Source organism: Mauremys mutica, chromosome 10 (assembly GCF_020497125.1).
Source record: "Mauremys mutica isolate MM-2020 ecotype Southern chromosome 10, ASM2049712v1, whole genome shotgun sequence".
NCBI lineage: Eukaryota > Metazoa > Chordata > Testudines > Geoemydidae > Mauremys > Mauremys mutica.
In genome coordinates, this window is record NC_059081.1 from 80,594,596 (window position 1) to 80,665,719 (window position 71,124).

A 71,124-nucleotide genomic window follows, 5' to 3' on the forward strand; every position below is an offset into this window, starting at 1 on the left:
CGGGTCCTTCACTCGCTCCAGGTCTTCGGCAGCACTTCAGCGGCAGGTCCTTCAGTGCCGTGGAAGACCCGGAGCGAGTGAAGAACCCGCCTCCGAAGACAAGGAGCGCCACCCGATGAGTACAAGACCCACGTGTTTTTTTTTGTGGTTTTTTTTTTTTCAAAGTCATCCGTGCTGGGGCCCCATTAAAACTGTTCGAATCGGGCCCCACACTTGCTGAAGCCGGCCCTGGCTCAGGTAGATCTTCAAAAAAGCTCAGGGCTAGATTTTCAAGTGCCCAGCACTCACTCGCTATCTGAGCTAGAAAAGAGGGCTCCACACCCAATGTGTTGGATTCTTCTGGAAATCTAGCCTGTTACTTAAGGCTCTAAAAGATCTGAGCTCTTTGGAAACGTGGCTATGCTTGTACAGGCTGAGCATGCTTGCAGATTCTAGCCTCCATTCTGTGCTCTATCCCATGTCAAGGCAGGATGGGGTAGCTGCCTTGATTTTTCCCAGAAGGCACTGGGATTCAATACAAGATTTGGGCAGCAGACCAATTGGAGCATCCACACTCACAGTGTTAACATAAATCTCACAGTATTTCTTGTTGTTCTTAAAGCCCCAGCTCCTGAAGTCAGGTGATTAGGGGAGAATTTTGGCTTTCTTTTAAAGAAATAAGTAAGTCTCTAGTTCTCATGGTTGTGGCTGTTTGTTTGTTTGTTTGTTTTGAGTTCTGACTCATGAATTTTGATTGCCTGGAGGTGGCATTGCTGAAATATACCCATAGGCCCATTCCCATTGTTAGCTTGAGCTAGCCAGAAGTAGTGACCGGCTAGCTGGGCTGCATGGGATCCCTTGGGAGACAAGCCCAGAGAGAGGCACCACAGAAGCTGGCTATAAGATCCCTGCTCCCTGGCGCATGTGGGAAAAGGAAGTGCTGAGCTGGACCTTCGGGACAATAGCATGATGGCCGGGAGCCAGGGAGCAAGGCTGCTGTCCCAAAGGATTGTAGGTGGATTTTTCACCCGGTGCGATAGGTAGGCTCTGTGGCTGGGCCGTTCTTCAGGCAGCCAGGCTTGTCATCTTACAGGTCTGACTCTCCCTGCTTGCAAAGGGAGTGCCAGCTCTGAGCGCCGGCTGCCTGGGCCCATGGGACAGTGCCGAGAGCTTTCGGTGTCATCCATTTAACTCGCCCTTGTGGGGGAGAAGCTCAAGAAGCAAGTGCTAGTGTAACCCACACAACTCCTGGGTGTGGTGCTCTGCCCCCCTCCAGTGACTCCGAGACCACTTAGAGATTAATGAGTCTGCTACAGCCTTAACTAACCACGGGGCTTTTAGTTCATGCAGTAGAGGCTCATGCATTTAGCTCCTGAGGTCCCAAGTTTGATTCCACCCACTGACAACTGGGGTCTCTCGGCGTTACACTGGTAGGGCACAGAAAGGCAGAAACCAACTCTGCAGCATCCCAGGAAATGACAGTTTCCACAACTGCAGAACCACAGGGTGCTGGTCCTGTGGATTGCATTAGCAGCAGGAGGCCTCTGCCACAATGAAGGCCCCATCGTGGCGGGTGCTGTACCAATACAAAGCAAGCACCAGTTCCTTTCCTCAAGTTGCTTACACGCTGAATGGCCAACGGAAGCATTTTTATTATCCCCATTTCACAGACTGAGGACTAAGGTGCAGAGAGATTAAATGACTTGTCACCCACATCTACCATCCTTGCCCTTTTAAGAGAAAGGCCTAGTTAGACACCATGAGGCCAAAGAAAGACTGGAGGAGTGACTCTGACTATGCCCCATAGGAAAAGAAAATACAATACAGCACACAGAGACAATAGTGCCAGTAGCTTGGCTCACTGGTTTGTGGACACAGGCCCCTAGGCCTGATCCTTTGTTAACATATCCATCTCCTGCCACTTTTTATGCAGTATTGACCCCTAGTCTTCAATCAGTCCTTAAAATGGCATAACGCCTGTTGCGGCTAGTGGAGGTTTTGCCTGAGGAAGGACTACAAGCATCAGCATTTGGCTGAGTATTTTTCTGAAGGTCTCAAAGAACCGGAAATTAGTCCTATCCTGACTGAAAAGCAAGATGTCTGTAAAAGCTCTAACAAAGCAGATGTCAATTTTGCTGCTCCGGCCAATACTAATCTTACTTACAACCTATAACTCTACACTGAGCATGCCAATGCTGTGCCAGATACCCATTTCAGGGGCCAGTAAAGCTTGCCATATGCATCGGTGGAAGTGAGAGTGTGTGTGTGTGAGAGAGAGAGATAGAGAGAGAGAGCGTGTGCAATTATGTGGCTTCAGAGTGCGATTTACAGCTCCTGAATTAGCCAGCAGTCTCAAACTGTATGTCAGTGTTTCACATTATCGCCTCATCTGCTCCTGATTAACCCATGCCACAATTTTGTGCTTCAAACCAAAAAATAGTCAGTGCACTTTATTTTTCTACTGCATTCTTTTTCAAGTACCTGTCCACATGCAGAATTGCACAGGTTCAATGTAAGACACTGTTTTAAACTGGCCTAACTAAGCCAGTGCAGAAAGCTGTGTGAATTCTCTTATTTCAGTTTAAAGCAAGTGAATGCCAGTTTAGCTGACGTCAGTTCAATGCAGTGCTTGCTCACAAAAACAAGATGAATTATGAGATATTGGGAAAGGCATCGGGCGTTTGCAAGCTTGAACCAAGTGTCAGAATTCCAGTTCATTCCAATAGCCACCCCATAATGCACTGAGAAAAATCCCAGAATGCAGAGCCTAGCAGCGACTTTGCATCCTGGGGTGCCAGCACCGAAGTCAGTGCGCTTATTTTGAAAAAGACCAGTTCTATGTGGACACTATGCTTCATGGGGGAGGGGCGCTTGAGCCAGTTTAGGCAAAGTGGTGTGGATACACTCTTTTGGTTTAGTTATACTTTTCTAAGTACACCTCTACCCCGATATCACACTGTCCTCAGGAGCCAAAAAAAATCTTACCGCATTATAGGTGAAACAGTGTTATATCGAACTTGCTTTGATCCGCCCCGCCCCCCCGGAGCACTGCTTTACCGCGTTATATCCGAATTCATGTTATATCGGGTCACGTTATATCAGGGTAGAGGTGAATGGTGAGAAAAACCTAACCCCAAAAGAACTGCTAACATCAGGAACCACCCTTCAACTGAGCTAAGCGTGGCCACATCGTGATTTGTACCAGTCTATACCTAGGGGCATGTCTACACTGGACTGCCATGTGTGACTGGAGCGCATGTAGCCATACCTGTAACCTCCCTGTCCTGGTACCTGAGTTAGCTAGAGAAAGGTATGTCTACTCAAACTGCAATCACACCCCACGATGGCAGGATTGACGCACCCTATGTTCACTGACGAACCCTTTACATTAAACCAATGGTAGACGAGGGCTCAGGCTTGGTCTATACCTAAAAGTTAGGTCAGCAGAGCTACAGGCATGAAAAAAACACAGCCTTGTCCAACACATCTATGCCCCTCTAGTCCCAAATGGAGATGCAGCTATGTCGACAGAAGAATGCTTCCATAGACATAGCTTACTTTGTTCAGGGAGGCAGTGTTCCTACACGGATGGAAAAGACCCTGCCATCAGTGCAGGCTGCCTCTCCATTATGGGGTTATCCCGGCATAGCTGTGCTGACAGAGTTAGGCCCAATACAGTCTCTGTAGTGTAGACACAGCCTAAGAGTCTCCACCCGGGGGTTAGCATCAGTTTAGTGGAAACAGTTTAACTAAACCAGCACAAGTTAATGTGTGGACCATGCCTAAATGTCCGAAGCGGAGGATGTGTGCTTTCCCCAGGGCCAGATGCCAGAACAGAAATGAGGAAAGACATTTCGCATCTGGTGATTTCATTTCATTGTTGCCCTCTGTGTTCTCTGCTTTGTTCCACTGACTTGAAGCCTTAGCAACCACCCCCTCCTTCCCATTCTCTCCAAGCAAGACTTGCCTGAGAGACTCAGCTGTGGAATCTATCATCACTTCTGTCACAGGGAGATGCAGCAAATCCTCTGCTGCTTGGGGAATTATCACTCAGTGTTACTGCTTACATGGCCCGCAATAAATTGTCTGCCATGTTCCAATGGACACAGATATAGCCACTGAACATTACCTACAGGATAACACGGGGGCAGCTGTGTAGGAGCAGAGCTGGATCTGTCTGGCCACATTATCAGGATTGAAACGCAGCCTGAGTGATGCTGATCAGCCACTGGCTGAGGAAATAAATCCTGCAGCACATTCTGACACATTTCACCCTCAGGGTGACCTGATGCAGCACAATGGGCTGAGCACGCCTCACATCACAAAACGGAGCTGTGCCAGTGGAAGGAGTCTCAGGCCCAGCCAGCTGGGGTCACTTGATCCAGTGCCAGCCCTGTGAGCAAACTGCTGTCCCTCTGCAGGGAAGCAATAGGCACGTTGCTTGAGCATGCCCTGGCCTGTCCAGTCCCTGTTCCACTGGACACTCCCAGAACTCACAGAGCTGCTACTCCCAAAGGAATAATACACCCCAGCTTACCAGTTTGACCTCAGATCACCAATCCACTCAACTCATAGCCTTTAGATGTGGTTATAGCGAAAAGAAGCATATGTTTATTTAACAAAGAATAGAGATTCAGATAATAGCAAGTAGAAGTAATTGGAAACAAAAGGTTATATGTAAAATAAAAGCCTAACATGCATTCTAGAGCTTAGAGTTAATTGACAAGTTACTTTCATGTCTAACTAAATATTGTTCACCCAAAGAGCCTTACGGGTTGGCTGTGACTTTCCATTCACATGGCAAACACACTGCCAGCTTGCTCCTAGGTGAAGGAGACTCTCTGCAACCCCAGATATATCAAAATAGTCCTTTGTTCTTTATTCATAAACCAGACACCCTCCTGCTGTGTGTGCCTTCCTGTAGACTTTATCATCCCTTGTTGATTATGAAGTCTTGATTAGCTGGTTTCTCCATACGCAAATAGACTGACATTATGAGACACACAATACACACTGAGCAGATAGAGATTAATGTCTCCTACCCCTCCTACGCCCACCACCTGAACAGAATCTATCTAAGGCCTGTCATCTGCTGGTGACCTTTCAAGTCTTTAAGAACACAAATTCCAGTATAGATGCTTCACGATGATGATGACCAGTGGGCTACTGGCTCTTGGTAGTCCTTACATGCCACCATTTGACCCAGAGAAGACCTGTAAAGCTCTGTGATTTCCTGTGCCCTCTGCCAGTTGGGACAAAGAGGTTCCTGGGTCACAGAGGCCGTGTCAGAATCTGTGCTTCCTGGGGTGATCATGCACAAAGTTCCTGCAGCCAGAAAGGACTGGGGCCTGGGTGAGGCTGTGGCAGAACCCCTGCCACCAGTGGGGCTCAAGCCCAGAAAAGGCTGTTTTAGAATTGCTGTTGATGCCTATTGCCCTGGAATTCATGGCAGAGAAATGAGCAGTGTATGAGGGGCACCTATAGTTCATTGCTGTCTGCCAGGCAGTGGCTAGGATCCCAGCAGAGACAGGGTGCTCAGTCCTGCCATGTAGTTCTGCAGCAAGGCCTTTGGCTTATCAGTGAGTTGTATTAGTGCCTTCCTAAGCAAAGATGGTCAACGCCCTACGCAAAACCAGGAGAGAACCAGCATAAGTGCATCAAAGTCTAGCAATGATTAATCTCTAGGCAGGAGCTGACACTTTCAGGTAGGCTTAAATACATCTTAACATCCCAAAATCTATGGATGATGAGGGCATAGCCAGGATAATGGAGGGCTAGCAGTAGAAGGATTCACGTTCTGTTTGAATCCCACCCACCCTTTTTGCTGGTTCGCTCTCAGTTTAAGTAGTTTAAATTGGATGGTGATGTCATCCCCAGTTCTAATTGGATAGTAATTGTTCCCCAGCCTGCAAGGGAATTGTTCTGTAACGTGCAATGTGATGTGTCTGCTCTGAGCAGCAGGTGCTGCCCTGTTTAATATTGACATTTTTTCCCATTTGACAATCCCCTTGATGTTCAAAGCAAATGAGTCATGGCTTAGCCTGGAGGAGTGCTGAGCTTGCTTTCTGGTGTCTGAAAGCCGTTTTACAGTACCAAGTGATCTGTCAGCAAAGAGGGTTTGTCTAAACTAGAGGTATTTGCACTAGTGTGACTACATCAATGCAGCAGCATTAGTGCACATTGCTCTAATGTAGCCCCCCTGGTCTAGTGCAAAATGGGGCTTGCACTAATGGAATTTACCATTTTACGCCAGTGCTGCAGATCTCAGACGAAGTACTACATGAAACCTGCAGGTAGGGTGGGTGAAAGGGAGCAAAAGCCCAGTCCAGTGACCTCACAGTTGCCACAGGCATCAGAAAAGTACCCCATCGTAGTACCATAGTGAATAACAACAGTATTTCATGCTTATTGAGTGCCCAGCATATACAAAGCACAGTGCAGTCAGAGCCCACTAAGCAGTAGGATAATGCACAGATGGACCCTAACCACAAGTTGAAACACAGTCCACATGCCATGCCATGCTGACATGCATTCAAAGTGTCCCTTGTAACCCATGTCATCCTCTCTTTATGGCCCCAGCTTTGATTTAAGTCATACAGGGAGTCAGTAGCAGAGCCAGGAATTGAACACAGACCTTCAGGGGCCTCATCCAGTATCTTAGCTGCAGGACAGTTACGTATTTCTAATTTAAAGATAAGGAAGCTGAAACATAGGGCAGTTACATGACTTGCTCAAGGCCATGTATCAAATGAGATTCAGAGCTGGGATTAGAACTAAAAATTTCTTTTCCAGATCTCTGCTTAGCCATTAGACCATGTGTCATGGCTCCACAGGTCCAGTGCTCTCACACAGCTCTGGAACAGTCCTTGGGAAGACCCCCACGTGTATCAGACCCCTTAGGGGCATACTCTCGCTGGGGTAAGCCCCTTGGCTTCACCGCCTCCTGGGACCAAACCTTCAGCACCCCTGCCTCATGCCATGAGCTCCCTGCAGCACATCCACCTGAGTTGGACACCTGAGGGAGACTTACACACCCAAAGGGAGCAATGCATCCCAACTTCCTTACTCTGGTGACTCTCAGCCAGCATTGTCAAAACAGAAGGGTTTATTAGATGCCTGGAAGGGAACACAGCATAGAAAGTCCTTAGGTAACAGAGAGAATGGAAAGTTACAGCAAAGTCCTTCTGGGTCAGACCAGAGCCCTCTCTAGTCCCAGTCCAGAATCATGTCCTGCTTCCAGCAGCCCACACTTAACAGCCCCTCCTCAATCTTTTGTTCTTCAGCTGGTCACAACAGGCTGGCTTCCCGCAGAGGTGTCGGCCAGCCGTGCTGGTTAGTTGCTAGGTACCAAATGTCCAGGCAATTGGAGTGGCCATTGTCTTCTGTGACAGAGGTACACACAGTATCCATACAAAACATTCTGAAAAAATCCCACTTTGTCACACCATGTCAGGCTTAGCCACAAGGAACCGTAGTTGGCTCGGGGGGTTGGTAATGGGCAAAATGTGCATATCTTGGAAGAACTTGAACTTTGCTGACTTCTGTGGGTTAGGAATAGAGAGAAGACTAAGCAATGAAATTCAGATCATATTTGAGTCTGAATTTACCTGAAGTTTAGAGGGGCTGGAAGATTTTCCTGTTTATGTTTCTTGAGCATCTTTTTTATCACTTGGGGCTATAGCAGCACTGGGCCAGGGTGCTGATGAGTGCACACTTTGTGTTGGTTTGGGTGCTTTACACTGCTACTGCAGTCTAACAGAGAGGGGTGGGGCTGCTTTTGTGATACCACTAATCCCCTAAAGAGAAGAAGAATGACCTGGTGGTTAGGGCACTGACCCAGGGCGCCTGGGTTTCAGTTTGTGCCCTGCCACAGACATCCTGCATGACCTTGGGCAAGTCACTTAGCCTCTCTGTGCCTCAGTTCCCCAGCTGTAAAATGGGCCTAGACTTGAGGTGGCTGGCAGTCTAAGTACCAAAGGCAAGAAAGTGACAAAAGTCAATCTTACCCAACCTTGACATTGGAAATAGGAGATGATGACTAATACCAGGGGAGATCTGTATTTCAGTACTCAGCCACTTCTTGCCAGCAACTATTCAGTAATACAAGCTCCTCAACCCTGTTGTTCAGTTTGCTCTCTGCTGTTTCTTCGCAATTTGAAGTGGTTTCTACAGAAATCTTCAGCAGTTAGCAGGCTACAGGGAAAAGTGTTTTCCCAGTAAAGATTCTGTAAGAGGATGAGAGGAGAGATACAGACAGGCCTCCCCAGGAGCGGTGCCAGGGTTTCTGGCGCCCTAGGCAGAATTCGGGGGGCGGCATTTTGTGCGCTCCCCACGGGGCGCGCGGGAGCTTCCGGTTCCACTCCCATCACGCCGCTGAAGAAGGACCCTCCGCCGAAATGCCGCAGGCGACAGCGGCAGTCACTGAGCTGCTCAATTGCCTACCGCTGTTTTCCATGGCACGTCGGCAGAAGGTCCTTGTTCGGCGGCGTGACGGGAGCGGAACCGGAAGCTCCCGTGCGCCCCGTGGGGAGCGCACAAAATGCCACCCCCCCGAATCCTGGCGCCGAGCATTAATGGAAGCGCCTAGGGTCGCTTAATGGAAGCGCCGGCCCTGGGCCTCCCACACAAATCTAGTTACAGGATTGGGACCGTTAAGATCCATGGTTTGAATTAAGATCTGAATATCTCCAGTGTTTGCAGCACTCAGAAATCTGAGAGTTTCGGTTCAGGGACTGCCTATATCTAGAATCACCCTGGATAATCACCCTGTTATCGCCCTGACCATCTGTGGGCTAGGTTGAGTGTCAGCTGATTCAGTATATATTTATTTACGTGCTTGATATGAAAATGCTGGTTATCAAACAAGCCCCCACACACTGAATGTACCATAACAACAGTGTCTGGAAACCAAAAACTGGGCGCTGTCTTTAGAAACAGCCATTTCTCCTCTGTAGCTTGTTTTTGTCATAACTGCCAATATCACAAAACTCAATGATTCCCCTCCCCCACCTCTCAATTGGGGGGGATATTGATCTTCACACGGACAGGTATATTTAAAAGTAACCTGCAAAGAGTTTTGTGTTGTTTTTTTTAAATGGGGGGAGGGGAGTATGCACTTTTTTGGTCCTTTGTGATGGATAAATCATTTTTTTAAAAGGGAAAACTTGCTGGGGAATTTCTGCTTGTGTTTTACCTTAGAAATGGCAGGAATGTCAAGGCTGGGTGACCTCTAGGCTATCACAGTGCAGCTTTTCTTGTGAACTCTCACCGCTTCATTGAAAGGCTAGAAGTAATACATTTTGCCTTTTTTTAAAGATGTATTTCGCAAATGAAGGACAGCAGACTATACATCATAATAGATCTGGCTGACAAAAATGCTCCAGCCACCTAAACAAAATACATTGTACTCACAAATATAGCTCTCTTTTTTGTCTGTATTCTCACAGAGGTCCTGAACTTGGACAGCACAGCTCTGAGCAAAAGATTGTCTACAACTTGTTTATAAATGTGCTCATGCATAGATCCAAAATCTGCCCTCAATCCTCCCAAATCCCTGAGGATTTGAAGTGCCAGACTTCAACTCCTGCTGCTGACTTTTGTGTGTTGTTATAGTTGCATGTGAGTGAATTATTTTTTTCAGTTCTCACCATGTGAATTCAATAAACCTGTGTTTCTTTTTTAAAAACATCCTTTAAAACAAGGTTTATATATTTTTTTAAATTATAATTGGTCTGAGATGGTGCAACACACAACAAATTATAGGTGTTGCACATTCTGATTGCTGGTGTCACACATCAGCAGCTTGAAAGGTAGGGAGGTACACTCAACATTGAAGTGGGAGAGATGTAGACTATGTGGTGTGTAATACAGATATATCCTCAGCCAAGCCTTTGGACCAGGGGTAGGCAACCTATGGCACGCATGCTGAAGGTGGCACTCACACTGCCCGGGTCCTGGCCACTGGCCTGGGGGGCTCTGCATTTTAATTTAATTTTAAATGAAGCTTCTTAAACATTTTAAAAACCTTATTTACTTTACATACAACAATAGTTTAGCTCTATATTATAGACTTATAGAAAGAGACCTTCTAAAAACGTTAAAATGTATTACTGGCATGCAAAACCTTAAATTAGAGTGAATAAATGAAGACTCGGCACAGCACTTCTGAAAGGTTGCTGACCCTGCTTTGAACTATGGATCTGAAAAATAGATGCCCCAACAGTGAACCATATAAGTACACCAGATCGTCCCTAGAATACACGTCTATATAGCGCGAATTTGCGTATAACACGGTCACGGCCATGGATCCCAAATGTAATTACTTTAATTGCAATTAATTTTAATGCAGCCCCCGCTATAATGCGGTCCCCGCGTTAACGCGATACCGCGCATGGATCCCAAATCCCATGTTCTAGTGAGAGTCACTAGAGGGGCACACATATTTAATAATGGGCTCTTCTATCTTGCAGAGAAAGGTATAATACAATCCAATGGCTGGAAGCAGAAGCTAAACAAATTCAGACTGGAAATAGGGTGTACATTTTTAATGGTGAAAGTAATTAACCATTAGAACAATTTACCAAGGGTTGTGGATTCGCCATCACTGACCATTTTAAAATCAAGATTGGATGTTTTTTTCTAAAAGATCTGCTCTGGGAATTATTTTAGGGAAGGTCTATGGCTTGTGCTATGCAGGAGGGTAGATTAGAGCATCACAGTAGTCCCTTCTGGCCTTAGAATCTATGATTCTATGCCTTTCTAGCCTGCCTCATTTTTTCTCTTATATGTGTGGGGAGAATTTTACATCTACAGATTACAAATTCCACACACTCCTGATCCAGTGCATCCAATCTCCTGTGTGCTACAAAATCTGTTTATGCCAGTTCTGAGTCTTTGTGTTGTCATAGCAACCCAGGAGCAAGATGGCCGCTAGCACTACAGAGTGCACTGTTCAGAGCTGTACTGTCACTGCCACTGACTCTCAGGGGCTTGAGACAAAAAGGGCTGAGGGTTTTTATAGGCTGCAATATATTCATACCGAAAGCAACCCTGATGTAAAGCATGCCAATTAAATTTCATAGCGGAAGCTTAATAAACTGTCATGAGAGCAGGCACTGACAAGCATGGGAGTGATTGCTATGAGAGCTCTTTGCAGAAGAAACCCGCACCCTCTCTCTAATGGGGAGGGGAAATGTGCTTTTATCTCACTCCTGCAGCAAAGGGATATACAAAAAGCACATCATATTCTTCAGTGTGTCGAGAGCAACCAGACCAGAAGGGCTGACTGCCTGGGTGGAGGCTGCCAGCTGAGCAGTGGGATGCAGGCTGCAATACCAGCAACCGCTCAACAGGATTTTAAAACATCAAACCAATAGACAGGAACTGTGGAGGCTGGTGACATCACCAGAGGGGGTGGAGTCTCCAGGGAGCTGGCTGAAGATGACAGTTGGAGAGCAGCCCTCAGAGATTCATAACTCCCAAGCCAGTGGCGGCCATTGTGACCCTGCTCTCCTGCATAGCACAGGCCCAAACACAGTGCCTAGGGCAGCTCTTCTACAGAAACTCCAATGCTGATTTAAAGCTCCTCAGTGAGGGGAATGCGCCTGTTTTAATTTTTTGGGGTCAGTGGTGTGACAACATTGTCAGGGGAGATTTCCTGTCAGGAAACAATTTCACCACAGAAAGCTGGTGGATTATCACTGCCAGGAACAGGATTATATCAGTAGGGGAAGTTCTGACAGATAGGAGAAAGTGAAAGCAAAAGGTTCTGGCTGGAAAAGTTAGCAAACACCCAGTCTGAGGTGATGCTAACAGAGAAACTTAGTGGATGAGTCAAGCAAATTTCCTGAGGCAGCGGTCAGGCCTGAAGGGGTCAGGGACTTTCAAGATGACAGTTGGAAGGTCTGGTTAACTGACTTGGCCAGTGACCATTGGGAATGTGAATATAACAGTTGAAAGGACCGTTTACTTGATTGACCAGCAATAGGGACAGCTGGAATGTGTGAAAATTAAAAAAGCAGGGGAGTGAAAATTAAAAAAGCAGGTTTCCTAGGCGAACCAAGAACAGTGGATGTCTAGGCATTTGAGACTCTTGTTATCTCATGCTGGATCCCTGAAGTTCTCCTAGGCCTAGATGAGAACACCCTGGACACCCCTCCCAGGATCATGCAGTCCCTAGAAATGCCCTCACCTACCACTTTGTTCTGTGCCCAGCTCACTCCTGGATCACCTGCACCTTTGCAGGTTCCAGGCTTAGCTTTCTGCTGCTCATGCTAAGTCCCAAATAATACATCTCAGACCTTCCAAGTTGGCACTTGCTGGTTTTGATTGAGAGTCCCATCACCCCTAACCTCTGTAATACTTGTTTGATGTGGTTCAGGTGTTCACCCTACGTATCACTAAATATGGCAATGCATCCATACAGGCTGCTGTGAAGCCTGATGTCCCTTCCAGAATTCGATTTACCATTCTCTGAAATATCTTGGGTCCATTTTTTAGGCCAAAAGCCAATACAAGGAACTCGTATTTGTCACAGTAGTCTGGTGTCAGAGGTAACTGCCAGCACCCCTGAGACCTTACTAAAAAGAGAATGCCTGATACAGTTGTACAGACAGGGAATCGTGACAGGGCTTTTGAATATATTTTTTAATATCTGCCATGCTCCAGCACTACACACTCTGGACTATAGTCAACAATTTGTGTACATTTAAATGCATCTAAGTTTGGGTTGAGGGCAGTTCTCAATCAAGTAAATTCAAGGGAGAGGGAGCACCCAGTGGTTTACTTGAGCAGAAAGTTTCAACTGTGAGAGGATATGCCATTGTAGAAAATGAATGCTTAGGCATTGTATAGGCACTAAAGAAGTTAATGAGATATTTGTATGGGAGGCAGTTCATAGTGATGACAGAGCATAACTCACTATCACGGTTGCACTGGGTATGCAGGGATAATGCAAATCTCTTACATAGTCCTGCATCAATACTCCTTTATCATATAGCACCAGAAAGGAGCAAAGAATGCAAAAGCAGATGGACTGTCATGGCCGGAATGCTAGGGGCATTATGGAAACATCGCAGCATTGGGTGCAAGCTTGAGATGGTCATCCAAGAAAGGGGGGAAGTGTGAAGGAACTGCTAAGGGGGAGGTTGGAACTTCTAGGCAGTTTGGTCATTGTGACAGTTGGAGATTGGATCTCAAGAGAAAGGGAAATCTAGGTATGGTGACAGGGAACAGGGCCAGTTAGACTTGCCTGGAGAGGTGGGCTAACTTAAAAAGGGTTAGTAGAGCTTTGAGGAGGGAACCTTAAGAGAGCTCAGCTTGGTGTCCCTAGCCTCAACTGCTCCTCACATAGAGAGATCATGGGGAGTTCTAGAGGAAAGAAAGTTCTCAGAAAGCGTGAGGGACTCCCAAAGCCATCCCAGTAACCCGCCACAAGGATAGGTCACAGTACACAGACAGATAGGTCACAGTACAAAATGTATGCCTATTTGTAAATAACTAAGAAACTCAAGCTACTCTTAAAACAGTGGTTTCTGTGAATAAAAGTATTTCTTTCATGCTTCCAGTTCCATGGTAGATTATATTTAATCCTAGTGTAATAAACAAGATCTGTTATTTTCACTAACTCTAAAACTAATTCTGGCCTGTGCTACTAAGTTATTTTGACCCTTGACTGCAATTTCCCAAAATGACACTACATAATAATTACCACATGCAAAAGTGTATTTCTGGGTTTTCCAGTTGCTGGGGCAAAAGCCTAAAACCTTTTAACTCTAAAGGAGACAAGGTGGGACTACTGGATGGTAGAACTGGTACCAGATAAGGAGTCATTAAATGTGTGTGTCTGCTACTCACTGGAGGGGCAGCAGGCGATCACAAACCCACATGAGGACATGACACAAAGACAATCCATCAGCTCCCATCAGGTGTTTGTTTTCACGCTGGATGGGGGACCCTAGATAGACCATAGAAAGAAAGGGTGGTATTCTCCAGGGAAAATTACTGGAGCTTCAGTCTCTACCCCCACCTCCACACACAGAGGACTTTCTGAAGATGACCCCACTCTCAGGTAAACAATCCATCGCAGGGTACGTCTACACTACGGGATTATTCCGAATTTACATAAACCGGTTTAGCAAAACAGATTGTATAAAATCGAGTGTGCGCGGCCACACTAAACACATTAAATCGGTGGTGTGCGTCCACGGTCCGAGGCTAGCGTCGATTTCTGGAGCGTTGCACTGTGGGTAGCTATCCCGTAGCTATCCCATAGTTCCCGCAGCCTCCCCTGCTCCTTGGAATTTCCGGGTTGAGATCCCAGTGCCTGATGGGGCAAAAATCATTGTCGCGGGTGGTTCTGGGTAAATGTCGTCAGTCACTCCTTCCTCTGGGAAAGCAACGGCAGACAAGCATTTCGCGCCTTTTTTCCCTGGTTTGCCCTGGCAGATGCCATAGCATGGCAATCATGGAGCCTGTTTTGCCTTTTGTGACTGTCACCGTATGTGTACTAGATGCCGCTGACAGAGGCGATTCAGCAGCGCTACATAGCAGCATGCTTTTGCATGACAGCAGAGATGGTTACCAACCATACTGTACCATCTACCATACCATAAATTGGTAATAAGATGATCATGGTTACCAGTCCTTTTGTACTGTACCATTTGCTGCTGTCATAAGTGCCCCTGGCTGAGATCAGCCAGGGGCGCAAAAGCCAAAATTGGGAATGACTCCCTGAGTCAATCCCTCCTTTTTGGTATCTAAAAATAGAATCAGTCCTGCCTAGAATATGGGCAAGTGTACTAGAGAACCACTGTATCATAGAACCAGAGAGCACAGCTGCTCTGTGTCAGATCCTGCAGAAATTATGAGCTGTATGCTATTCACAGGGGGTGCTCCTGCAACAACCCCACCTGTTGATTCCATTCTTCCCCCAGCCTTCCTGGGTTACCGTAGCATTGTCCCCCCACTTGTGTGATGAAGTAATAAAGAATGCAGGAATAAGACACAGTGACTTGTTAGTGAGAAATGAGTGGAAGGCAGCCTCCAGCTGCTATGATAGTCCAGACAGGACATTAAGCAGTGTGGAGAAGAGGAGCCCAGCATCCCACTGCTAGTCCAGGGGCAATTGAATCTTTTCTTTACACATGAAGGGTGGGGGCTGATGGAGCTCAGCCCCCTGTTGCTATGATGAGGACGGTTACCAGCCATACTGCACCATCTACCAGGAAAAATTAGGAGCAGGCGCCCTTGATTGACCTAACTGATGCTAGTTGGCATGGTTACCAGTCCTTTTGCACTGCCCCATGTGCCAATAGGCTGATGATGATGATGGATATCAGTCATATTGTACCATCAGCCACCCATGGTGGAGGGGGGGAGCAAGGATGTTGGTGTTGAGTGCTGCAGCATCGCGTCTATCTGCAGCATTCAGTAAAGATAGGGTGACATGTAAAAGAGTCAAGAGAGGATTGTTTTCCCTTTCACTTCTGGGGGTGGGTGGGGGGGTGCGTAAATTGACGAGCTATGCCCTGACCCACCGCGGACACTGTGTTTGACCCTAGAAGCATTTGGAGCTCAGCCAAGAATGCAAATGCTTTTCGGAGACTGCAGGAACTGTGGGATAGCTTGAGTCCTCCAGTCCATGAGCGTCCATTTGATTCTTTGGCTTTCCGTTACGCTTGTCACGCAGCAGTGCGCTGAGTCCCTGCTATGGCGTCTGTCTGGAGATTTTTTAAAAATGATTTTGAATTTCGTCTTCTGTAACGGAGCGCTGATAGAACAGATTTGCCTGGCCTTACAGCAATCACATCCGCATGGTCCATGCGGGAACTCTTTCTTTATTTTGATTTTTAACTGCATCGCCACACGTGCTGATCGGAGCTCCACGCTGGTCAAACAGGAAATATTCAAAAGTTCGCGGGGCTTTTCCTGTCTACCTGGCCACTGCATCCGAGTTCAGATTCCTGTCCAGAGCGGTCAGTGGTGCACTGTGGGATACCGCCCGGAGGCCAATACTGTTGATTTGCGGCCACACCTAATCCGATATGGTAATACCGGTATTAGCGCTACTCCTCTCGTTAGGGAGGAGTACAGAAACCGGTTTAAAGAGCTCTTTATATCAATATAAAGGGCCTCTTAGTGTGGACGGGTGTGGCATTAAATCGGTTTAATGCTCCTAAAACCGGTTTAAACGCGTAGTGTAGACCAGGCCTCAGATGAGGCCAGTATTGATGGAATAAGTGAGGGATTAGTTCTATGAGGAGAGAACATTTCTCCACTACTCTAGGGAGATTCCCCTACGAAAATAGTGGGGGTGGGGGCAAAGCATGCATATCATTCTGCTATCATATGGCAGGCAATCAGGAGTCTGGGAGATGAGGGGTTGGTTTGTCCTGGAGCAAGTAGAGTTGAAAAGCAGAAAAGGGTATCAGTGAAGATGTATAAAAGACATGATCTTTACTTATGGTTATTGTTGAAACATCCTGCAGGAAACAACATTGTCCAGGTCCCAGGACACCTTCTCTAGGTATGCCCAGAGCTCTGCTTCACATCCTCAAGATGGAAGGGTTTCACCCCATAGCTTCCTTATAGGACATGTAGAGTTCCACTGTGGCCAAGGCAGCTAATTCTCCTGTGTTGTATCAACTAGGCAAGGTACTAACAAACTTCAACAGGACTTTATTTTTACAGTCGAAACCTCTTTACCAATCTGCTGCTGCACCCTCTGTAACGCTCACTCTGCCTCCTCAACTCCTCCCCCCTCCTTCCTGTTTCCCGTCCTTTCAGACTCCCAACAGCCAGTGCTCCCAGTTCTAATAATACAAGCAGCATCTAAACATCACATCCTGGAGGCTCTTTGGGGTCCCAGGACTCAGGGAAGACCCTTCATTGACAGGTCCTGGGCCCAGAGGTTACAAAAGGCTCTAATGGCTCTTTATGGAGCAGGACTCACTGCAAGGCCCATGCCATATTAGGAATGTATCTGTGTGAGAGCATGGCATGCTCCAGAGTGTAGCTCACAGAGACCATATGGGACTTACCACTGCTCCCAGGAGTAAGATCTCCTGGAGCTCAATCACTAGAGGCCTGGGGCTTTTGGAGCCGACAGCCCAAGATTTGAGTGCCCTTCCATGAGTAATTTCTCCAGTAATGGTCTGGCATCTGCAGCTCATGGGTTTGTTCCACACTTCAATTTGACAAGGGCAAGGTGACTCTGTCAGGTCCCATTCCCATGAGCCTTTCCTATGGGACAGTAATGACTCCCTACTCAGACACTCGGGTATCAGCCAGGGAGACAGCGCTGGGACCCGAGTCCCTAGACGTACAATCCTGTGTTAACTCATCCTCCAAAGGACTGTCTTTATGACTAGGGCTGAAAGAGGAACTCCACATGCTGGGAATGAGTAGCAAGCTCTTGTCCTGGATCCAGGATGCAGCTGCTGCAGGGAGCTCCTGTGCTGAGCTCATGCAATTCCCTGGCTAAGTGCCCTCACCTGCCCCACCCTGGCCATGTTCATGTAGGTCAGGAGCTGGGTCTCCTGGAGCCCGTCCTTGCTCCACAGCTCTCCGGCCTCTTGGATGCTCAGCCCTGGGGGATAGAGAGACATGGATCTGATTTGTCGTTCCAGTTTTGGTGCCTGTTTCCTTCCATTCCCATTGGTGGCAGCTCAGTGATCGGGTCCTTTGCTGCATTCATGGCCCAATGGAAGAGCAAGGCTCCTTCCAGGGGTGGAGTATCCAGGGGGGTCTAGTCTGTCCGTCACAGGAATCATGTGGCCCCTACAGTCTTTAGGCTCTGGGATTGGCTCCCTAGAATGATGGGGCCAAATGCTGAACCCTCCTGCTCCCACTATGATCAGGCTCTGGCCCTCAGTACCAATTGGCACCACCCCCAGCCTGGTGTCCCTACACTGTGCCCATGCTACTGCCCCCTCCCTTCACTTTGGCTCCTTTTCCTCCATGTCTCTCAGCAGCTCCTTTCCTGCCCTCTGCCCAGCTGGCAGACCTGGGGGGAGGTCATTTCCCCAGGGTGGGGGGACAGAGATGGGCTCTGGGGTAAGAGACCTGGTTTCAATAGCACTTTTCCTCACATTCGCCCCTAATGCAGAGGGAAGAGATGAACTCATCATCTAGCTGGAGTCAGTCTCAGATGAGGGGGCTCGTGTCTATAGGGTCCCAATGCACAGCTGGGATTCCTTGCTGCTCCAGTGCAACAGCAGCTGGTACAGCTGGTAGATCTCCTCCCTGGCCTGCCAGCTGATGTCCTTTGCTGGGTTTTGGTGTAGAGACCCAGCTGTGCCACGAGGTGCCATATCCGGGGGAACTTGGACCAGTTCTAGTGGAAGGAAGAGGAGTGGGGAATCCATGAGCATTTCACCTTCAGCTCCCAGTCTCTTCTGGGCCAGGAGTCTCTCTCCTCCCAGGCCCTGTATAGGGGCACATGGGGAGAGGAGCTAGAGACCTAATTCCCTCTGCCTTCAAAGGGAGCCTGGAGCAGGCACTAGGCAGGGCTCTGCATGGTGACTCATTCCCCCAGCTGCTCCAGGATGACAAGAAGAGCACAAGGTCAGGCACAAGCAGGCTGGAGTGGCTGTCCTGACAGCCCCCTCGGGACCTTTGCCCCCATTCAATCCCCCTGTTCCCTGCCCTCTGACCGCCCCAACCCCTATCCATCCCCCCCACCAACCCACCGAACTCCCCTGGCCTCTTCCAACACCCCCTCCCTGCTGCCTGCCCCCTTACCGCACTGTCTGGGGCCGGGGCCTGGTCCGCTTGGCTGGGACCGGGACTGGGACCGGTGCCACGGGGCCCGACTCCCCAGGCCAGGCCGGGTCTGCTCAGCCGGGACTGGCGCTGCGGGGCCTGACTCCCCGGGCCGGGCCGGGTCGGGCCGGGTCTGCTCGGCTGGGACCGGTGCCGTGGGGCCTGAACCGGGCCAGAGCCACTGGGGCCAGAGCCGGGGGTGCTTAGCCGGGACCGGGCTGGGGCGCTCGGCCGGGGCCAGGCCAGGACCAAGGGGAGCCGCTCAGCTGGAGCCAGACAGGGCGGCGCTGTGCCTCCCTGGAGCCCTCCTCGCACCCCACAGCCCCAGCTTACCTGCCTGCTGCTTGTTTCAGGCTTCCCGCGAACATCTGATTCGCGGGAAACAGGGGAGGGGGAGGAGAAGGAGGGCGGAGCATTCAGGGGAGGACGGGGAGGTGAGCTGGGGCAGGGGCGGGGGGGACAGCTGCCCGAGCTTTTGTTAAATGGAAAAGCTTTTTTACAACCGGTTGTCCTGGAACAACCGGTTCTAAAAGGGTTTCTAAATTTAACAACCGGTTCCTGCGAACCAGCTCCAGCTCACCACTGCCATCTGCCCAAAGGAGTCAATGGCTCTTACCTCCACGAGGGAGCGGGGTCTCCCTCTCAGCCTCTCTGAGAACTAGCACTGCTTGGTTTCCTAGGACACGGGGACCTGTCCCCACTGCTCCCTGCGGTGGCCCAGCTGGGAGGCTGTCACCCCCCCCCAGGGCCTAGCAGACAGGTGGGGAGGAGGCTCCTGTTCATGTCACCAACTGAGAGCCCACAGAAGGGCCAAAGGAAGAATGAAGGGCAAGAGGTGAAGCAGGCCCTGAGCCTCTGGCCCATCCTCACCTCCTCAAATGTGGAGCTTCCTGAGCTTCAGTTGGGCAGACAGGAAATGTAGCTCTGGCACAAAGGTGCTTCTGCGCCATATGGGGCAGGGAGATCTCTGCCCGGGAGCACGGGGAATGGGAGGGGGTGAGAGCAAGGAAAGAGGGGAGGGGTAGGGGAGTGCAGGGAAGAGCTCATGCCCCAGATGAAGGACGTTTGGGGTCAGAGGGAAGGACCCTGGTCCACAGAGAGGGGAGAGAGTTCTGTCAGGGACAGGGGCCTCCATTTCCCCTTCCACTAGCCCCCCATTTACAGGGAGACAGAGCAGTACCTGCAGCAGGGAGCGGGAGTTGCTGAACATGGGAGGGCATCAGATGAGGCCCAGCCCTTGCAGCACCTCAGGCACCTGGTGCAGCTGCTGGATGCTGCGGAGCTGACCCATCAGCTTGGCGGTGATGTCCTCCAGCTGCAGGGGAAGGAGAACATGTCAGAGACTGAGACACTGCCCAGGAATCAGGGAGGATTAAGGGCACCTGGAACCAGCACCATTTCCACCCAGCAGCTGCTCATGTCTGAGTGGTGAATTCACCCTCTTGATCCCCAGGATGGAGGCTTCTTGTCCTCTCTAGTGACCTCCAGTGCCAGCCCCCCTCCTTGTAGGGTTAGCTCCTGCCGCCTCCCCTCAGTGCCCCTGACAGCTGTTCCACCTCCAACCCACCTGGGGACACCGCTCAAGTTGGTAGAACCCTCTCCTCCACCCCTGCCTCCATCCCCACCCAGGTAGGGCAGGAGGGATTCTGACAGCAGTGAAGTGGCCTGCGGGGAGGTTGAGACGTTTCCCCAAGTCACCCCAGTGACAAATGCTGAAGCCACAGGATGGCAGCCCTGGTGAACGGGGCAGGTCAGCAGCCCCTGCTGACTGAATCCTCCCAGTCTCTCTAGAGTGGGTCCAGCCCTGCCAGCAGCAGGACAAGCTTCCCCCACCCATGTGCCCCAGAACTGCCTGGCCAGTCGCCATCACCCATCAGTCCTTGGCCACCCAGGCTGCCAGTGATGGGAGCAACTCTGGGTGGTGGCTCGGGTGACATGGACACTAGACCATGGGGAAATGGGTGCAGCTCTGTGGGGCAGGAAAGGTTCACACAGGGCACTTAGGGGACTCTCCTGCCCTTCCCAGGAGTGAGAGCAGAGCATCACATCCTAAGAACACAAGTCCATGAAGTCCACAAGTCCCCACTAGGCTCCTTGCTCCCAGGCCAGCAAACGGTGATAGGATGGGAATGAGGCCTGGGCCCCGCCCCAATCTCCTGAGTCGAATGCAGCTGCTTACCGTGTCCCCCAGCAGTTGCTCGGCTTCCCCCAGGATGGCGTATGTGAGGAGAAGCCCAGCCTGGCTAATGCCCAGCAGGGGGTTGTGGATCGCCGGTATTGCTGTCTCAAGGAAGTCTTTTCTCTGCCCCGCAGAGAAGAATTTTCCAAAGACCTAAAACCAACAGGACAGGAGGCTGTAGCAGATTGCCCAGAGCCGGCCTCCAAGCCCTGGAGATAGAATGGCCTCAGCGTCTGGTGCCCCAAAGGAAGGGTAAGAGAGCTGCTGTAGCCAAGGCCGTTCATTCCCCAGGAGGCTTGCAGGGTCCCATGGCTCAGGGAAGCCCCTTTATTAAAAGGTGGCAGATGCTTAGGGACCAAAGCCTCCAGTGCCTCTTTCTGGAGGGCAATTGATCACAGGGGCCATGATGGGCTGGAAATAGATCTCTAATGTGGGTAAGCAGGGCCCACTCTGCTGTGCAGCACACCGAGATGATAGAGGACCCTGTATTGCTTCCAGCAGAGAGATCTCCTGCACCTCAGTGGCTAGAGGAGTGTGGTGGGGGAGGAGGGGGTTGGAGCTGACAGACCAAAGGTCTATTCCCCCGAAATTAGTGATTTCTCTAGTAGCTGGGTATGGCGTCGGCAGCTCCTTGGTTTCTGCCAAAGGGAATCCAATCTGCAACCTGACCAGGATAAGGAGACTCATTCCCAGTCCCCATCACAGACACTCCTAGGAAACTTTTCTTCTGCTGCAGCAATTCAGCTTGTGGGAGGCAGGACAAGCTCACACAGTTTCTCTCACGTGGCGTCTATAGAGCAGCATTCTGTAGATGCACTTGGAGATCCAGGAGCCATTCCAAGGCCTCCTCTGTGATGTTGTGGAAATCACCCATTTCACCTTTGACTCCAATCTGGGGGCACTGGGCTATGCTGTGTTCCAAGGTTTGGATGTTCTCACCACAGCTGTGAGACAGGGGGCCAGGGGGTCTTTGATTTTCTACTTGTGCAGCAAGTAGTCGCAACTTGGGTCAGTGACAATGTGCTTCTTTGGCACAGTGGCTGAGGTCCAGATACTCTGCCATTCCCTGGCCGGGTCTGGAGACAAGAGGAGGGCGCATGTGGTGCATATTGGCTCTGGAGCTCACTGTGTCCCCTCCCCCGTTCCCGGGTTGGGGCATTCTGCTTCCTGACTGGCAATGGACTTGGGCAAACCCCACCTCCTTTCTCTGCTTCTACAGGGTGCAGGGAAGTAAACAAGGGTCTGATCAAGCAATAGTGACTGACTGACCCAGTGCTCTTCTCTCAGACACTTGGGGATCAGCCAGGGGGACAAGGAGCAGAGAGACACCCAGAGCCATAATCCTCTATTAACTCACCCACCCGGGGATTCGCCTTATGCCACGTAGCAACGGCTCCATGGAAGACACTCAAATCACGGCAACTAGCGAGGTTCCAATGTGGGACCTTTAGCACCAGCCTGTCCCACTGGGTGCTGGGTGAGGAACTCTGAGCTGGAAATAAGGAGTGGGCTCTTGTCCTGTCTCCAGGAGGCATCCACTGCAGGGACCCCAGCCAGCCCCACTCCCTGAGCTGTGTCCTACCCTGCCACAGGGTCCTTACCTCCCCCACCCTGGCTGTGTTTTTATAGCCCAGGAGCCTGCTGTCTGAGTACCAGTCGTGGCACCACAGATCCTCCACCTCGTGTATGCTCAGCCCTGGAAGAGAGAGAGAGAGAGAGACACTTTGATCATTCTGGTTGCAGTTTCTGTGTCCTTCCAATCCCATTGGTGGCTGCCCAGTGGAGTGGAGAACAGAGGCAGAGAGAGACTTGTTCTCCAGCTGGGGTCAGGCTGAGAGAAATTGTCTGGGGTCCCATTATCCACCTGTGGTCCCTCTCAGTCCCCTGTTGGGTTCCGTGTCCCAGTGGGTTCCTTACCCCTCTGTTCGAGCAGCAGCTGGTACAGCCGGTAAGTCCCCTCCATGGCCTGCTGGCTGATGTCCTCGTCTGGGTAACTCACAAACAGAGCCAGCTGGGCCACGTGCTGACCCAGCCTAGGGAACTCTGCTGAGATCTAATGGAAGGGAGAGGAGAGGAGACTCCATCAGCATTTTCCTGTCAACTCCCTGTCCTCCCTGGGCCAGAAGGCTCCTTCTCCTTAGCCCATCTGCATGAGATGCTGGGGGAGAGGAGCCTGAGAGAGACCCTTCATTTGCTCTGCTGCCAAGAGAGCCAGGAGCTGCTTTGGGATGCCAAGCAGGGGCTGGAACATGGCCCCTGTCAAGGTTCCTTCCCCACTCTGAACTCTAGGGTACAGATGTGGGGACCTGCATGAGAACCTCTAAGCTTAATTACCAGCTTAGATCTGGTTTTTCTGCCACCACCCAAAGCATTTAAGAGTTATTTGGGAAACTCTGTCGACCTCACCCCTAGAATATCTCCCTCACAAATACTAGAACCCTTTCCTGGGTAGCCTTGAGAGACTCCACCAATTTCCTGGTGAACACTGATCCAAACCCTTGGATCTTAAAACAAGGAGAAATTAACCATTCCTCCTCCTTTCCCCCCCACCAATTCCTGGTGAATGCAGATCCAACCCCTTTGGATCTTAAAACAAGCAAAAATCAATCAGGTTCTTAAAAAGAAGGCTTTTCATTAAAGAAAGAAAGGTAAAAATCATCTCTGAAAAATCAGGACGGAAAATAACTTTACAGGGTCATCAGATTCAAGGAGCCCAGAGGAACCCCCTCTAGCCTTAGGTTCAAAGTTACAGCAAACAGAGATAAATCCTCTTAGCAAAAAGGAACATTTACAAGTTGAGAAAACAAAGAGAAACCTAACACACCTTGCCTGGCTGGTACTTACAAGTTTGAAATATGAGAGACTGGTTCAGAAAGATTTGGAGAGCCTGGATTGATGGCTGGTCCCTCTTAGTCCCAAGAGCGAACAACCCCCAACACAAAGAGCGCACAAACAAAAGCCTCCCCCTCCCACCAAGATTTGAAAGTATCCTGTCCCCTTATTGGTCCTTTGGGTCAGGTGTCAGCCAGGTTACCTGAGCTTCTTCACCCTTTACAGGTAAAAGGATTTTGGTGTCTCTGGCCAGGAGGGATTGGATAGTATTGTACACAGGAGGGCTGTTCCCTTCCCTTTCTAGTTATGACAATCCCCTTCAAGGCCCAGGGACGACACTTGACCAGGACAAGAAGAACTTGACTCAAGCCTATCTCATTCCCTGCTCTGACTCTGCCTCCCCAAGAGGAGCACTGCGAACCCACAGCCCCTGCAGCAGCAGATCCTACAGCCCGGTGGAGCCAGCCCGCCTGCGCCTGGAGTCAGGAAGCTGGGCTCAGAGGTCACTTACGTCAAACTCGGGGAGGGTGACTGCAAATCTCAGCAGGGCCGTGCTGCTCTTAATGGCCCTGGCTCTCTCCTGGGGCACCCTGGACACGATCCAGCGGTTGACATGCTGTGGGGAAAGGAGGCAGGTCAGGATCAATGGGCAGGTGGTGCTTTGCAAATGAGCCCCACCCCCCGCCCCAGCCCCAGGGGCCCGAGACATTCTGCGCAGAGAGAATAGCTGAGTCATTGATCACAGAGCTTTAGAAGTGGATTCATTCCCCCAGGACGCAGCTTGTATCCTGCAGGTCACAACTTGTCAGGGTCTCTCTAGATTGGTCCCATTCTCCCAGAGCTCCTGATTCCTGAAGAGTTCACCAGAAAGGAGACTGAATCCTCGCCCTTTCCTGCCACTAAAATCCTTGGTGAGATGTAAGGAGTCACTGAGAGCAAAATCCCCCCAGGAATTTCAGAGCATATCAGAGAGAAGGGCTGATTCCCTGGGGTCCTCCTGTTTCTCTAGGAAGGAGCGTGTGCCTCTTCTCTGAGAACCATCTCTGGAAACTCATGGGGTGTGTGTGTTGGGGGGGGGCGGGGGAAGGGTGGGTTTCAGACTCTCACTCCCCAAGACAACCAGGGGCCCTGTGGTTAGTGTTCAACAGAACCAGGCAGAGCTCTGGCTTGACATCCCAGCTCCTTCCTCTGTCCCTCAAGAAAGCAGGACCTGACACTGCATTGCACTGACCTCCCCAGCCAAGGACGCCCCACTGGGGACCCAGTTAGGAGGACAGAATAGAAAATGGATCTGCCAATCTCTCCTTACCAGCCCCCAAAGAGTTACGGTAAAATTGGTTCCCGCCCCTCCTTATGGGACTCACCTCCAAGATGAAGTGGAGCCTGTCTGTGTCTGGGGACTCTGCCAGCAGGTTCCCCAGCACGGCATCCAGGAGCTCTGGTGTGACTTTGTGCAGAGCCTGCAAAGCATGGGTCAGAGTTAGGGAAACTGGGCCGACCCCTGCCACAGGATGGGAAGAAGGGTCTCTGGGAAGCACTGGGGAGACTCCCAAACACATATCCTGGCCTCTCTCATTCACGTCCCACTGCAGACAATTAGCAAGGATTGATGACACCTGGATCTTTGATCCATGAGCTTAGCAGGTCTCTGCAGAGGGCCTTGTAGGCGGAAGAGTAGGAAACAGCCAAGTTGCTATGGGTGGAAGCTGAGCTGCTGGGCAAAACACGGCATATGGAAGAGAAAGAAAGAAAGAAAGAAAGAAAGAAAGAAAGAAAGAAAGAAGGGGGTAATCCTCTGGAGGGAAGGATCCAACCCTGCAGCTTGTTCCATCTCTGCCTACCCCACCCCTAAATCTGGAGCTCCAGCGAATCAAGGGAGCAGGGACAAGGACCACTCTGGAAGAGGCGGAGGATGTACCTGGATGTCGGTGGCGTCCGTCTCCGTGCCCAGGGAGAAGACCGAGCCAAGGGCAGCTCGCAAGAGGCGGGACTCTAGCTCAGGCTCAAGGGCTGGTTTCATGGTGCTGGCAAGAGAGAGGAGCTGGTATTAGACTGCGCAGTGCGGGGGTGGGACTGTCGCCAACACGGACACGAAACCACAGGGCTACAGGCACAGGCTGGCGAGAATGGAAACTGAGGCACTGAGCTAGGAATGACAAGGCCGAGGCGTCACAGACAGACAGTGGCAGGGCAGGAATAGCGCCTGGTCCCTGGAGCCTGCTGCCCCTCCTGTATCTGAGCCCGGGAGTGAGCCCCTCCCCAAGGCCCCTGCAACGTTAGTGGAGTGAAAAGAAGAGCCCAGCCAGGAGAGAGTGACCCTTCCCGCCCCACCAGCTCTGCCAGAGGAACCACTCCTGGGAGGTGAGCGACCTGGGAGTGGGAGGGACAGTGACTCCCAGCTTTGGGCCTGAGCAGCACTGGGGTTAGGGGAGCCAGCGGAGGGCGGGGGGGGGAGAGGGGGCTGTCTCGGTACCTGAGGTTGCCCACAGCAGCCAGGCAGCTGGCAAGGATGGCGCTGGGTGGAGAGTCTTTAGGAAGCTCCTCAATGAGCTCCTGTGAGACGCGAAGGAGACAAAGGAGCATGAGGGATTCGGGCCCTGCTGACACCTCCCAGTGAGGAGATGACACAGCCAGTGCCCCACATGGCCAGCAGGATCCCCCACTACCTCCCGCTCCTCCCATTTCTTCCTGCCCAGCAAACTGGTCCCCTTCCAGGATTCCTGCCCAGCTCGGTCCCAATCCCCTTCTTCCCTCCTCCCTGTCAAACCTGCCCCCATTCAGCACCATCCCCACGACCAAGCTGGGACCATGTGATTCCTTGTCCCCCAGTCACAGCTGCCCTCCAGCCCCACAATTCCCCCACTGCCCAGTCTCACAATTCTCCCTTCTCTTCTCCCCGCCTTCAGCCCCAGCAACCCCTGCCCTCTGCTGCCCCCGCCCACACCCCCCAGCCCCCACCCATTAGCCCGGCCATACCCCGGCCAATCCCACGTCTCTCTCCCCCCTCCAGCTGCCGGATGACGGGTCTCACTCACCACAATCCTCTCCACCACAGCCGCCTTGCAGCAGTGCGGCTCCAGCGTGTCCTGCCCTCTGTCCTGTGCAGCAAGACACGCGGGGTAGATGGCCCGCAGGAACCTGAGCTGCTGCCCCTCATCCTGTACCCCCCGGGAGTGGGGGATAGCGAGAGAGAACCTGTTAGCTAGGGACCTTCCTCCCCACCCACACCCGCTCCAGGGCTCAGGCCTCAGTGGGGGATTGTGGGGAGCCGCCTAGTGTCCAAATCCCCCACGACTCCTACACAAGCAGGACTGGGAACTGGGACAGTGCCTGTGGGGGGAGGAGACCTCGGCTGTTGTGGGACAAACACCCCATCTTGGGGGTCCCACATCAGGGATGTACAAGGCCCCATTAGGGGTGGTGGATCATCAGGGACAAGACCCTCGGCAGGGGATGGGGATGCTGGGAAGGGACAGGACAATCTTGGTTCCAGCCCAGGTGGGGAACATTTGTACCTTGTCTCTGCCCTGGAGCTGCTCTCTGATGACCTTGAGAGCAGCTTCCTCTGTGGACATCTCCAGCCATTCCTCCGCCGCTGACTCCGTGGGGGTCCCTGCACCCGGGAGAGAAGGGAACAGGGGGATGTCTGCTGCCCCTTGGGGGGAGGACAGGGGCATGGTGGGGAGCGCAGGATTAAGGACCCCCCTTCCCACCTCAGGCCCCCAGGGCAGATCGGGCCCCACACCTCCCTCTCAGGGCTGCCTTCAGCCCCCAACAGCTTCAGAAGCCCATAGCAGAGCCCCCCCCCCACTGTCCAGGACTCCGCGGGAGGTGCCGACTCCCCCAGCCCCGGAGCATCAAGGGACAAAGTGGCAGCAGCTCTTGATGCCCCCACCCCCAGCTCCCCTTGCTGCAGGGGCAGCTGTGTGACTGCTGCTGGTGTCAGTGGGGTTCACGTGGCTCAGGCCAGACACCTGGGCTGGGGACCCCCCCCCCATATCCCTGGGAGAGTGGCTGGGCCCAGGGTGTTCACATCCCCGTTCTCACCCCTCCCTCAGCCCAGCCTGGCTCCTCACCTGGAACAACGCAGCAGCGTCCAGAGGCGTCGCTGCTGCTGGAGCCCCAGGCACTGCTGCTGTCCCGTGCTGAGCCGATGGTGCTGGTGCTGGGATCTTCCACCTCCTGGTCTGAGGGGGCTGAAAGATCCTCAGAGCCCGGGCAGGGCGATGCCCCCTGCTGGGAATGAGGGCTGGGCTCCTGGGGCCGCTGCTGCCCACATAACAGGCCCCAGAGCCTCCCTGCCCGGCGCCCCTCCTGGGCTGGGTCCTGTCCGCAAAACCTCATCCTGAGCCAGCTGCACCTGGGCTTGGTCGGGGCCTCTCCCAGCTCGGCGCCTGCGCCGGGAGCTGGCCTTGTTCTCCAGAAGGCTGGGAACTTCCGCCTTCTGGCCTGCATGGGAGCTGCTTCCCCACCTGCGGGGATGGAGAGGTGGCTCTGCCCCTTGGGAAGATGGCCGCTCCTTCCCGAAGGCTCTGGGGCCACCTGCAGAGCCTTCCTCCTGAACCTGCGCAGGAGCCTGGCCATCCTGGAATGGAGCGGGGAGCAGGTGTGAGTCTGGGGTCACTCGTGGGCCTTTTCGGTCCCTCCTCAGCCCTGCTCCCACCAGAGCAGCCCCTTCTCCCCCCATAGGAGTGCAGGGAGTGCAAGCTACACACACTGGCAGGAGTTCATTGCATGATCTGCTCCCCCTCAACGTTCCCCCTCGTCATCCCTGCTGCTGCTGCAAGATCCAGGAAGTCTCATCCTTTTAGAGCAATGGGGTCAGTCCCAAAGACCATCGGTTACTCTGGACAAGCAGCCCCCTCCTGTCATCCCAGGCCACAGTCCCCCACCAAGGCTAGAGAAGGAACAGAACCCAGGAGTCCGGACCTCTCCTGGGAAACCATTCCCCATGTCAAAGTCACAAAGACCCTAGGCACAGGAAGCCCAGCACCCTCCTCATTCCCCATTGATTTCCATTCTCAGCAGCTCACAGGGTCTGGGCCAGCTCAGAGACTCCCAGCCTGGGGAACAGTGTCCCACAAGGGAAGGGCTGGGAGCCCCTTTCCAAACACACTGGAGACGGCTCTGGAGAAGCCCCTGCCCAGTCTGAGAGTGAGGAGCTCTTGGGGGCTGTTTGCAAATGAAATCCCCCTTTGGAGATGTTCTCTCCCCCTCTTTCTGCCTCTCTCCAGACAGACAGGGGAAGCCACCGAGGAACCCTAATGCCACTCACTTGCTCTGGGTGCTGGTACGACGGATGGCGGATGGTCAGGGTCAGCAGACGTCCCTCGCCCTCCTCCTCACTCTCCAAGCCCAAGGCAGGCTGGAGAGGGTGGGGACTTGAGGAGTTCCCTGCCCAGCCAGCAGGCAGGGTGATGGCTCGAAGGCGATTGAGTGGCTGTAAAAACAAGAGTCTGTCTTATTGCCAGGGGCCGGAGAAAGTCAGCCAGCAGCAGCGGGGTGCAGAACACTGCCCTAGTGTGGGGGTGACAGCGGCTCCAGGATCCTGACATGCCAGCACTTTACACACCTTCCTGGAGCCTCCCAACCCCCCTGGGCTGTAGCCGTGGGACCCCGACCCTACTGATGGCAAACGGGCCTCAGCTACCGCCTCAGGGTCACACCGAGTGTCAGAGCCATGGATGGAGCCCTTCGCTAACCACTGCTGCACACTCCCTCCCACAGCTGGCAATTGCAACCAGGCCCTAGTGTCCGCTCCCCCTGGCTTTGAGAGGGAGTGTCACTCCTGGCTCCATTGCTGCCTATTGATCTGTGGGACTGGGCTCTCTGGGCCTCACATCCCCGAATGGGCTTTAAAAAAGACAATGGTTAAAGTTTGGCCCCAACTCTTTCTTGTTTCTCTACACTTGCCATTTTAGCAAAGTTTAGAATTCTTGATGTTCAACACCTGGAAACATCCCTTTCTCCTTCGCAGACAGCTTGAGCATCCCTTCTCACCCAGGCTCACTGCTGCCAGGAGTTAGAGAATTGACCCTATTCCCATTGGACCTACCCAAGGAGTCACACAGCAAAGCAGGGACAGCGCCAGAAAAAGAAGCCAACAATCCTGACTCCTGTTCTAACTAACAGACAACAACCCCCACAGAGGCAGGGAGAGAGCCCAGGAAATAAGGGGTGAAAATTTTCATGGAAAGCGTTTTCTGTCAGAAAATCCATTCAGACTAAACCACTTTGTTTCTTGAAATCATAACACATAGGATGAAAATTCTTTGCAAACAAATATTTGTTTGCAAAACAAGAGCATCTCCTGTTTGTCACAGTGCATTAAACTGTCTCGTCGTACACAAAGAGGAGAAACTGTGATCTAGAAAATCAGATAAGATGCTTCAGTCTGAGCTAAGTAGTTGCTGCTCTTACCAATTTCAAAAGAATAAAATACAAATAAAATAGAATATTACAGTCAAACCTGGCAATAACGCACCCCGCCAGAACGTGAAATCGCATATAACGCGATCACAGGTTGGCTCCCCTTGAAGGTATAATACAGTACGGTTCTGTACCAATCGTCCCCAAAACCATGGCAGGGAGAGAAGCTGCAGCCCCGCACCTGCCGTGGACAGAGAACTCTGGGGCTGCGGGCGCCGGTGCTCTCTGTCCCGGCAGGCGTGGGGCTGTGGCTTCTCTCCGGCTTCAAGAGGAGCCGCGTTTCCCCGGCTGCCGGGGACAGAGAGCACCGGCATCCGTAGCCCCAGTGTTCTCTGTCCCCGGCAGGCAGGGAGCCGCGGCTCCTCTCCCCTGCTGGGCACTGGGCAGCGCACATCAATGCACCGCGTTGGGGACCACTGACAAACCTCGCTATACCGCGACCTTGCATTTAGTGCGATGGAAGTTTTTGGACTCCAAACATCGCGATATAGCGGGGTTTCAATGTATGTCATAATCTGATATGTCTCAATGTGATAGGACACCTCCTATTCTGCACTGCTACTAGTGACACTCATCAGTGGATCCCCCATCATCCACCCATCGCGAGGTAGGTGGGAGAGGATTGTTATTCGTACTTAACAGAAGGGGAAACTAAGGCTGAGAAAGGAGCAGTGACTTGTCGTAGCTGATGCAGCCAGTCAGTAGCAGAGTTGCTCTCAAATGAGCTACAGACCAACAATTGTTCATAGGAATTATTCAGCAAGTATTTTAGAAGAATTGGAAGGTTAGAGAGGAACATGAACTGCTCCGAGACAATGAACGGAGAGCAGCATCAACATTGGTCAAACATATAACTGGTTGTGACTTATTTGCTTGGTCATAAAAGAGAACAACAGAGACCAGAGTTTCCTCCCTGTCAATAGCCCCCTCCTCAGCCAATCAAGGTTGAGACTTTGAGGGGTGGGAGGCTAAGGGTTCTCATCAAATAGCCCAAAGAATGGCGCAGGTCACCTCCGAGGGGATCACTCTCGCAGCACTATTCCAGTCTCACCTCTCTGTGAGGGCCTCCCACAACCCCCCCGGCCCCTGCTGCACACACAGAGCTCCTGGGGGTGGGAGGAGAGCAGAGGAAAAGGACAAAGGAATCAAGAAGAGAAAAGTAGGAGGGACAGAGACAAAGGGAAAAAAAAGGAGAAACCCCAATGTCCCCAGTGATTCTAAGGGACAAAGTCCTAGGTAGGAAATAAAATGCTGCCCCCACAATCTAGTGTTTTCCTTTCCTAAAAATCAGCCGGCACCTGATGGATCAGACTGAACAGGTTCCAAACCTTTCGGAGGCTCTTACCTTCTATACAGGGACGTCTGTTTTCTGGCAAAATCTATAAACGAAAAGGAGACAACTCCGAAGAGGGTCCTCCGTGCGCTCACGTAGGTGACAGTGAATTCTCTCGGTCCTCAAGGAGAGACCTCGAGACGGAGACGTGCTGAAGCAAAGCCGCAGGGATCTCCAAGGTTGCCCCTGTCGTGCACCCCTGTCCTACCTGGCTGATGGCTTTAGAAATCATACTCCCAGAGCCTGCATTACTGCTCCGTGTAGATAAGCCCTTAGATACAGTCCAGAAGCAGGGCCATTTTGCCTACATAAACAAACCACACTGGGAAAGGGGTGAAGTCAACAGAAACAGAGTGTTTTTGTGGTGTTTGTTGGATGAACACCGATTTCATTGGTGTTTGGTGGTTAAAACCTAAAATCAGAAGCCTTGACTTGTAGGGGATGGTGCCTTTTTACCCATCTGAAGAGCCTTGCACACTTGAGGTGCTAGGGGAGTAAATACATAATTTTTCTGGAGTTACCAAAATATTTAGAGAACTGAAAGCCACGTCCCTCCTTGTAGTCTCACTCATTTAATTAAAACATGGCTGTGTGGCTCTTGGTCAAGCTTTCCAAAGGGGCAGGGTGAAAACACAAGAGACCCACATTCATCTTACACAAACCTTTAGGACAATACCAAGCATAGGAAGTGCCAAGCCAGAGGGAATTGGAGAGAGTTCTCAGGGAGGGATGATGTGCTTTGAACAGACACCTTTGCCTTTTCAGCCTACTAAAGAAGTCACTACATGCAAAGTATTTGGTGACAAGGGTTAGAACTAGGGAGAACAGCAGGGATAGCAGGACCATTTGCTTTGGAAAAAGCAGGAGACCTTCTTGTCCTTTCCCTCCCTCCTTGGGGGAGCCCAGCTTCCTTTCCTTGTCTCCCTACCCCTGGCTGAGGAAGTGAAGACTTGCCAGACAGAGGGACTAATTGCTCCTTGTACCTAGATGGAAAGTTGTTGTGGTTCCTAGCCAGAAGGTGGAGCAGCAGTGTCTCAGCCTGGAGTCTCCTACTGTCTCTCCTCCCCAGGGAAATGGGAAAGAAAACCCCACCCATGTCTGTGGTACCCACAGCTGCTGCATCATTAAGAGTCCGATGATTCCTGAGGGCCTAAGAAATTCCCCTAAGCCTTAGAGCCTAAGGTTTATCAGATCTGGGCTGGCTCCAGGTGAACAACCGGGGTTGCTCAAGATGACCTTGGACAGAGGGGGAATGGAAGGGAACGCTAATGGAGTAGACTGTGTGGTCCGGTGGATCAAGGGTTGACCTGGGAGTCAGGAGACCTAGGTTCTGTTGCTGGCTGGCTCTGGGCTGCTGTGTGACACAGAACCAGTCACTTCCCCTCCATTGCCCCAGCTGGGTAATGATAACGCCTTTGTAAAGGGATTTGAGGTCTGTGGAGTGAGTGCCGTGTAAGAGCTAAGCGTGGCTTTGTGCAAGGTGCTCAGATACCATGGTGATGGGCACCCTTACAAAAACCTAAACAGATGGGGGAGAGGAGGCAGCTTAGATGGAGGAAGGGAGCAATAAATAAATCAGAGGCATTGTAGCAGGCGGGTCCGGGGCTCAACCCTCTGAGGGGAGGAGGGGAGCCACACCGGTCCGCTGGTCTCCCGGGGGCTCTGTCCTGTCCCTTTAAGGCCAGGCCACAGAGTCCGAATCTCCGGGGTTCCGGCCTCGGGCTGCAAGGCGGGGCCATAAACCGTGGAAGGAGGGCTCAAGACCCTGCTGGCAGGGCTGAGCAATAAGCAGTCTAAGGAAGGCTCAGGCTTCTTGTAGCCATGCTGAGCAGTAAACAGTATAGGGGCTCAGGCCTCTTGTAGCAGGCTGAGCAATCAACAGTACAGGAGCTCAGGCCTCTTGTAGCAGGCTGAGCAGTAAACAGTACAGGAGCTCAGGCCTCTTGTGACAGGCTGAGCAGTAAACAGTACAGGGGCTCAGGCCTTTTGTAGCAGGCTGAGCAGTAACGAGAGGGGGATAACTGCCACCCATAAGTGGGGTGGCAGGGGGGGACACAGGCCCACCCTCTCCACTGTGTCCCGGCCCGGGGCCCTATACAGCGGTCATTACCGCTGTCGGTCAGTGGGGATCCTGACCGCAACACACTGACATGGGCTCTGCCTGGTCAGCAGCCTGACTGGGGTCGGCTGCCCCCGGGCCACTTCCACTATCCCCCTCTGGTCCTACCTGGTCCACGGCGTCTGGTCCTGGGAAGTCCCACTGCATGGGTTCCTCACAACCCGGGCTGGGGGGTAGATTGGGCAGTTCCTCGGGGAAGTCCGGCCAATGCTGCTCCGGGGGCTCCTCAGGGTAACAGCAAGGAAGGGGGGAAGTTCCTGGTGGCTCCTCCTCGTAGGTAGCGCGGGGAAGCTCCGGCAGGTCTTCTCAGCAGCGAGGTAGGGTGGTCTCTGGCCAGTCCAGGCAGCTGCCCGGGGCTCCAGCGGTTCCTCCGTTAGGAGCTCCCTCAGGCAGGTCTGCTCTCCCCGGTGGCTGGGCACTGACTGGGCTGGAAGGGCTGGCTTTTATCCTTCCGGGTCGCCGTCTGACCCTCTGAGGGGCTCACCACTCTGTAGCCCCGCCCCTTCCTGTGTCCGGGGCTCAACCCTCCCCGGGGAGGAGGGGAGCCACACCAGCCCGCTACAGGGATAAACACGGAAAGAGCGAGGAAGTGGCCCTAGGTGGGTAAAGGAGAAAGAAGAGTGTAGCCAATTAAGGGAAAAGGGATGAAAACAGAAACTGCTCTGTGGAAAGTCTGGTGCCAAGGAGACACGAGGAGGTGGGTCTTTAGAGACGTGATCGGGTTAAAATAGTTTAGATGGCGAGAAACTCATGGTTTAGTCCATAAAGTGGATTAGATTTGGAAGAAACCTATGGGAAAGTTAGGTCCTGGTCACCTCCTTTGGAGCAACTAGCCATGACTACTGTTGGAGACAGGCTGCTATTCTAGAGGGACCAGCGATCTCCTGCTGTGTGGGTATGTTCCTATGGAGATATGCACTGGTGTCCTGTATCAGGTAGAGGGGAGGGGATAATGGAGTCTGGTTCTACATGGCATTTTACGTTGTTAATGCAGCGCTGCCCTCTGAGGCGGCTGTGTTTTACATTCATGGCTGATTGAAAGAGGAGCAAATTCATTGGATTTGATGCATGTTTATAGATTTCTTAAGACACCTTACCACTGGCAAGTTCTATTAAACAGCTGCAATTCACATTTTTGCATAAAGTTTCTATTCAGCGTTGTCTTGCGATTATATGAGAATTCATCGGGCATTTCAGAAACACTCAGAGGAAGACGCTAACAGCTTTCCAATGTCCGGTTTCTTTTTGTGTCAAAGACTCTCCTGTCTGGCCTAGTCTGAATAATGATCAAGGGAGAGAGAAGGGGGAACCCCAGGAAATGCCCCTACGAAGTGGGGTGTCATGTTGGAGAGTTGCACATGGTCAGAAGATTCTAGCTGGCAAGACTTCTGGGGATGGTGTTTTGTTTCTTACATTTGCTCAGCACGGTGAAGTTTTTCTTCTTTTTACTCCATGGTGCAGAGTTTGGCTGGCTGGGATCGTTTTCAGATTCATGTTTCCTCATTTCCCTTCTCTGCGTCCAGTCTCCATCTTCACAGGATGATGCAAGGAAAGCTGCCTCGCCCACCTGACAGAGGTCTGTCAGCGCAGCACTTCCTTTGGTGAACTCCTTTTCTTTTGATCTGCTTTAATCACTCGGTCTAGGTCTAGGAAGATTAAATCTTCCATTTTGGGAGCCACACAGACTGCTTCAAAATGCATCGAAAACTTCATATTGGCTTATACACCCCAGGGCTCGGTCACTGAGCCCCACAGTAACCCATGGGAGGAGGGGTAGATGGGTGGAAGAGCAGGGCACACAACTCTGATGTTTGTGTGGGCAGGTTGTCAGCTCCAGGTGGAACCTAGCTCTGTGTCTAGGATCAGCCATCTTCAAAGTGAGCTCCTCCCTGTAACAATGACTCAGCTGTGATAAAGAGTCTTTTACCCAAGGATCTCAAATCACTCGACAAAGGCAGATATAGATGCAGGAGCGAAGATACAGAGATTTGACAATCAAAGTCTACAAAAGGAGCCATTTAAAAAAAAATCACTGTCTCTGATAGGCGTTTGTTTTAATGGGTTGCTTGTCTTTCGGGGTTCATGGATCCGTCTCGATCATTATTGCAGCTGGAGCTGGGGGCCTGTGAAACCATGGACACAGGTCCCCTTATTTTTTTAAGCTATCGCTAAGGCTGAATATAGCCTTGAAAATGTGGCCCATCTTCATAACATCAAGCACTAGAAACCGACTTCAAGGGAAGCTATTTGCTAGGGTTAAAAGTTCAACCACTGATGGGTTTTTTCCCCCTAGCCAGCCTCACCTGGCCTTTGAGACTCCTGAGAACCACAGGCATAGGGCCAGTGAGGTTTCCTGGTAAGGAAAAAGTCCGACTGATTCATGGCTGTGCATCTGGACTGCCCCTTGTGAGCCTAGCACTGGAAGCTTTGGGACCACCTGTATCAAGTTGGTTCCAAGAGCCCAAGCCAGTGTATTGACGGAAGAGCTTTCTCAGGAGGTCAGGTATTGAGGGGGGGGGGAACAGGTTGGAGCGCTATGACCAGTATTTAGGATCGGGAGTCTGGAGTTCACAGTGCTGCTACGAGAGGCCACCTGACATTGTGACTGTGGCCACAGCAGCTCAGGCTGTTGATGAGTCTATGGATTAGACTTGGTCTACACCTAAGTTAGGTCAGCACGTTGCCCTGTGGTTGGCCACACTCCTGCGTGACATTGCCATGGCAACCTAACCCGCACGGTGGCTGCAGCTGTGTTGACAGAAGGCTTCCATCGCTGAAGCGCCTGTCTGTCGAGGAAGTGGTGTCCTACACTAAAGGAAACCCCATTTCTGTTGGTGTTGGCTGTGTCTATAGCACGGCGTTATACTGGCCAATACAGTGACAGAGCTATGTCGGTACAGCCCCCCTGTACTGTACATGTACCCGTAGGGTTAGACACCCATTAGGATTCTTTTAAGCATGTTGAGCTTGATTGATTGGAACAGGGGTGCAGGAAGGATCATAGAATATCAGGGTTGGCAGGGATCTCAGGAGGTCAGCTAGTCCAACCCCCTGCTCAAAGCAGGACCAATTCCCAACTAAATCATACAGCATCATAGAATAGCAGATAGAATCATAGAATATCAGGGTTAAACTGGAGCCACGTCTCCTGCTACGTTGAGTGGGAAATCGAGGCCTGGGGCCTAACTCTTTAGAGTGTACGCAGCTAATCATCCGAGGGCCCTGGAGCGCACTGTCAATGCCTTTTGAACAGGGTTCTCTCTTCTTTGCAGAATATGGCTCCGAGAAGAACGCAGCAGGTGGGGGCGGGGCCGTCCACGGAGCAAGCCTACATCTCCAAGGTGGTTCTGCTGGGGAGCGCGGCCGTGGGAAAATCAAGCACAGCCTTCTGCCGTGTGAAAAATGACATCAGGGAATCCGTGCCCACTGTGGGATGTGAGTGAGTGGCAGCAATGAACTAATCCTTTGGTGCAACACAAAGGGCCTGATCTGCGTCTCCCTTGTAGCAGGAGTGTCTCTGCTGAAGTCAGTGGAGCGATGCTAGCGTGAAGTTTGGTTTTGCTTAAGCTCTCAGGCCCAGCAGAGCAGCAGCAGGACGTCACTCAGCAGGCAGGGTTAGGGGCTCCAGCTGGCAGCTCTGGCGGCTAACGGAACATGACCCAACAGACCCCCAACGTTACAGCCCAGGAGCGCGGGGTTAGTTTGGTTTCTCAGGCACAGGACTGACAACTGCGAGATACGGAAAAGTCTGGTTAAGGTGGCACAAGCTGTGCAGGCTGATGTGCCCATTTTAAAAGCTGGGCCTTGTCTGATGCTGCTCTTCAGAGCTGGATCTTTAGGCACCAACCTAAGAAGCACGTCTGAAAAAAGTCAGGCCTCAGCATCTCCTGCTCCACCGACACCAGTGGCAAAGTGCCTTTGGAGTTCACTGGCAGGGAGGCTCAGGCCACAGGCAGGACACATTTCTCTGCTGGGGTAGATTGGAGACAGGAAATCATGAACAGGGGACCAGCAACACAGCTGTGTTCATTGTGGAGTCAGAGTGACAGCTAGCGGTTTGTTGCAGGTAGTGCAGCATTTAAATAGGTCACATCGGTGGAGAGTTTTGGTCTACACCTGCCAGTCCTGAGTAACCCAAGAGAGTGTTCACCATTTACTATTAAATGTTATAGATTTTCCCCTCTGCGTTCTCTCCGTACTCCCCCCCCAGTCCTGGCTCTCCCAGCTGCTCCCACAGAACTACTACCAATCACACTGCATTATCTCTGGATGGGTGCCAGTCCCAGTCCCAGCGCTCACTGCGAAATTGCACCACGTTCTTACTCTCGCTGCAGAAACTTACACAGGCGCATCTGGAATCCTAGGAACTGTGCGTCAGAGTCCGATCTAGTGGGTTTGGGTTGGAACCGCCCCTTGTTTAATTCCTGGGTATCAGAAAAACAGACGTAACACTCTATTCTGCCCTGTTTGTGACAGAGGACGTATGACAACGGAGCCTCCAACGGATGACATTTAAAAGGCTATTGTCCCAGACTCCCAGCAGCTCTGCCCATGATATCGCTCCAGTCAGTCTTGTCAAAGCAGCCCATCTAGCCTCCCCAATGTGATCAGCAAACCTGCCTTTGACATTTTCCTGGTGTTTCAACAGAAACCCACTCACACTAGAACTAGGTGGAATTTCAGCTGAAGATTTTCTCTGAAAAAGCTGCAGATCCAAGGACACCACCACATTTTAGGAGTTCATGGTAACAGTGTTCATGTAGCCAGGTTGGTCCCAGAATATTGAAGAGACAAAGGAGGTGTTTTATTGGACCAATTTCTGTTGGTCGAGAGGACTAGAGTGACCAGATGTCCCCATTTTATAGGGACAGTACCAATATTTGGGGCTTTATCTTATCTAGGTGCCTGTTACCCTCCACCCCTGTTCCGATTTTTCACACTTGCTGTCTGGTCACCCTAGAGGGGACAAGCTTTTGAGCTTTACTGAGCTCTTCAGGGTCTGGGTAGGAAGCGGAGTATTTAGCTGTAACACTCCGGTTCCTTCCTCAGACCCGAAGAAGAGCTCTGTGTAGCATGAAAGTGTGTCCCTTCCCCCAACAGAGGTTGGTCTGAGATAAGATCTTATCTCACCCACCTTGTGAGTTCATGGTAGTTTCACTGAATTGTTAAAAAAAAACAACTGAAAAAAAATCTCAATGTTTCATTTTTTTGGTTTGAAATGACTTTCAAAAATTCCTTTAGTCTTATTTTAAAAAAAATTATTTAGAATAGTCAAAGTTAAAATAAATGTTTCATTTGACCCAGAATAAAATTTCTCTCGATGTAGAGTCAAAATCTTTGAAACATTTTATGTGGTGTTGGACTTGCAATGAATTTTTTTTTGACTTTTCAGATTGCCACCAACAAAACCAAACCACCATTATTCACCCAGTTCTGCTACGCGCTCCCATCATCAGATGCAAAAAGATTCATCTCAGTAGGCAACACTGGTGGAAAACATGGCTTTAGTTTTTATTGGAGATGTCAACACAGGGTCAGTTAAGTCTCTTTAGGAAGTTTTGCAAGCTTACAGACCCTGCTATGAGCTAGGGAGGCCATTGATGTTCATGGGACTGATCCCCACTTGTTAGATGTTGACTTCAATGGAGGCAAGGCCAATTTACATAAGCAAGGATCTGGCTCGGTGTCTTTACATCAGAAATAGGCAGAAAGACACTTTTCTTCCTGTTTTAAAGAGGGGCCCTGACCTTTGCCAGGAAGGGGGGATGGAGGGCCCAAGAGGTCTCCCACGCTGCCACACAAACCAGGCAGTCACAGTGCCTACACCAAGGAGTGTGGTGTCATTCGCTTACGTTACTTGGCACTCAGAGAAAGCTTCTGTCCCTCCCAGGGCTCTCTGGAGAGCTATGGCTCTGTACTGCCCCCTCTACCTCAAGCCCATGTATTTGTCAGACAATCTGGCCCTTAACAGATGGCGTCTGCCTGTCTACTGTGCACAGCCGCACATTTGAGCTGCTATAGCACTTTCAGACCAAGGCTCTTCAAACATTTTGCAGACATTTGCTGGCTTTCGCAGCACTCCAGGGAGGTGGATTTTAATTAGACCCATTTTCCATCTGGGCAAGCTGAGACAGGAAGGTTAGGGGCTAGGCTGGGACTTGGCCCACACATTTGCCTGGGGGAGTATGGGAGAGCAAAGGCCTCTGCCCCCCTTTACGCCTCTGGGCCAGGTGTGCAGGAGCAAACGTGCACCTCTCACTTCCCTAGAGCAGGTAGAGAGGGGAGCAGCCATGGCCTTGGTGTCACCCCCGCCCACTGGCCAGCAGAGCCCTGCCAGTTTGGGGGTGGGGCAGGTTTGCTGGCATGGGCTAAGAGCAAGAACAAGCAGTTGTAGCTCAGAAGCATCTGAGCACCTCCCCGGGGCTACTCCTGGGACAGCGCTGCTTATGTATAATCAGGGCTGTGCTTAGGGGCCCAGCGAGTCTTAAGTGACTTGCCCAAGGTCAGACAAATCAGTGTCGGGGAGATTGCAGTATTTCTGTTACAGCAGCACCCAACAGGGGCCAGGCACTATACAGCTGGATTAGAACTCAAGACTCCTAATTCCCGCCCTGCCATCACATTTCCTCCAGCTAGACAGCTGCAAAACCAAAGCTTGCTAATGCCACCAATATTGATGGACTGAGCAATAACCATTGTTCTCATTTCTCTTCCCCTCCCCATCTCCCAGCTACACCCTGCTGACGTGCATTGGTGTAGTACCGGGCTATTATTGGGTAAGACCAGTTCACCAGCCTGTTTGTTGCATTGTTTTTGGTGGGGGAGGGGGTGTTTTAATTCTCTCTCTCTCATCCTCCCTCCCCCCGCAGCCCTTTCCAACCGAATCTCGACACCCATCTTTCACACAGATCACCGAGATGAAGGTTAACATTAATTAAGGTGCATGCTATGGCTTTCTCAAGGAGCTGTCCCATCTCTGTCGCTTCCAGGTTCTTTCTTCACCCAGCTGGTATGTTTAGAGACTGCCACGATCAAGCCTGTGATCTGGGACACTGCAGGACAAGAGAAGTACCACAGTGTTTGCCATCTTTATTACAGGGGGCGAATGCTGCCCTTCTTGTATATGACATAGCCAGAAAGGTATGGCTTGTTCTCCTGCCTCTCTCCTCCAGAAGGATTTGCCTTTAACTTTCTAAAATATCCAGACTGAATCTTGATCATGCAGCCACGCCGCTGGTAGGCTGCAATAGTTCTAGTGTAGGGTCACTTCCCAATACATCTCCAGACATTTCAACCAAGACTGCTTTTTCCTGCACACATCCCGTAAGGGCTACACATCATGGGCAGGTTTATCCTTCGTCTTCTGGTAAAGATGGGTGAAGACTTGCAAGGAACTGGTACAGACATTTCACTGACTGTGGACAATAAATCCTCACGCTTTCCCCCTCAAAGCCAAGATTTCTCTATCTACCCCTGCCTCCCAGCCCAGTCCAGCTCACCAGCCAAGTAGGTAATGAGGGAACATCACTAAGTGCTCTTTGTTCCCCTACCTTCATGTAACCCCACACCTGGGTGTGGCGTCCTGTCCCATCTAGTGGCACCAAGACCACTTAGAGCAGGGGTAGGCAACCTATGGCACGGGTGCCGAAGGTGGCACGCAAGCTCATTTTCAGTGGCACTCACACTGCCTGGGTCCTGGCCACCGGTCCGGGGGGCCCTGCATTTTAATTTAATTTTAAATGAAGCTTCTTAAACATTTTTAAAACCTTATTTGCTTTACAGACAACAATAGTTTAGTTTCTATATTATAGACTTCAAGAAAGAGACCTTCTAAAAACATTAAAAGGTATGACTGGCACGCGAAACCTTAAATTAGAGTGAATAAATGAAGACTCAGCACAGCACTTCTGAAAGGTTGCTGAGCCCTGACTTAGAGAGAGAGCTAAAATGTGTCTGCTCTACAGCCTTAGCTAAGAGCCAGTTGGCTTTTAGCTCATGCGGCAGGGGCTCATGCACTAAGCTCCAGAGGCCCCAGGTTCAATCCCACCTGCTGAAAACCAGGGTCTGTTGGCGTTACACTCACTCCCAGCTCCCTAGACTTTAAGGATGATATAGTAACAAAGATTAAATGCATCTGTTAGGCCTGGTCTACACTACACGTTTAAACCAAATTTAGCAGCGTTAAACCAATTTAACCCTGCACCTGTCCACACGAGACCCTTTATATCGATATAAAGGGCTCTTTAAACTGATTTCTGTATTCCTCCCCGACGAGAGCAGTAGCACTGAAATCGTTTTTGCCATGTCGGGTTAGTGTGGCTGCAAATCGACGGTATTGGCCTCCGGGTGGTATCCCACAGTGCACCATTGTGACCGCTCTGGAAAGCAATCTGAACTCGGATGCACTGGCCTGGTAGACAGGAAAAGCCCCGCGAACCTTTGAATTTCATTTCCTGTTTGCCCAGCGTGGAGCTCTGATCAGCACAGGTGGCGATGCAGCCCCAAATCCAAAAAGAGCTCCAGCATGGACCGTACGGGAGATACTGGATCTGATCTCTGTATGGGGAGACAAATCTGTTCTATCAGAGCTCCATTACAGAAGACGAAATGACAAAGCATTTGAAAAAATCTCCAGTCTAGGATAGACAGAGGCCACAGTACAGTGCTGTGTGACAAGCGTAACGGAAAGCCAAAGAATCAAATGGACGCTCATGGAGGGAGGGAGGGGGTACTGAGGACTCCAGCTATCCCACAGTCCCCGCAGTCTCCGAAAAGCATTTGCATTCTTGGCTGAGCTCCCAATCCCAGGAAAAAGGGCGTGAAATGATTGTCTGCCGTTGCTTTCACGGAGGAAGGATTGAGTGACGACATTTACCCAGAATCACCCGCTACACTGTTTTTGCATTGGGATCTCAACTCAGAATTCAAATGGGCGGGGGAGACTGTGGGAACTATGGGATAGCTATGGGATAGCTACCCACAGTGCAACGCTCCGGAAATCGACGCTAGCCTCGGTACATGGATGCACACCGCCGAATTAATGTGCTTAGTGTGGCCGTGTGCACTTGACTTTATACAATCTGTTTTACAACACCGGTTTATGTAAAATCAGAATAATCCCGTAGTGTAGACATACCCTTAGTTGGCTTACGCTAATGTCCGTTTCTGATGGACTGTTCCAGGGGAACATGTTGCATGATCTCCCACTCCGTTATGCATGTCTTTTCCCTTTTACTGGTAATACGCAACACACAGGAACCGCAACACCGAGGGCCATATGCCGGTATTACTGCCATGGTAGTTACAGAAGGAGAAGTCCATAGGCTGCTGAAGAGTAACATCTCACAGTAACAGAACTTTATTGAAGAGTTAGACCAAGCTTTTAAGAATCCTTGCCCCATCACAAGAGAGCCCAATTATCTCAGCCCATCACCTGTAGGCTGGATCTATGACCCACTGGAGATCCATGGTGGTTGGGTCATGTCTGATGGAGGAGAAGTCATCCTCCTTGGCTTTGGGGAAGGAAGTACATTTAGAGCTGGTTCCATGCTGAGTAGTGCTCCTAGCAGCACTACCTGTGACAAGCTGCACATAACCCATTTGTTTCTACAGTTCTTAGCCCTCACCTGCCAATCTCCTTTGGGCGATGTGACAGCTCCTGAGTGTCGGTTGGTTTATTGTCTGTGTCTCTCTCGCACACCTTTCCGGGCAACTTTTGCGAGAGCAAAGCCATGGTTGAGGGAATTAGAGAAGGAATTTCTTCCCGATGAGCTCATGATTGTTTTAGTCGGCAATAAGACAGATCTTGCAGCTCAGCGGGAAGTCACCTTTGAGGTAAGTGGCGTCACTGCAGTAAGATCTCAGCACTTGGCAGATTCTCTCTTTCAAAAACACCACGGCAGCATGTTCCCTGAGTGCTGCACTTCAGGCTTTCACACTGAACAGTTTATAAGTAAATGTTTAGGTGAACGCGATTCTCCTAGCAGCAAGCAATAGAGCAAGGCCCCACTGGGCGCCAGGGATGTTAGAGGTCATAAATCCCATTTTGCCCTCTGTTTCAGCTGCTAACTTTCTTGGATCTTAGAGACTTTCCTGAGCTATGGTGGGTTGGTTCAGAGTGTGCATCGGTAGGTTTCAGTGTCAGAGAGGATGTTCCCAGATGTTGCTTCAAAATTTGCCATCGATGAGTTGATGCAGAAAAACAATACATAGATGCTTTGAATTACATTAAAAAAATTCAGAAGCCTCACTAGAAGCTGATGCTGCATCACTGACCACCAAGCTCAATGAATGAGAACTGCATGGGACAAAAAAAGCTTGAGGGTTTAACTCTCGGATCCATGTCTCCAGTGAGTTTGAACAGGTTCCAGTCAGAGAGCGGCTGCAATGCCTTGAGCTGTGCAACAGAGAAAAGAAGCGTGACCTAAACATTTCAGCTGCAACCATGTGACTGGAACAGAAGAAGCGTGAGCTGGGGAAATAGGAAGCTTTAGGCTTCGCAGCAGAATCTGCTGGAATGCAACGGTGGCTCTATCACCGGACACGCTGCTCTTCAGAAAGGTGGGGAACTAAAGTCAGTGTAAACTAAGAGCTTGTCTGCACGAGCGGGGGGCAAGGTCTAGGGTGCACTTGTGTATTGTGCACTAACTGGCCCATAAGGACCTGCTGGCACGCACGGAGAGTTCCCTAGTGTGCGTCACTGCAGCACCACAGGCCTGTTAGTGCACAACACACTGGAATGTGTCCCACTCCAGTGCAGACTAATGCACCATGCAGATGAGTTCTGAGCCTTAAGGCTCCTTGTACATCATTAGTCTGACAGTGCAAGCACCAGAGCTAATGACGGGGGTACGAGGCCTTAAGGCAGTTTGCAGCATCCGGCTTGGAGATCTGTTCCAGAGCCACCCTTGCAAATAGCTGGAGATTTCTGCATGTTCCTCGTCCTACTTCTCAGCCACTAGTCAGACAGGGCAAGTTGCAGTACTCCTGCTACACTAGTGTTTGTGTCCGTTCCGAGCTCGCTTCTCCAGGTTGGCACCATGCAGCCCTGTCCACACTGGGCAGGGCCCTGTCACACCTGAGGTGTCTAATCATACAGGGAGGAGCTGTGCCTCCCTGCCAGGCCTAAGGACAAGAGCCAATACCTTGTAAATGGAGCCCTTATTTCCACCACTTTCCAGGACATTTCCCAAGCTGGATGTGATTACCGTGCAGAACACACCTACGTCTACTTTGAAATAACCCTGTTTTTGTACCTTCCCCACCCAACTAGAGGGAGGAGTTTGCAAGGAGCAAAAGCTTAATCTACATGGAAACGTCGGCAAAATCCAACCACCAAGTGACCGAGGTGTTTATGGCCATAGGTCAGTTCCAAGTCAGAAGCCGCTGGACAGGTAACAGCACTAGAGAGATGCTGAGATCTGTGCCAGCTCTCTGCCTTGTGAGCTATAGCACAGCACCACTTGTCTCCTCCCAGTTGTTCAGGGGCAATTAGGGTTGAGTCACTTGACCTGAAGAGGTCCAGGAACTGGAAAGTCTTTACTGTGACTGCAGCAGGTCTATGCCTAGAGGCAATGCAAAGAGGTGACTGGGTACACTCTGGCCTGTCAAGCCTCACAGCTGCCAAACACGGACAGGCTGCCTCCCTGCTGCCCCTCACCCCAACTTCTGAGACAAGCAAACTTCTGGCGTGGTTCTGCCTTTGCCGCCGGGGTGAGGGTGGAACCTGCTGAGCGCTGAATGGGGAGGAGGTTCACACCCCCTTTGGAACACCAGTCACTGGCCCTAGCAATGGGGAAGTGGGAATTTCTCCCCACTCCCCAGATTCCTCACTGTCACTCCCAGAGGATCTCTTCTCTCCGAGACCCATTCCCCTTGGCCCCAGTTATGATCCCCAGACAAACCAAGCCATGTTGCCTTCATCCCCCAGGCCAGAGATCAGAGGCCTCACCCAGGCTGGAAAACAAGATCCCTGCATCCTTCTTCCTTAGGGGGTAGAATAAAGCCCTCGAACCGGCTAGGACAGTGGCTCTCAACCCTTCCAGTTTACTGTCCCCCTTTCAGGAGCCTGATTTGTCTTGCGTACCCCAAGTTTCACCTCGCTTAAAAACTACTTGCTTGCAAAATCAAATATACAGCTGTGTCGCAGCACACGACTACTAAAAACTGCTTACTTTCTCTTTTACCATCATTAAATTAGAATAGAAATACTGTACTTACATTTCAGTGTATAGTGCACAGAGCAGCATAGACAAGTCATTGTCTGTATAAAATTTGAGTTTGTACTGACTTAGCTACTGCTTTTTAATGTGGCCTGTTGGAAACCTAGGCAAATATCTAGATGAGCTGATGTACCCCCCCGGAAGACCTCTGCATATCCCTGGTTGAGAACCACGGGGCTAGGCAACAGAGCCAGAGGCTCAGCTAGACTGACTCAGCCTCGCTCCACTGGACTGGCCCAGACAGTCTTTGAGGTTTCTTCTTTCTTCAGAGGACAGACACATCCAGCCCTCTCCCAAGAACCAGTTATGCCCAGAGATAATCCCGAGTGGTCAGTCCTCCCTTCACACGAACGCCGACTACTGCCAAGCCCCCAACGATGCTGGTTTCATGGGAGGCGAACCAGAGCCAGCAGTTTGTAGACTCTTCCTACGAGCCTTTTCTTCCCCACATGCAGGCCTGGAACCCTGGGGCTCTGTCTCACCTACTTAGCTTCCTGGGCCGCTGATATGTAGCTTACCCCACAGATGTTAGCCAGCTGACCCTGTATTGCCATATGGGGATTCAAACGTGGGGTATGCCTCCCCCTTGACCCTGCACTAGTGCACAAATGGCAAACCACTGCCATTACCTTGGCAGTCCGTGAGATGGCACTAGAGTCTTCTCATGTTTGTTCCTATTAATGAAACCGCTTGGAGAAAGCTCTAGCACAGGGGTCGGCAACTTTTCACAAGTGCTGTGCCAAGTCTTCATTTATTCACTGTGATTTAAGGTTTTGTGTGCCAGTAATACATTTTAACGTTTTTAGAAGGTCACTTTCTATAAGTCTATAATATAGACCTAAACTATTGTTGGATGTAAAGTAAATAAGGTTTTAAAATGTTTTAAGAAGCTTCATTTAAAATTACATTAAAATGCAGCTCTCCCTGGACCAGCCAGAACCCAGGCAGTGTGAGGGCCACTAAAAATCAGCTCGCATGGCGCTTTTGGCACGCGTGCCATAGGTTGCCTACCCCTGCTCTAGAAAAATAGGACACAACTGCAGCAACAGATTCCACCTACAGCATATCATGAACCAATAATAAGCATTTACTACCCAATAGATATTCTTGGTCCTTAAGAATGCTAGCAGTTTGATAGTGGCAATTCATGAGACACCTAGCACCCATCTTATGCCAGTTTCAAGTTAGGGTCTCCTCCTTCTACTTCCTTTTTAAAGAATTTGACTACAGCTTATAGAGATGTGATTTGCACATCATCACCATTCTATTTGATAATGGGATTTCCTACAGACAACTTGGTGCAACACAACATTTGCTGTCCTGAGATGTTTTTAGGGGGATGTCCATGATACAGCTGCAGTGGAATCTGTAGATGTTCTAGGACGGGGAATGAAGAGGTGTATGGGAGAGTCCTGAGGGAGGGACCATTTTCCAGAAAGAATGAAGGAGCATGAGGACAATTGTGAATGGAAGTTTGTTAAATAGTAAGTGCAGGAGTCCTAGGCCAAGAAACATATGGGTCTCAAGGTAAAAAAAAAATGAAGTTAATAAAGGTAAAATGTAAACTTAACTTAAATCAACATTATAAATAAGAACATAAGAACAGCCATATGGGTCAGACTAAAGGTCCATCTAGCCCAGTATCCTGTCTTGTGACAGTGGCCACTGCCAGGCGTCCCAGAGGGTATGAACAGAACAGGTAAACATCATGTGATCCATCCCCTGTTGCTCATATTTAGATATTTTCAATCTTAATAAATTTAGAGGGACAGATCCCCAGGCCTAGCCCAATAGCACATGAGGGAAGGAGAATGTGGCTCCTAAGGCTCCTTTTCCTCTCTCTCTTGCTTGTTGTGGGTCAGTCCTTGGCATAAATTGAAAGAGCCCTGGAGCTGCTATAAGTTTCACCACCAGGAACCATTCTGCTGGTTGGGGATTGGGGCGCTCTGGCCACACCCCAGCCCACTGCTGATGGGAGGGGGACACAAGCAGGGGAACCCCTAGCTGCTCCATTAGCAGATGGAAAGTTGCCCTAACAAAGTCAGAGCAGAGTCTGAGTATGTAGCACAAAATGTTACAATAGCTCAGCAGAGAAGGACCGAGAATTTCATATTCTGAGTTTCTTCACAGCTCACGAGTTCTTGAAACGGGAACAACAGAAGGAACCAGCCCTTCAACCTCAGCCCTGGAAGAAGTCACGCGTGGATCTGCGAGAGCCAAGCAATCACACTAAGAAGTGTTGCATGAACTAAAGGAAATGACCTAAGGTTACCATCAAGTGCGTTTTTATTTTGCGGGCGGGGGGGAGGGAGGGAGGGAGGGAGGCTGGTCCTATGTATTGTGTGCAGGCAGCATGGTTCTAGGGGGCAGCTGGTGAGTCAGACTGTGATTATTGCTTTTATTTTTCATTATTGTCAGTGTTCGATTGAAGAACTGTACGAGAGGAGCTATTGCCGAATGCAAGGAACCTGAAAAGCACTGCAAGTCTCCTCTCGCTTGTTTGTTCAGTGTTATCGTTATACAAGAATACAGTGCAAAGTAGCTTCACAAATAAAAACAGCAAAAAGGAGGAGGTGACTCTCTCTTCCCTCCTCCACTTCACCTTTGCAAATTCTACACAACTTTTACAGAGGCTGTTAACATTAAGGTCACCCAATCATTAAATGCAAGACATGGAATAGCCAGAACATGAAGCTCAAGGTTAATATTGCCATAAGAACTCATGATTTTGTCATGAGTCTTGTGATTTTTGGGGCGTTTCTTAAAGCCCCAGCTGCTGGAGTCAAATGATCACTTGGGAAACTTTAAACAAACAACAAATTCAAAACTAACATTTTCTGGCCCTCCTGGTTGTGGAGAAAACGGAGAACATGAAACAAGCACACCCTGAAGGTCCAGAAACCAGATTGTAAATAAGGAGACCCTGAACATTATTTCAAAGTCTCATGAATTTCTGGGAGGAGATGGGGGCTGATTTCTCATTTGAGTACCTGGGATTGGCAATACTGCAGTAGTATAGATTTAATTAAGAAATAAACCAGGGCCTGATTCTCCTCAACCTTACACAGTTGCAACACTAAAGCGAGTGGCGCTAACTTACATTGGTGTAAATAAGAGAATCAGACCTTTTGACTTAGGCCACGTCCACACTAGAAACTCCAGCTGGCACAGTGGTTTGCCAAGATGCTACCCCAGCCCAGCACACTTTTTCTGTTGCAGACTACGCAAAAAATCTAATTCTGTCTTGCGCTTGTCAGGTAACCAGTTTACTAACATATCTAACCTTGTTAATTTCAGCACACTTAGTTGTGAACTGATCACCGATGCCTCAATGCTAAGGGCATGTCAAGATTCAAAGATCATCTACTTGTGAATTCAGCACAGAGTCCTGTGGCACCTTATAGACTAACCGACATATTGGAGCATGAGCTCTCGTGGGTGAATACCCACTTTGTCGGATGCATGGGTATTCACCCACAAAGCTCATGCTCCAATACGTCTGTTAATCTATAAGGTGCCACAGGACTCTTTGCCGCTTTTACAGATCCAGAGTAACACGGCTCCCCCTCTGATACTTGGGAATTGTCCCTCTGAAGAGAAGCAGTAGTTTTAATGGTGTGTGGTGGGAGGGAGTTGATTCACTTATGTCTGAGGAGCACAAAAGAGCTGAAGGGACTTTGCTCAGGTTTACTGATTTTTTTACCTAAGTTCCAGTGGAGACCAAGCATGGAAAGCTTGATCTGAAAAGGCACAGGATCATGAGCTTGTGAAAACGGACTTTAACTGAAGCCATTTTACCACCTGAGCTACAGTATTTACACTGCAACCAACGTTGCAAGATAAACCCAGGGTGAGATGTACTGTTGACAGGAGCACTGCACATGCAGCGAGAAAGCATCCCTGGAATGGGTCACAGCTGAGCGTCTACAGGGCATTTGCTATAACCAGTGCTCAGGACTTAGTGAATTGGTTCAATGACACCACATTTGGGAAGTGCAGGGGCTCATTTCACTGCAGCTGTAGCAGCCACCAGCCAATCTCTGCTATTTCAGGAGGGTGAAGTCATCCTCTTGTACACATGTGCTTACAGCACGTCACATGATCTCACCGCTAAACTCCTGCTGTTGCTTATACACATCATCCCACCCCAGACAGACTCAGCCCGGGGGAACCGTTACAGAGTTCCATGGCTGAAGTATGCCACATTGACTCAGCTGGGGCTGAACCTAGTAACTTTGCTTGCATGGTGGTGGGTGCACCACAATTGGTTACTGACAAACGGCCACACTACCACACCGAGGTGCTGCATCTTGCAGCAGGTTTTGAGCTTCATTGCTTTGCAAAGGTGTCAATTGTATACGAGCTTCTCCTCTAGACAGACAGTACGGAAAACTTCCCAGCTTGCTTCCCTATGTCAGGGTATAGGGAATTCAGAGGCCATCACTGGCTTCTGTTGAGATACAGCAAGGGGGGCCACCTTGCTATTAGCATCAGACATGAACTCAAGTATTACAGACAAGTGCACTTAGCACCACATGGAGAAAGAGGAACCTCCCATCACCTGTGTTGAGGCCAGGACAGCTCCTAGCAGTGTGCAGGCTTGGTCCTGGATGTGTCACACAGGCATGTCAGGCGCCCCCATCCCCGTAATGTATTTTCCCACGGAGCCAGGGTGTATCTGTTTTGATGGTGGGCTAAGCATGCTTCTCTCTTCCCCTCCTGCTTGGGTGGCAATATTAACCCCCCTTGCAGTGGGTTTTGTTGTTGTCGAAGAAAACAGACTCCGCACCCGAGACTCATGGAGTCTCTTTGTTGCTTCCTCCCACCAAGACAGAAACTGCTCGCACTGCGCAGCAGAGGTGTGTGATTTAAGGGCTTCCTGGAGGTATGTAAGTTTATCTAACTCAAAGGTACCTTCTAATGGGCATTGTTTAAATGAATTGTCACGCGTGTACAGATTCCAATCATTTAAATACCTGCAGGTTTTAGGACCATAATGTACGTACATGTAATATGCTGGGGTACCCTTAGGGGGTAAAGTGGAAAGTTTAGACTGTTCCCCCCCCATTTTCCAGTCACACCAACTGAGGGGGTCCCTGTCCACGCACTGCGCAGCAGAGGTGTGTGATTTAAGGGCTTCCCGGAGGTATGTAAGTTTATCTAACTCAAAGGTACCTTCTAATGGGCATTGTTTAAATGAATTGTCACGCGTGTACAGATTCCAATCATTTAAATACCTGCAGGTTTTAGGACCATAATGTACGTACATGTAATATGCTGGGGTACCCTTAGGGGGTAAAGTGGAAAGTTTAGACTGTTCCCCCCCCATTTTCCAGTCACACCAACTGAGGGGGTCCCTGTCCACGCTAGCGGACCAGAATCTAAGAATCCCTCCCTACAGGGCACTCACGTACAGGAGAGACTCACAAGAAAGACTACGACCCTCTTACACCCCGTTTCAGCAAAGAGCGTCGGCTAATCTCTGGGAGATAAAGCCACATACTCTAATTGCTTCCAGGGAGACGATCAGATTGTCAGTAGCCCACACAGAAGGGAAAGGGAGGGAAGATGGGTTCACACACTCCTAGACCCAGGCAGCTTCCTCGCCGGACTATGCCAAGCTGAGTCAGCCCACCGTGGGTCGGATCTCCTAAAGATCCACTAGTTACTGGGCTTGCGTTAGACTACTCCTGATCATTAGCAATCGCTTCACAGGGCAATCTGGGCGTCTTCCAGTAACGAACACTCACACAGGTATACACACACACACACACACCAAGGCCTCTTTTCCTCTATTTAACCCTTTTTTAACCTTTTTAAAATTTTTCTTTTTTTATTTTATTTTATTTTTTTTATTTTTTTTAACCAAGATGCATCGTTACCTGGTCCGGACCAATACCATGAGGCGGTATGACAACCCCTCTTGAGGCGGTAAAAACCCCTCAGCACCGGTGCATTCTAATGCATTACCTTATGCATTACCTGTTGGCCAACTCAGCAGTTCCCAGTACTGCTATAACTAACCTTATTGGGGCCTCTCCCCAATACCACTCTGCATTTGATCCTGCTGCACAGTCAAAAGTTCAGATGGCGTGAGCCCAACAGAAACAGACGTCCCCCACAGACAGTCCTCCTCCGATACCCCAATAGAGATTTCAAAAGGTCTCTTACCTCTATTGTGGCGCCATGGGGTTCGAAGGGGAACGATCCGTAGCAGCCGTCTGTGTGTCCGTGGGCGTTGCCATCCCGGACGAGCCCCCAAATTGTCGAAGAAAACTCAGTTCTCGCTTTTATGTTTGGGTGCAGCAAAAACAAATACTTTATTATAATACTCTAGTGAACACAAGAGGGAGAGAGTGTCAGGAACTGGGTTGCCCCTTGTCCTGGACAGATCTCTCTCAATTAGTAAACAATCATAACAATCTTTATACCTTCTTAACAGACAGTGGCTAGCAAACTTGCAGACAGTAAAAGTAAACATTTGCATTTGTTTATACATAAGCCTATTCATTATCTTATTTGTCTGCAATACCAGAACAGAAAACAAGACTGCAATTCACAAGGTCGTAACGACTTTTCACACAATTCACTCTGCACCAGATACAGGGTAACAGCTTAACCTCTGCTAATTAGCTAACATACATTAAGATCCCTTCAAACCTTTATTAATTAATTCTTGGCCTCCACATTGTAAAGACACATTTAGAGGCATGGGGCAGTTCACACCTCTCAGGGTGGTTGTTTCTGGCCATCTGCTGGCTCAAGCCAGGTCTACACTACAGCCTTCTGCCAGCATGGCTGGATCGGGGGGGGGGGTGACCCCTGTGTAACACACCTGTGCCTGCACCAAGCCTGGAGTGCCGATACACAGCAGAACTGCACTTCTACTGGGACAGCTTGTTTCCCCTGCGGCGGTGGGGAGAGTCTGGAATAATCCATGGGGGCAAAGCCTTTCAAGGGAGGGCCAGATCCCAGGCAGATATCGCCACATTGGTTAGTCTCAGTTCACATTTTCCATCCACTGCCCTGCGGCCAGGAGAGTCAGAAGTGGGACCCCAGGAGCTGAAGCCTTAGGCCTGGGTCTATAGTTTGTCTATGCCCTGATCTGGCTCTGGGAAGTGAATCAGCCCTGCCTCCAGCATAGACCTGTCAGGCACAATCCATCACCCACATCCCAGGCAGCTCAAAACCAAAAGGGAAGGGAGAGGCTTATCTGAAAGGGTCCTCAGGAGACAGGCCACCCTCCAGCAGGAGCAGATCACTGGCTGGGCTCTGGGTCACTCAGAGAATCCAGGGGTTTGTCTAAGAGGAGGAACTCCTAGGCTGCTGCCTCTTCCTGCTTAAATACCTGCCCTGCTAAGGCCAGCTGGAAGCTGGCTGCCTCTAATTGGCAGGCTGAGCGGGGCCTCTGGGGCCTGGCTCCCTTTGCAGAACATTAACCCTTTTCCTCTCTGATTGAGCGTGGGACACATTCACCCCAGCACTGACACACTCCAGAAGCCTTCTCAGCCCCTGGGCGGTCGTTCCATATGCTTCCTGCCCAACAGCCTCACTGTTGCAAGGCTTGTGTCACTTTTGGAGGCGGAGAATTTCCTCCACCCACTTCAGTCTGATGTCCTGTGTCACACAGCACATCGCAGGCCACAGCACCTCACCCACCCACTCCTGTAACAGACCCAGAAACTCTGGCTGAGTTACTGAAAGTCCTCAAATCATGATTTAAAGACTTAAATCCACCATTTACACTAGCTTAAACCAGCAAGCGACCCATGCCCCACGCTGTAGAGGAAGGCAAAAAAACCAGGATCTCTCCCAACCTGACCTGGGAGAAATTCCTTCCTGACCCCAAATATGGAAATCAGCTGGACCCTGAACATGTGGGAAGACCCACCAGCCAGAAACCAAGAAACAATTCTCTGCAGTAACTAAGAGCACTCCCCATTTAGTATCCCATCACCGGCCATTGGGGATATTTGCTAATAGCGGTCACAGATGGGCCAAATGCCTTTTTAGGCAATCTTATCAGACCATCCTCTCCATACACTTATCGAGCTCAGTCATGAACCCAGTTAGTGTATTTGCCCTCACTGCTCTGCTGGGAAGGCTGTTCCATAACTTCACTCTTCTGATTGTTAGAAACCTTCATCTAATTTCAAGCCTAAACTTGTTGATGAACAGTTTATATGCATCTGTTCTTGTGTCAACATAGGCTCTTGAGTTAAATACCTCCTTTCCTTCCTGGTTACCCCTCTGATGTATTTATAGAGAGCAATCATATCTCCCCTAAGCCAAGCTCTTTGAGTCTCCTCTTGTAAGGTAGGTTTTCCATGCTTCTGATCATCTCAGTAACCCTTCTCTGCACCTGGTCCAGTTTGAATTCATTTTGCTTAAACACAGAAAACCAGAATTGCACATAGTGTGCCACATGAAGTCTCACCAGGACCTTGTGTAATGGCACTAACACTTCCCTATATCTACTGGAAATACCTTGCCTGCTGCATTCTAGGATTGCATTAGGCTTTTTCACAACCACATCACACTGGCGGCTCATAATCATCCTGCACTCCATCAACACACCCAAGTCTTTCTCCTCTTCACAGAAGCACAGAATATCAAGGTTGGAAGGGACCTCAGGAGGTCATCTAGTCCAACCCCCTGCTCAAAGCAGGACCAATCCCCCACTAAATCATCCCAGCCAGGGATTTGTCAAGCCTGACCTTAAAAACCTCTAAGGAAGGAGATTCCACCACCTCCCTGGGTAACCCATTCCAGTGCTTCACCACCCTCCTAGTGAAAAAGTTTTCCCTAATATCCATCCTAAAACTCCTCCACTGCAACTTGAGATCATTCCTGCTTGTTCTGTCATCTGCCACCACTGAGAACAGTCTAGATCCATCCTCTCTGGAACCCCCTTTCAGATAGTTGAAAGCAGCTATCAAATCCCCCCTCATTTTTCTCTTCTGCAGACTAAACAATCCCAGTTCCCTCAGCCTCTCCTCATAAATCATGTGCTCCAGCGCCCTAATCATTTTTATTGCCCTCCGCTGGACTCGTTCCAATTTTTCCACATCCTTCTTGTAGTGTGAGGCCCAAAACTGGACACAGTACTCCAGATGAGGCCTCACCAATGTTGAAGAGAGGAGAATGATCATGTCCCTCCATCTGCTGGCAATGCTCCTACTTACACAGCCCTAAATGCCCTTAGCCTTCTTGGCAACAAGGGCACACTGTTGACTCATATCCAGCTTCTCATCAACTGTAACCCTTAGGTCCTTTTCTGCAGAATTGCTGCCTGCCACTTAGTCCCTAGTCTGTAGCACCGCATGGGACTCTTCCATCCTAAGTGCAGGACTCTGCACTTGTCCTTTTTGAATCTCTTGATTTATTTTGGCCCAATCCTCTAATTTGTCTAGGTCCCTCTGTATCCTATCCCTACCCTTCAGCGTATCTACCACTCCTCCCAGTTTCTGTCACTTCCAACTGATACATCCCCAGTTTATAGCAAAAAATCTTGTTGTTAGTCCTTAAGTGTATGACCTTGTACTTTGCACTATTAAATGTAATCTCATTTCTATTACTCCAGTTTTCAAGGTCCTCCAGAGCTTTTTGTATGGTATTCTTGTCCTCCTCCATATTGGCAGTGCCTCACAATTTTGTGACATCTGAAAATTTTATTAGCACATTTCCACTTTTTGTGCCAAGTCATGAATGAAAATGATAAATAAGATTGGTCTCAAGACCCATCCCTGAGGAACTCCACTAGTAACCTCCCTCCACTCTGACTGTTCACCTTTCAGTATGACCCATTGTAGTCTCCCCATTGCCCAACTCCTTATCCACCTTTCAATTCTCTTATTAATCCCTTTTCTCCAGTTTAACCAATAATTTCCCTTGTGGAACTGTATCAACTGCCAGGTAGATTAGATCTACTACATTTCCTATGTCTAAAAATCAGTCATCTTCTCAAAGATAGTGATTAGTCAGATACAATCTCCATTTTGTAAAACCATATTCCATTATATCCCAGTTACCATTGACCTCTATGTCCTTAACTACTTCCTCTTTCAAAATTTGTTTCAAGTCCTTGCATACAGTTGAAGTCAAACTAACAGGCCTGTAATTCTCTGGATCACTTTTTTCCCCTTTCTTAAAAATAGATACTATAATACAATTCTCCAGTCACAGTGTTCGACACATGAGATTATGGATTCATTAAAAATTCTTGCTCTTGGGCTTCTAATTTCATATGCCAGTTCCTTCAGTATTCTTGGATGGAGATTATCCAGGCCCCCTGATTTGGTCCCATTAAGCTGTTTGAGTTTGACTTCCACCATGGATATGGTAATTTGTACTTCCATATCCTCATTTCCATTAGTCATCCTGCCACTACCCCTCAGCTCTTCATTGTGTTTATTAAAAACGCAGGCAAAGTATTCGTTTAGGTGTTGGGCTATGCCTAGATTGTCTTTAATCTCCACCTCATTTTCAGTGCTTAGCAATCCCACTTCTTCTTTCCTTGTTTTAGTTTTATTTAGAAGGCTATAGAATGTTTTACTATTGGTTTTAATTCCCTTTGCAAGTTACAACTCTGCTTAGCATTTGGCAGCTCTCACTTTTTCCCAACACTATCTCACCTCCAAGAGGTAGCTTTCCTTGCTGAGCCTTTCCATATTCCATTCTTTGTAGGCTTTCTGCTTCCTTTTAATCACCTGTTTGAGATGCATGCTTATCCATTTTGGTCTGCAACAGTTCCTTCTGAATTTTTGCCTCTTTCTTGGAAGGCAGGCTTCAGAGTCAACAAAAAAATTTCAAAAACAGACTCCAACGTTAAGCTGCAGAACTGGAATTAATTTGCAAACTAGATACCATCAGATTAGGCCCGAATACAGACTGGGAATGGTTGGGTCATTACAAAACCTAAACTTAATTTCCCCAGTACTAATTTCTCCCTACTGTTACTCACACCGTCTTGTCAACTGTCTGTAATGGCCACTCTCTTACCACTTCAAAAGTTATTTTTCCTCCCCTGGTGTCCTGCTGTTAATTGATTTATCTCGTTAGACTAGCTGAACACTTGGTAAAGCATCCCCGTCCTTTCATGTATTTATACTGCTCCTATATTTTTTACTTCATACATCTGATGAAGTGGGTTTTAGCCCACAAAACTTTATGCCCAAATAAATTTGTTAGTCTCTAAGGTGCCACAAGGACTCCTCGTTTCTTTCTTTCTTTCTTTCTTTCTTTCTTTCTTTCTTTCTTTCTTTCTTTCTTTCTTTCTTTTTTGCTGATACAGACTAACATGGCTATTACTGAAACCTTAAAGTAATTTGAAGCCTTCTCCACACTGAGATCCTTGAGTTTTTCAGTCCAGGCCACTTCCTTAACTAACTCCCTTAATTTTAGCTCATGATCACTCAAGCCAAGGTTGTCCTCTGCAATAAGTTCTTCTATGCAGCCATCACTTCTTAGCAGTATGAAATCTGAAATGGCATCACCTCTGGTAGGTTTGGTGGCTATTTGGTGAAGAAATCTGTCAGCTATCACATCCAGGAGTATCTGGGCCCTGCCGTTATAAGCAGCACTTATCTTCCAGTCTGTGGCTGGCAAATTATAGTCTCCCGGAATCACACAGTATCTTTCTTATTTTTATCTTCTGTAGCAGACCCCAAGCACTATTCCAGGTCAGCTCTGTTAACTTTCTTCCCCAAGTGATTTTGATCCAAACAGATTCTGTTTTATCCCTTCCACCACTTCTATGTTCTTTACAGTCTATCTCATCATTTATATACAATGCTTCTCAACTGACCTTTATTTCTGTCTTTCCTGAACAGTACATATCCTTCAATACCACTACTCCAGCAATAACTACTATTCCACCATGTTTCTGTTATCCTGATAATATCTGGTTTCACTTCCTGCACCAGTAGTTCTAGTTCCTCCATTTGGTTACTCAGGCTCCTTGCATTGGTGTACCTCTTACTTGTTTCTGCTTGGCTTCACCCAGACTCCTCGCCCAATTAGGTACAGTCAGTCTACCACTGTCTACCTGACTGTTGGCACCATCTTTCCCCTTCATCTCCACTCTCCTACCCTCTGCAGTTCCTTTCTCCAGTGCTGTGGCTTCTTTTACTTGAATTTCCTCCTGCTCAATGGTAGACTCACGCGTGGAGATTACATGAGCATCTCCTCACTTTCTCCCCCAGATTCCTAGTTTAAAGCTCTTTTAATCAGTTGTACCAGCTTCCATCCAAGAAATCTATTTCCCCCCTACTCAAGTGGAGTCCATCCCATGGCCAGGTCCTCCTCCTCTATGGCCAGGTCCTCCTTCCCTTGCTCCGCGGCAAAGTCCTACTGGCCCATGGCCAGGTATTGCTCTTCTTCCTATATCTCCTACTGCTGCATTACCAGTTCCTCCTCCTTCTCCTCCTCCTCCTTAGTGGCCAGGTCCTCCTCTTTCTCCTCCTCTTTGGTCATGTTCTTCTTCTTGGTCCTTCTCTTCTACTTCCACCTCCTCCGTGGTTAGGTCCTCCTTCTTGGCCAGGTCTTCCTCCTCCTCGGCCAGGTCTTCCTCCTCCTCCTCTTCCTTTGTGGCCAGTTCTTCCTCCTCTTTCTCCTCAGTGGCCAGGTCCTTCTCCTCCTCTTCCTCCTCCTGCACGGCCATGGTCTCCTCCTCTTCCACAGCCTATTTATCTTCCTCCATGGCCAGGTCCTCTACATCCTCATCCTCCTCTGTGGCCAGGAACACTCCTCCATGACCAGGTCTTTCTCCTCCTTCATGTCCCAGACTTCCTCCTCTTCTCTGGCCAAGACCATCACCTCCTCCTCCTCCTCTTCTTCCTCCTGTATAGCCATGTCATCATCCTCCTTCTTCTCCATGGCCACATCCTAATCCTTCTCCTCCTCTGTGGCCAGATCCTCCTCCTTCCAATCCTCTGCAGAAAGGTTGTCCTTCTCCTCCTCTTCTGTGGTCATCTCCTCCTCCTCCTCGGTTCTCCTCTTCCTCCATGCTCACTCTGTCCTCCTCTTCTATGGACAGGTTTTCATCATAGTTCTCCTCCTCTTCAGCCAGGTTCTCCTCTTCTCGGGACAGGTCCTCATCATAGTCCTCCTCCTGTTCCTCCTGCTCTGCAGCTAGGTTCTCCTCTTCCTACCCCTCTGTAGACAGATCTTCCTCCTTTTCCATGACCTGATCCTCCTCTTCCTCATCCTCCTTTTCCTCCTCTTATATGGCCAAGTCCTCATGGTTCTCTTCCTCCTCTTCTGTGGCCAGGTTCTCCTCTTTCTCCTCCTTTCCCCTCTGTGGTCAGATCTTCCACCTCTTCTATTGCCAGGTCCTTTTTGTCATCCTCTCCTACTCCTTTGACTGGTTACTGGGGGTCACTGCATTGGGAAGAGAAGGGACGGCTTCTGCTGCTGGGGGGAGGAAGGGGACAGAGGTACGGCTTTTAATGTTCCCCTCTCCCACGCAATGGCCCCGTGGCAGAGAGGGCCCCACATTTTCCCTTCCACAGACCCCACTTCAGCCCCCTGACCGAGAGGGGCCTGCATTCTCCCACCCCCCACTTCCCAGCACCTCACCCCCTGCCTGCTGCAGGGGGCAGCTGTGCGACTCCCACTGGCATCAGTGTGGTGAGTGTTTCAGGCCAGATCCCTTGGCTGGGATCCCCCCAATAACTCTGACAGGGTGATGGGGGTTAATGGCTCCTTACTCCTCCACATGCCCAGGGGTCTCCTCATCTGCAGTGGTGCAGCATTCAGCATCCGTGCTCCAGGAAGCTTCTAGGGAGTGACAGGAGCCCCCTCTGGTGTTGGCCATCCTGTGGGGCAGGGATCTCCCATCTCCTGCCCTGGGGAGGTGGGTTGGGCTCCAGGGAGCCAGCAGGGCAATGCCTCCTGCTGGGCCATGGGGCTGAATTCCCGGGGCCTGACGTTCCAGCAAAAGTGGCCCCAGAGATATGTTGCCTGGCTCTCATTGTGGGCTGGGTCCTGCCTGTCCTGCTGGAACAGTCCAAATGTCGTCTCTCTCCCCTCGGCACCAGCCCTGGGAACTGGTCTCCTTCTGGTGAGCAAGGCCAGACATGGCCCAGTGCTGTGCTGATGTGGAGATGCTTCTCCCCCAGTAGAGATGGAGAGGCAGCTCTCTGTCTGGGGACACTGGCAGCTGCCCCTCTCTGGCTCCAGGGCCACCAGCAGAGCCTTCCTCCTGAGAATCCTTCCCAGCATGTCCATCCTGGAACTGAGCAGGGAGCAGCCGTGAGTCTGGGGAACACAGCCTCTCACCAATGAGCAGCTGGATTGACTCCCCTTCACCCCATGCCCACTGGGGGGCACCTGGACTGGGATCTGCACACACTGGCAGGAGCTGATGGGACAGGCTGCCCCCAAAACTCCCCTGCATCATCCCCAATGCTGGCACACCAGGGGGATCTCATCCCTTTAGTGCAATGGGGTCAGTGACAGAGACCTGCAGTCAGCCTGGCCAAGCAGCTACCTCCTCGAGCTCCAGGCCACACTCCCTCCCCAGCCTGAGAAAGAAGAGAACCCAGGAGTCCAGGCTTCCTCTGGGAAATTTCTCCTGCTAGGACACTAAGCAAATGACATCTGCTGAGACAAGAGCAGGTCCTACTGCCAAGGGATGGGTACTCTCAGGCCAGCAGCAGGGGTCAGAACACTGACCCAGTGTGTGTGTGTGTGTGGGGGGAGCAGGTGACACCTCCCAGCTCATGATCCCCCAGCACTTTACACCTAGAATCATAGAATCATAGAACTTAAGATCAGAAGGGACCATTATGATCATCTAGTCTGACCTCCCGCAAGATGCAGGCCACAAAAGCTGACCCAACCACTCCTGAAATAATTCTCTCCCTTGACTCAGCTGTTGAAGTCCCCAAATCCTGATTTAAAGACTTCAAGTAGCAGATAATCCTCCAGCAAGTGACCCCTGCCCCATGCTGCGGAGGAAGGCGAAAAACCTCCAGGGCCACTGCCAATCTACCCTGGAGGAAAATTCCTCCCCGACCCCAAATATGGCGATCAGCTGAACCCCGAGCATGCGGGCAAAACATGTTCCTGAAGCCTCCCAACCTCTGGGCTGTAGGGACTGGGGACCCAGCCCATCACATGTACCTGGGCTGGGGAAGCCACTGGCTCAGAGTCATGAGTCAGTGACAGAGCCAGGGATGGAACCCAAGGGTCCTTCTTTCCAGGCCATTGCACTAATCACTGCAGCACACTGCCTCCTAGAGCTGGGAATTGCTACCTAGCCCTTGTTCTCACTGGCCCTGGCCTGGAGAGGGAGATCTGCTGCAGTGACTGGAGCAGCGGGGGCGGGAGTCAGGACTATTGCATTTTATGTCTTGTTTCATTAGTCCAGTGGCTCTCAAACTTGTTCCACCGCTTGTGCAGGGAAAGCACCTGGAGGTCTGGGCCGGTTTGTTTACCTGTCCACGAACTTCAGCCACTGGGAGCCGCGATGGGCTGAACCTGTGGACGTGGCAGATAAACAAACTGGCCCGGAACAAGTAGTGGAACAAGTTTGGGAACCACTGCATTAGTGACTTGTGGGACCTTGGGCAAGTCACATCCCTCTCTGTGGCTCAGAGCCCAGCTGTAAAAGGGGGATCTGATACTTACCTACTATTGTACACGGCTGTGAGATTTACCCAGGGAAAGTGGCTCTTGAGTCTAGCCCCAAAGATGTGTTAATAGACATTTTAGTATTGGCTTGGGATGGCACCCAGCAGGAAAACCATCGGGGTTCTTGCCCATACAGCCAGAATGCACTGTGCTTCTGAGCTCAGAGGATTTAACACCCCTTGTCTGATCAGGACTCATTACTGCCAGGAGCTGGAGAAATGTCTATGCTCTCATTGGACAGATGGGGAAACTGAGGCAGACAGCAGGGAAGCCGACTTGTTTACAGTGTATAAGGACAAATCACAATCCCCACAGTAACAATACAACAAGATGGGGAGCTTATTAGGTACAGGGAAGGGCCCCTGAAAGGTCATGGAGTCCAGCCTCCTGCCTTCACTAGCAGGACCAAGTACTGATTTTGCCCCAGATCCCTAGGTGCCCCCCTCAAGGATTGAGCTCACAATGCTGGTTTAAGCAGGGCAATGCTCAAACCACTGAGCTATCCCTCCCCACAAAGGCTAATGAAAGAACAGGAGTAACTGGAATGAGAAGCCATCAACAGTACTTTAAATCCTGCACCACCAGCATTTACAAGGGACCCAACCCCTCTGCCCCTATCTCCCTCCCAGCCTCCGTGTAGCGGAATGGGAGTTGAGTATCTGTTCTCTAGGGGATGCTGCCACCCTGTACTCATTGGCCGGCTTGAAATTCACAAGGAAAACAGCAAACCTGGGGATTTTTACCAGGTCTTCAGTCTCCCTGCTCTACAGTCCAGTGGACATTGGCCTGACCACGAATCAGCCTCTGGTTGCTGGTCTCTGTGGCTGACACACATGGCCCAGTGGCCACCAATACGGTTCAAAGTCTCCCTTTGTATAAGCATGGGAAGGTCAATGGGCACCTCCAAGGCTGTGATGTGTCTCCCTCCACTCCACCAACAGCCAACAACTGAATGTAAACCAACCCCTTTGTCTCTGAGCTCTGCCTTCTGATTGGTTCTGGTGGTAGCCGAACATCTAACCACACCAGCGTGTTCCACCTCCGCCCTCCATTCCAGGCATTCTGGGAAGCGGGATCCTGAGCCTCTGCAGTCATCGCTGCTGTAGCCCAGGGGTAAGTCCCCTCCAGGCTTAATGCAATGTCTAGGGAACCACCAGCGGCAGAGACAGTTCCAGGCCAGACTCCTAGTCTAGCCAATAGAGGATAAATACCGCCAAAGACAGGGCTAGAACCCAGGGCTCCTGACTCCCCGCACCCTGCTGTAATCACTGCACCCCCCTGCTTCACAAGTTGCACAAAATCCTCCATCTTCCCACCAGATCATCCTTCCTAGGCTGGAAAGGCATCATTTACTGCTGTTCTTTGCAGAGTGAGTTCCAAAGGCTGCACAGACACTTGAATGGATCCTCACAGCTGCCCCACCCAGTGAGAGAGGTAGGGGAAGACTAATGTCCCCCATTTCTTGATGGAGAAACTATGGCAGAGGAAGGTGAAGCGACTTCTCTAATGTCAAATGGGCAGGCAGTGGCAGAGTCCTGCCTTCCCTTGGGAGACTTTCCCCAGGCTCTAGGAGGAATGGGACCCAGGAGTCCTGACTTCCAAACTTACTGACTGCTCAAATTTCAGACACCAAATGCTCACAATAAAGTGCTCTCAATGAGCTACACGAATTGTACATTGAAAATATGCAGCAAGTAATTTGGAAGAACTAACATACTCAAGACAATCAGACTCCTCCCAGACATTACTGGAGTGAAGGTGGTAAAACTTATCAACAAACATCTTTGTTATGAATTGTTGCTCAGTTTTCAAAGTGAATAACTAGAGGGTGGAACACTTGGTTGCTACCAGAGGCTGAGCTGGCAGGGAGTGGAAGGGACAGGAACACAGTCTTTACCCCTGAGCCTGTAGCAATTCTTGTCTGAGTGAAGTGAGGCTACCATGCAACTCAGTGGCAGTGAGAGAGATGGTAATTTCCTGCGATATCCTTTTTCTTCTTCTTTTTCTTATGGCTGATGTAACAGTAGAGCAACAACTATAATTTTACATGGTCTGTTCTGAGGGAGCAGTCGCATGATGGAGTCTTTAATTTGGATTTGTTCAGTAAGTATCCACATCTACCATGGTTTGTGTGGACACGGCTTAGGATTGCCCATGAGCTTCGTGGGAGATCAAAGCCAGGGATCTTCTGCATCAGGTCTTTCGTGAGGTGTTTGTTTGTGACTTCTTGTGAACGCCACGTGGCTCTCCAAGCTTCATCAGGGTTGAAGTTCCATTGTTGAAGGTTCAATGCGTGAGTTCAAAAGGGCTTACGCGACTTCAAGCGGTATATCAATGCAATAGCCTGAGTGATCCCTGCTGAATGATGTTAAACCTGATTGAACTAAGGTTCAGTGTTTTAGGAGATCATTGTATTGAAAAGGCAAACGTTTCTGTATTATGGTGGGTAAAAAGAGTGACTCACAGATTCCTGGGTGTACTTGTTCTGGGCCATGGTGGTTATGGTGAACTAGTAACCACAGAAACCCACCTGGGAGGGGTTTGAAGGCCTGGTCACAGGCCAGAGCCTTTGCTGGAGTGGGGTGATCTCTGGGAAGCTTAGCAGTGCGTGTGTAGGTTCCTCATACAAAGGAAGCTGTTTTGGGGTACCCGCTCCAGAATAATGTACATGTGGCAGCTTCCACATTCAGTCATCTTCGTTGTCTCACTCCCACTGCAGCCTCTGTATCTGTCATAGCCCTTCCAAAAAAACAAAAAACAACCTAACCAACCAAACACCATCCACTCCCTCCCCCCAGCTCCCCTTACCAACTCCCACACAACCCGCCCTGTATTCAGCTGCTTGCTAGCTCCTCTACTGAGACTTTTATACTTAATCATGTAACGCAGATGAGAGTACAATCATACAAAACAACGAATACTAACCCAGGTCCCTGCCTCAGTTTCCTCATCACTCCAGGGAATTATCTGTGCTGGGTCCAAGACCCTGGGTTAGTCAGAGTCCTGGTCTGGGCTCAGGACAGTAGGCAGCTCCTCCCCTCCACACTCCTCATGAGGCGTCTACATGTTAGGTGACCTCTCTCCTGGACCCTTCATCCAGCTTCTGTGACCTTGTTCAATCGCCCACTCCCCACCCCTCACTTCCTCTTCCTGTCTGGCCCCTGGTCCTGTGTGTGTCTTTATTTTAAACCCCTCATTCTCACCTGGTCCCTTTTGTTCTTCTCCTTATAAGGTTCCACTTTTCCTGCTTTCCCTCCTCCCTTCAGGAGCCTTCTATACTTGTTTTCTAAGGATGCAGCTTACCCATTGTCCCAGATGTTTGCACCTCAATAGGGTCATTCTGTCCTAAGCACCTTGTAGCTGTTTGGTGCATGGTGCTACAGGGCTTGTCAGCACTGGGGGCTCCACATACTTACAGGCGCTCCTGAAATAGCAGATTTTCATAGCACAACTCCAGAAAAAGAACCACAGTCCATCACTTGTATTGCCATAGCCACAAACCATACAGATGTGGTGGGAAAATGGCAGCAAAAAGAGAAGCAGAACCACTCGTGGCCTGACACTGATTAACTGACTTCAGTTCTGGGCGATGGAGGGAATGAACTGAACTGACTGAAACACAAATACACACCCAGCGCTATAATGGTACAATAGTGTCACCTACCAGCAGTGCAGACAAATCACTGAGGCCGAACAGGCAGTGTCAGTGCCTCAAATGGCTTCTTGCTTCTCCTCTCTTTGTATTTCTCCTTCTTCCCCTCCACCAGAGAGGCCTGAGACACAGGACTCTGGGGAGTCAATACAGCCAAGCAAAAAGTAGGTTTAGCCTGAACCGGGAAGTTACCTTGTTCACCGGGAGATAGGAAGCTAGGGCATTGGAGCAGGGGGAAGGGGACATTACTCATCAGCTCCTCGGCACATTGAAACTCTGGAGGGGGCACAGCTAGGGAGTGTTACTAGACGTAATTCAGAGCAATGGGAGAAGTGAATTACAAAGCAAAGGTGAGTGTGTGTAGAACACAGTTTGTTCTCAGGGGCCTGGGAGGGGAAGGAAATCTGCTAATTTCTTCCTGTTCATTCCGTTTGCTTTGCTTGTTCTCCTCTCTTATCCTAAAGACTCTCAGGGTGGAAGTGGTGAGACGTCTCCCCGGAGAGAATGGCTTTGAGTCACTTTCCTTTGCTTCTTCCCACCTTTACCAGGGCAGCTGGCAGGAAGATGAGCCTGACTGATGGCTATTTTCATTATTTGCTTTCTAAGTGTTTTGCCCTGTAACTGGCCTTGCTAGATGGTTAATATCTAGTAGGCAGTCAGGGGAAAAAACTTCTTCAATGCAGAGTTAAGGTTGCCTGGTGAGATGTCGTCATCTTGCAGAACCTTAACTTCACCAAAACTCAAACCTCTTAACACCAGGAAATGCCCACACACCCTTAACTCTGCCCTCTTTCGGCAATGTGCCAATATGCTGCTTTAACACACATACATTTTGCTCTGCCAATACCATAGTGGCTGAAATGTGCGTGTTTTTCACCTCCATTTACAGCCCTTCCAAACAAACCCACACACTCAGTTGGGCCTGACACGGCACAACCCCTGGGCAAGCCAGATGGGGGTGCAGGCTGGACCTGACCATGAGAGTGACTGCAGAGCCAGCCACCCCCCACTCAGAGGAATACCCCCACCTCACTGACCCCTGCTCACTCACCCCCATTGCCCCCCTCAATTCTGAAAGCCTGGGTGGGGAAGCTTATTTTCTCTTGTGATGCTCTGAGCCCCCTGGGATGCAGCTGGATCTGAGAATGATGCCCTCTCAGCTGTTCCCCTGGGGAAACCAAAGGGTTAATTTTGAGATTAACTGATTAGGCTCCAGGCTGGACCAGATGATCTCCACCTACGCTCTCTATGGTCCTGGCCTATGTTGCTTATTGAAAGAACCATGATCCCTTTTATACAGTTTATTAAAACGAACCTTTGGTTTGACCCAGTATGGCCGTTCTTATGAACAAATCAAGACCACATATCACTAAGGCTAAATTACTGTAAACACTATACAACTAAGGGTTAAACAATACATTTATACAGTAGCGGTCAAATCAGTGAATTAACAATGATATTGCATTGGAATAAAGTGTCATCAATCTGGTGAAATCATCATCATAACACAGCAGAACATCAGCCCTTATAAACCCTAAAACAGGAATCCAAGGAAGTGGTTATGTATTGAGTTATAAACCCCACTCAGAGACCTTCACCCAGGCAGGGCAATCCAGAGCTAGCCAGATAGTTCAACACTGAAACCAAATTATTCCTTTATTTAAGACTCAATCTCAAAGCCAGTTAAAGCTTCCTCTTTACCTTTCACCATTGTATAGCTAATCCTTCTCCTTGCCCTACCTTCCCCACACCAACACAGACACAGACCTTACTGAGACTTTCGTAAGGAGAAGTTTAAATAGCTCTCATTGAATAATTTATATCCAACAGCATAGTTTGTTTGAACACTAGCACAGATGAGCAACATGCATTCAGTGACTTCATAGGCTAGAGTTTAGGGCTATTTAGATGTGATGAACTATTGTGTCTAGCATCTTCCCTGGGTGGATTTCAGAGATGCCTCAAACATGCACACACACTGAGCCACACGGTCAAACCTTAACATAACAGAAAGGCTGAGATGTGCCCCATTGAATAAAGACAAATGAGAAAAGAAGGACCAGTAAGTTACTAACAGGGCAAGGGGTTGAACCGCTGCAGCTCTCATGCTTTGGATTCATATGGAGGAGGAGCTGAAGCTGCAGTTGAAGAACAAGGCGATGATGTAGCTGGTCCAGCCCTTCAGGCTAGTGAGGCTCTTCAGATACAGGGAGACTAGTCAAGGCGGGTGTAGTCTGTTGTTGATGTCATGACTTCCTTTCCCAGTGGGGAGCAGTCTCAGGGTCCCGGCGCATCACTCTCTCTTAGACGGCCTGATGACCTGAAAGGCAAGGGGCTTCCACCTTTACCTAGATCTTTGTGGTTGTCAAGTCCAGCTTACCTCACCACACTGCTTCTCCACTAAGCTCACCAGGCAAATCGGGTGTGAAGTACTCCTCAGATACAGACATCGTGTCCCACCTCCCGATTCAGCTGAAGTGATGCTGGCTTTGGGCCAATGTCCGTTTGGAAAATGCTCACTTAACCCAGCAGTCGTCTCAAAGTTTCCATTGTTGCACACCACATTCAGTGTGAATGTGTGAAACCAAAGACATTAACAAAGTCAAGAAAGAAAGACAAGGCCATATTTTAGGAGGTTTCTATACTTGGCCTGGAGAGTTAACAGCTGTGTTCTAACATCTGGCCTCCTCAAAAGCAAAAGGAGACTCTGCACCCATAAAAATAAACTGGTTAAAAAAAATTAACAGAGAAGCTACCATCATACATCCATCATCACCTTAAATTTAGACATCTGACAGATGTGAGATCTTGCTTTGCAAACAAGAGAACTCGGCAACTCAAGATATGTCTACACTGCAAAATAAGCCCGAACTTAGACTCAGGTTCAAGCCCAAATCCTCTTTCCATTCACACTCCAACCTGTGTGACTCGGGCTAGTAAGCCTTCATGACCTCCTGGTCCAGTTGTGGCATGTGCACTTTCGGGCTGAGTGTAGCAGTTCAAGAACCCATTACTGTCATGGGTCTGCTCCAGTGCAAATGGCTTACCTTTGGATTCACAAAGATTGTGAGGAGAACAGCAAGACACAATAATGTGGACAGCATGGACTATAGAGCCATCCAAAGGGTTCTGCGAAGAGTGCCAGCAGAATTGCAATCTGCCGAATGCATGTTGAACCATCACTCTACACCTACTGAGAGTGTAATGAAACCATCTTCTGCCAGGGCCTCTGAGACAAGGCTTCATAAGGGGTACGTGAATAACAGTTACTCCATTTACAACAAAGTCATTACGTGGGCATAGTGCACCAGCCTGTCTATGAAGATCAACTCCCCCGGCATCATCAACTTTTCCAGTGCAGCCCATGAATCAGCCTCTGTGGTCCACAAACATTTGCATAACAATGGAATAGTACCCTTTGTGGTTTATGCAGTCTTGTGCTTTTTGAGGAGGGAAAACTAGGGCCACGTCAGTCCTGTCAATGGCCCTGGTGCAGTTTGGAAACCCCATTCTCTCAAAACTAGCAATTATTCAAAGGATATCAGAAGCCGGAAGCCTGACAAACAATCAGTGGGACTACTGGATAATTGAGTTGCTATAGGAGCACTCAAGGAAGACATGGTCACCGCGGAGAAGCTAAATAAATTCTTTGCATCTGTCTTCACTGCAGACGATGTGAGGGAGATTCCCACACCTGACCCATTCTTTTTAGGTGATGAATCTGAGGAACTGTCCCAGAGTAAGGTGTCAATAGAACAAATTGATAAATTAAACAGTAATAAGTCACCAGGACCAGATTCACCCACCTGGGAGAGGCTCATTTCACTGGGTCTGCGCAGTGCACTGTGGGCACGTGAGCACTGGGTGAGACTCAGGTCTTGAAATTCTAAACCCAGGGTCACTATTCAGTGTTAGGCTTAGACACACTGAGCCTGCAGACTCAAGTCCCACACACCTAGGCTCACATTGCAGTGACTGTTACAGTCTGACGGGGGAGACGGTTACACAACTTGTCTCCTTCCATAATTTTCCTCTTCCCAGAAAGTTTATTTTAAAGCTGATCAATATAAATTCCATTTGAAACAGAAATAATTAAAGTCTATATTGGGTGCCCATTCTCATATACGCTACTTCTCTCAACCCCTTTGGAGTGAGGTTTTACTTCAGCACTGCTTAATCCAAAGGGGCTGAATTATATCAAATAAACTTGTCAGAATTAGCCACCATTTTCTAAAATACTGATGCAACAAAAACAAAAACAAAGAAACAAAACAAAACAAAAGAAATAAAAAACAATATAATTTGCAGTCTTACAATAAAATTCCGGTTATCACATAATCAGTCTCTTATTCTGTAATAATTAACTTCATGTTTAATTCCATTATCATGGTAACAACAACAACATATTCAAAGATTACAAAATCATATTGGTTAGTTTTCTCTCAATCCTCATTTCCACCAATGAGCCCTGTGTAATGCTCTGTTCTCCACTCACACAGGTGCCTTCCATTTCTGAGAGTTCATTTGTCTCTGGGGTATGTCTACACTGCAACATAAGACTGTGCATGAGCCCAGGCTCAAGCCTAAGCCCTTTTGCATCTACACTGCAATTGTGCTAACCCAGGGCTCAGACCCAGGGTCCCAGGACCCTGCAGGGCCCAAGCTCAAGTTAAGCTGAGACCCAAGGCTGAGCCCCATTGCTTTGCAGTGCAGATGCAGCCCCGCTTGACTGGGGTCCCAAGAGTCAGCTGCAAGTATCCCACAATTCCATGGGACAAATTCTTTAGTCCTCTCTCCCCCAACAATCTGCAATCCACTCTACTGAAAACAGAAGCCTCCCCCCCTTTGCAAATGGTAGCAGCTCAGGTCAGCATTAACCCATTCGCTTCTGACTACTGAGCTGTAAGCATGCTATCAGAGAGTCTCCTGAGTGTGCAGAGGAGATTGAATCCATCAAGCCTTTGGCAAAGCAAGCTGCTTCCTGGTAACATGCAGGGTGGGCGGTAAATTTTCCCAAAGTGCACCGCAGTCCTGGAACATTTGCGGGGGTCAGGGGAACACAAGGGAGTATGGGAGGTGGGTACTTTGACTCGGGTCTGCGCGGTGCTGTGTGGACGCCAGAGCCCTAGGGTCCAGCACAGGTTAGAAAAGTCTAACACACTCAAGCCCAGGATGTCTTCACAAAGGTCAGACTCAAGTCCCACTAAACCTGGGATTACATTACAGTGTACATATACCCACTGTCTCCGGCTGTAAATCTGAGGTATATTCTGTCAAACAAAAGTAATATCCATTTATGAGACCAATCTGCCTTAAGAAAAGAAAGGAAAAACCCACAACACAGAGGAGTAGAAGACACTTTCAGCTTCATATAAAATGAAATTCCAGAGCAGGATATAGCTGATAAGTCAAAATCAAAACAGATTCTCCCATCTCCCCTGATCCACTCAAACTCTTTTCACTTTGTGACACCTCTTTATTATTGAATCACGTTATGTACAAAGGATTTAGCTTCATCACAAGGGGGAAAAACAGCCAAACTTCCCATCTGCAAACAATCCCAGCTCAGCAGGAAAAAGGCCAGAAGCAGCTTTGCCAAGAGATGGAAGCAGAATGATTACTTGGTGTTTGGGATCCATTCAAATTCCCCTTCCAGGTCTGTGACACTTTCACATCTAGCGGCAGTGAGTCGAAATTAGGATCAAAGTGTGATACCTAAGCACAGAGAGCGCTCAGAACACGCATCACGTGACACATTGGGAGGTGCAGGGGTAGAACGTGGGGAAGATAAACGCTATTGTGCCTTACACAGAAGCTAATGCTGCTGGGGCGAGGAGGGATTGTGACACTGATGGGGAAGGAGGAAATCCCTTTGACTCACCCCATCTCCTTCTGGTGTCACAGAGGCTGAAATGACACATTTTTCCTGCCCTGCTCCTGTTCTTTGTTCTATTTCAATCTATTTTAATTGAGGAAAATGGT

The 71,124-nt window shown here is 49.8% G+C and overlaps 1 protein-coding gene and 1 pseudogene across 2 annotated transcripts; one reads left to right on the plus strand and one right to left on the minus strand.

The window, feature by feature from the left end:
- Window positions 1-16,223: 16,223 nt before the first annotated feature.
- LOC123343403 (maestro heat-like repeat-containing protein family member 7) lies at window positions 16,224-29,732 on the minus strand. Of its 2 annotated transcripts, XR_006572225.1 has the most exons (14): window positions 29,028-29,732; window positions 27,829-28,337; window positions 27,268-27,365; window positions 26,788-26,910; window positions 26,226-26,305; window positions 25,671-25,776; window positions 25,117-25,212; window positions 24,264-24,368; window positions 22,838-22,973; window positions 22,522-22,616; window positions 20,921-21,073; window positions 19,922-20,056; window positions 18,069-18,313; window positions 16,224-17,566 (listed from the first exon to the last, which is right to left on the minus strand). XR_006572225.1 is itself a non-coding variant. In XM_044978519.1 (13 exons), the coding sequence occupies exons 2-12, from the start codon at window positions 28,334-28,336 to the stop codon at window positions 19,961-19,963; spliced, it is 1,596 nt and encodes a 531-aa protein (XP_044834454.1). In that variant the 5' UTR covers window position 28,337; window positions 29,028-29,732; the 3' UTR covers window positions 16,224-18,313; window positions 19,922-19,960. The 2 variants fall into 2 exon arrangements, 1 of the variants encoding a protein (XP_044834454.1); XM_044978519.1 differs by having other exon boundaries at window positions 16,224-18,313.
- A 6,430-nt stretch (window positions 29,733-36,162) lies between these two features.
- On the plus strand, window positions 36,163-48,414 carry LOC123343404 (annotated as a pseudogene).
- Window positions 48,415-71,124: the final 22,710 nt, after the last annotated feature.

Bases quoted from the DNA above. Each gene is read 5' to 3' on its own strand.
- LOC123343403 (XM_044978519.1), bottom strand. From the start codon at position 28,336: ATGGCCAGGCTCCTGCGCAGGTTCAGGAGGAAGGCTCTGCAGGTGGCC. The intron at 25,213-25,670 runs GTACATCCTCCG...CATGCTTTGCAG, and splicing joins CGGACGCCACCGACATCCAG to GCTCTGCACAAAGTCACACC. The intron at 24,369-25,116 runs GTGAGTCCCATA...CTTTCCCCACAG, and splicing joins GGCTCCACTTCATCTTGGAG to CATGTCAACCGCTGGATCGT.